We start from the raw sequence: 71597 nt of genomic DNA, 5'->3' as shown, positions 1-71597 counted from the left end.
TGCTACAGGCGGTAGCACCTGGTGTAGTAAAAATGGTGTCTCTAGTTTCCCAGGAGAATGTTAAATGCCTCCAGTGACAGACCCACTAATCTGTGATACCAGGTAATGGTGCTACTGGAATGGCATGTTTTAAACAAACACTGAAAAAGCAACAAAAATTAAGTTTACAGAAACCCCTTACAGACTTGGACTCCTGAAAAATTCCCCTGAGAGCTGGCTATTGGGTTGACCCACGAAGCTGCACCCTGGTAAGTGTAAGTGTACTCTCTGGATGGTGGAGACCACAGAGAATATTCTTGTTGGTTACAAAGCCAAGCTCTCAGGATATAGAAAAAGACGAAAGGAAAAATCTCAGCTTGTCTTTACATAGGAGACCCACAGCAAAGTTTGTCCAAACAAATGCCAGTCTGATGAGAACCATTAACTTCCCAGTCTGTGAGGCCAGTTTGAACATCAGGCTATGCCAGTGTTCTGCCCCATAGTTTTTCCTCCTTATGACAATGACAAAAGACAAAGACAAACAGTGACCATCTCTGAGAAGAAAAGGCTCAGTGCCAGAGTCACTATGTCCAGGGAACTAATTCTGAAAGTATTTTTTTCAAGTAATTTAAATTTAGAAAGAGAGAAAAGGGACTCTCACAACTTCCTTTCCACTTAATCCTGCAGGCAGATATCCAGGAGGTTGCTGGATAAGAAATCCCACTTTCTGCCAGCTTTTGTCAGGTGTCCCAGGATCTCTCAGCTACAACAGCCTCTGGGGAAGAGGAGTCTGGGCAGTATCATGCTGATTGTGCCAATTGCTGGGGATGGGAACATGTCCCTCCTACCTCTCTCAAGTTCTTTTGGCTATTCTAATAAGTAGGTTAAATGCAGATTAACAGGAATAAGAGGACGGATTTACTTTGTGTATATAGAGGTCTCATAGAAAAAGGAGCTGATAAGTATCCACCTTGCAATGCAGGGGACACCAGTTCAATTCCTCATCTGGAAGATCCCACATGCTTCCTGGCAATTGAGCCTGTGCTCTATCTGATACTGAGAGAGATTGAAGGCAAAAGGAGAAGGGGGCAGCAGAGGACGAGATGATTACATAGTACCACCAACTCAGCGGACATGAATTTGAACAAATTCCGGGAGATAGTGAAGGACAAAGAAGCCTGGTGCGCCACAGTCCATAGGCTTGTGAAGAGTCAGACGTGACTTAGCAAAAACAACAACCTACAACTACTGAAGCCCTGTGCACCTAGAGCATGCATTTCACAATAAGAGAAACCACCACAATGAGATGCCCTAGCACCGCTACTAGAGAGTAGCCGCCCCACCCTCTCTGCAGAGAGAGAAAGCCTGTGTGTAGCAATTAAGACCCAACTCAGCCAAAAATAAACATTAATTAATTAATAATAAAAGAAGTAGGACCTACGAAGTGTCCAAGGCAGGTAGCTGTTATACTGATGAGATTAAAAAAGCACACACACACACAAAAAAAGCACAATATATTTGTGAGGAATGGACAGAGCTAAGAAACTTAGTCTTAGTAAAGAATCTAAACAGAGTTTGGGCTTGGGGCAGTTGCTTAGTAAAGAAATAACAAGGGTAGTTTTACAGCCTTCTCAGCCCTGGTTTCCTTATCTCTGGGGATAAAGATATCTCTCTGCCTCCTAGACAGGGAGGAGACCTTTCGAATGGGATATTTATTTACTGCTTTCTGGGAAACAAAGAAAAGGATCAGAGTTTCTTTTTTGCACTGGCTGTTTCTTTGTAATTTTAATTCAAAATAATCAATATGTCACCTTGATGTATTCTGTGCTGGCCTGCCCTAGTCCCAACAGGGTCACTGTTACCTGTCAACAACAGAATTCCGGGAAAATTGTAAAGGTTGGTCATGGTCATGAACCAAAACCTCAAGTGCCCTTTGGATACCTTTAGATACTCCCCTAACTTCTACACTCCATGGGATTTAAATGTTTTAGTTATTTTATGTAGAGTTTCAGGATGAGTTGTATCTAATAGCACTGTATCTTTGCCAAAGGGGCTTCCCTGGTAGCTCAGCTGGTAAAGAATCTGCCTGCAATGCAGGGAACCCCAGTTTTGATTCCTGGGGCAGGAAGATCCCCTGGAGAAGGAAATGACTACCCACTCCAATATTCTGGCCTGGAGAATTCCATGGACAGAGGAGCCTGGCAGGCTATGGTCCATGGGGTTGCAAAGAGTAGGACAGGACTGAGCCACTTTCACTTTGCCCAAGAGCTACAGCTTTACAGTTGCTAAAAAAGCTGCTTGGTTTAGATTCTTCTTCTAAGGGCATCCCAACTTTAATATCAAGTGATTGAGGCACAAGCTTTATGGGAACAATTATAAAAGAACTCTCTATGGTGTTACCTCTTACTCAAAAACTGAAGGCAACAAAAAAACAAATTAATAAATAATAGCAAAAACAGAAATAAAGAAAGCTGTCCTTTTTTCATACACAATCTTCTGGAAATTCTGTAAAGGACTAACAGCATCCTTAAATTATTATTAGCAATATTGGTGGATGGACCTAGAGATTGTCATACTGAGTGAAATAAGTCAAAGAAAAACAAATATCATATGATATATCTCTTATATGTGGAATCTTAAAAAAAGGTACAAATGAATTTATTTATAAAACAGTAACAGATGCAATGGACATAAACTTGGGCAAACTCTGGGAGATGGTGAGGGACAGGGAAGCCTGGCATGCTTCAGTCCATGGGGTCATGAGGAGTTGGACAGGACTTGGCGACTGAACAACAGCAGAGTTACAGACTTTAAAAAAAAAAAAATATATATATACACACATGGTTACCAGGGAGTAAAGTGGGGAGGAAATAAGTTGGAAGATTGATATTGACTTGTACACACTGCTATATATAAAACAGATAACAAGGACCAACTGTATGTTCTTCCCTTATGGCTCTGCTGGTAAAGAATCTGCCTGCAATGCAGGAGACCTGGGTTCGATCCCTGGATTGGGACGATCCCCTGGAGAAGGGAAAGGCTACCTACTCCAGTATTCTAGCCTAGAGAATTCCATGGACTGTAAAGGTCATGGGGTCACAAAGAGTTGGACATGACTGAGTAACTTTCACACTCACGAGGACCTACTGTATAGCACAGGGAACTCTACTCAATACTCTGTAATGGCTTATATGGGAAAAGAATCTAAAAGGGAGTGAATATATGTATATGTGTAACTGATTTATTTTGTTGTACATGTTAGGTAGGTAGAATAGGGAAAAGGAGTCCAAAATGGTGGTGGCTAAAAGACAAGGAAGGTGAAAGGAAGGTCCAAGGACCAGAGTGAAGACTTCAGGCAGAACAAACAGCACTTCTGGCTAAGCCCAATTTGCATAGGGCAGGCTCAGGTGGAGGAAAAAACATAAAAGGAGGAGCCAAAGTGCTTTCTCACGGACTCTCTCTCTCTCTGCCCCTCCCTCCCTCCCTCCCTTCCTCCCCCGCACGCTCCTCCGCTCTCTTCTCCTGCTATCTTGGATTCTCCTGCTATCTTCTAAATAAAATAGAGCTGTAACACTGATTTACCTAAGAGCTGTAGCATGGTTTGTCCAAGACCCGAGAGCTGTGACGAGCTGAGGGCTTTAATGTCCGTCACTCTAAATCTTTATTGTGACGAGACAAAGAACCGAGGAACATACACTCGCGTGACATACACGAAGCTAACACAACACTGTAAATCATCTATACCCCAATAAAAATTTTTTTAATAAAATAAAATTAGCACTATTGGGAATTCTCTGGCGATGCAGTGGTTAGGACTGTCACGCGAGTGTATGTTCCTCGGTTCTTTGTCTCGTCACAACAAAGAATTGGAGCGACGGACATTAAAGCCCTCGGCGCATCACAGCTCTCGGGTCTTGGACAAACCGTGTTACAGCTCTTAGGCAAATCAATGTTACAGCTCCATTTTATTTAGAAGATAGCAGGAGAATCCAAGACTCGAAGACAAGAGAGTGGAGGAGTGCGTGGGGAGAGAGAAAGAGAAAGAGAGAGAGAGAGAGCGTGCGCATGCCTGCGGAAGAGAGAGTCCATGAGAAAGCGCTTTGGCTCCTCCTTTTATATGTTTTTTCCTCCACCTGGGCCTGCCCTATGCAAATTGGGCTTAGCCAGGAGTGCTGTTTGTTCTGCCTGAAGTCTTCACTCTGGTCCTCGGACCTTCCTTTGACCTTCCTTGTCTTATAGTCACCGCCATTTAGGACTCCTTTTCCCTATTCTACCTACCTAACAGGACCAAGCATTTTCACTGTGGTGGCCCAAGTCTGGTCCCTGATTTGGGAGCTAAGATTCTGTAAGCCGCAAGGTGTAGCCAAAAAAAACTAGCAATATTTTCAGAAATCTTTGAGCTTTCTTGACTACAGCTTCTCCTGGCCACTATCTCTATGGCCTAACAGACAACTCTCTTAGGAATACATAGATTATCCCCCTATGAATTGATAACTGGAAGGCATATGCATTGGGACTTCCCTGTAGCTCAAACAGTAAAGAACCTGCCTGCAATGCAGCAGACCTAGGTTTGATCCCTGGGTCGGGAAGATCCTCTGGAGAAGGGAATGGCAATCCACTCCAGTGTTCTTGCCTGGAGAGTCCCATGGACAGAGGAACCTCGCAGGCTAGAGTCCATAGATCCTATAAAGTTGGATATGACTGAGTGACTAACCCACAGAGGCACATGCATTTGAAATTTCACCTCCAATTCTAGACTCATCCCTACCATATGCAGATACGGCAAAATATTTTGAGAGACTCTTATGCTATATACCCAGTCCTGTCACCAACAGATTAAGGCCACACTCCCACAACATCTTTCTAAACAATTTCTGCATTATTTTCAATCAGAGGATTTTATCTATTGAAAGACACATCAGAGAAAAATTGTTCTTGAACCTCATAGGAAGGGACCTTATCAAAATACTGTTAACAACAAATACAGCAGTAAAACTATAGGAAATCAATTACTGGGTTCACAATTCACAACTACAGCAATTTAGAATTTCATGTAAGTAGAGGGCTATTTCAGTACAAGATCTCAAACTGAGGATTCTCAGAGATCCTTCAGAAACCACTAATCTTCAGAAGTAGACAGCTAGCCTAAGACCTTTGGAACAGATGATCACAGATAGTGGACAGCCTCTAGCCAGTATGTTGGGCCAAACTTCTATCCAATTCTTGTTTGTTTTTTTTTTATCTGCTTGCTTATAATTCTTATTATTTTCTATAGATTGCTTACTGTCATTCACCTATAAAGAGCCTTTTTCTCTTTTCTTCCTGACATTATAATTGTTAGGTCAGAATAGACTCATTCTAAAATGATAAATACATCAGGTGATACATGTCAATTCATTCAGTGGAAGGAATTCTTTCTCAATGTTTGCATATAGCAAATTGTCACAATGTAAACTTTAAATATCTTACAATTTTATTTGTCAATTATATCTCAATGAAGTTAAAAAGAAAAGGAAATACTCATTCAATTGCCATTTTCAGATGATCCCAAGTGGTAGCCACAAGACTGTTCTCAGTCTTACTGACTGCTGAATATACCAACAATCACCAGATTCCCATGATAAAGCCCTCTGAGCAATTCCAATTTCATCAAATAAGGCCACAGGTGATCACAGTCAATGGCATTTCTACTTGCACCCACTTGAACAATTGATTCCAAACAAGTCAACCGGTGACTCTGCTAGTGTCCTTCACACAACTGAAGTGCCCAGTGACCAGTGGTCAAGCATGCACTCTCTCCCAGAAAAAGACCCTCAGTTAATAAAATCTATTGTTCAGACCCTAGATAATTCCAAATTTGAACTCAACAATCTTTGTAGGGTGGTGAGCCAAACCTGAAAAAGACTAGTAGAAATCCAAACATGTTATGTAAGGCCTTGGTTCCAACCTCATGTCATAAACAGCACTTTTTTCCCTGGATCTCCGCATACCTCTCCGGGATACTACTTCCTTTGTGATCAGGATGCCTGGTCCTGTTTGCCTCAGACTAACACCTCATGATCATTAGGAATAGTATTCCAAGACTTGTCTGTAATTCTATAAATCACCAAGACTGGAAATTCCTGCTTAGATACAAAGCCAAGATGACGCCATTCTGGATTATTAATACTTGGGTGAGTTACAGGCTCATTTTTATTTGAATAATCAGAACAGTGTTCCCATCAGTGGGAATCATACAAACAGAAAACCTTTAAGAAACCTACTACTGGGGGAAGGGATAAATTAGGAGGTTGGGATTAAAAAATCCACACCACTATACATAAATAAAATAGGTAATCAACCAGGACCTATCGTATAGCCTGGAAACTATATTCAATACTCTGTAATTACCTATATGGGAAAAGAATCTGAAAAAAGAATAGATATATGCATATGTATAACTGAATAACTTTGCTGTATACCTGAAACTTTCACAACATTATAAACTAACTACACTTTAATATAAAATCTTAAAAAATAATAAGCCTATTACTAACTCTAGCAGCTGCTGTTAATGACACTAACCTTTGCCTTAGATGGATTAGAGGTCAGTCTCAACTCACTGGCATGAGTAGTGACAGACAGTCACATTGCTTAAGATTTCTTGTTGGCTAGTCATGGTGATGCCTGGGCCAGTACTAATACTTCCTGTTGTATTTGTCAATGAAATAGGCAAATTTAACAGGCCTTCCATTGTCTTTAAAGAAAAGCTATTTGGATGTCTAAGATTGAGCTTCATGACCTATGGAATATGTCTCTTGGCCTGGGTTGGACAGCTGGACTTTCTGGTTTTGAAGCTCCTCAGAGAGACTATTAATTTCTTTTGTTTTAGTGATAGTGATCATTATGCTGGTCTGCTGTACAGTCTTAAATGCTTATGTGCAGCCCCTCTCTCATCAGATGATCACCATGATGATCATCTACAAAAATAGAAAGATCAAGAAGATCTTACAATACAGTTGACTATGAAGATAACAGAACTGTTCCTGAGCAATGAAGATCTGGAATTCTTGCTTTTCACAAGTTGACCAACCTCTTGGAAGTGAGAGAATGAACACAAAGAGGGACTGAGAGACCGAAATACATGAACAGACAACAGCCAGACTATATTTAAGATAAACTTCTGATCCACAATCAGCATCAATAAATCCAGGAAACCTACTCTACGTCATAAACCAGTCCAGGAAGCCAAACAATGATATTCCATCCAGGGCAAAGGTAGTGTCATTAACAGCAGCTGCTAGAGTTAGCAAAACAGGTGGTCTATTGGCCTCAAACAGCTGTGACTAGATTACTAAGTTAAAGCTTCCTAATTTTTTGTCTCTGCTTCCCCATATTAGGACTTACTGGAAAAAACCAAATATGCATCTCTAACTGTAGGTTGTCCTGCTTCTAGTTAGCCCACTTCCAGCTCCATGCCAGCAGCCTCCAATTAGAGCACATCTGAAAACTTCTTTTTCCACCAATAAAAGTTTCCCACTTCCCTGCTTTTGAGTCTTTGACAAATAAAAGGGACAGTGGCTGATTTCTGACTCAGTTCAGTAGCTCAGCGTGTCCAACTCTTTGCGACCCCATGAATTGCAGCACGCCAGGCCTCCCTGTCCATCACCAACTCCCGGAGTTCACTCAAACTCATGTCCATCTAGTCGGTGATGCCATCCAGCCATCTCATCCTCTGTCGTCCCCTTCTCCTCCTGCCCCCAATCCCTCCCAGCATCAGAGTTTTTTCCAATGAGTCAACTTTTCGCATGAGGTGGCCAAAGTCCTGGAGTTTCAGCTTTAGCATCATTCCTTCCAAAGAACACCCAGGACCGATCTCCTTTAGAATGGACTGGTTGGATCTCCTTGCAGTCCAAGGGACTCTCAAGATTTCTGACTACAATAAACTAAATAAATTCACTCTTTTGTTCCCATCTGAGTGGTTTTGTTCATTTCCACATGATCTTTAAAACTGCAAAGAAAGGGGTATGTAGAGGGTGAGGGTTTTATTTTACAAGGAAGGTTTGTAAAATCTCAAGGACAGCCCCCCAAACACACACACACACACACACACTCATTAATATTCCAGAGTTCCTTGTCACATGTAGAAAGTAAGGAAGCAGAGAATAATTAGAAGGAGAAAAGATGGAAAAGTGGAGGCAGGCAAAGACGTGACCAGTGATTGGAAGGAGAGGGCAGTGAGGAGAAAAGAAGGAAGGAAGAAAGACCCAAAGATATATCTGAAGTCAGTGCTGTCCCTGACCTCACCCATCCTGGTTCCCTCTACAATCCAGATGCCCAATTTCCCCCAGAGGGAAATTGGCTAACCTCACCAAGATGACATCTTTTAACTCATTTTCTTTCATCCAGTAATTCCACATGCGATTCTAAGCCTGAGATGAAAGACAAGTTTTTTGTTGGTTGGTTTGGCTTGTTTGCTTTTAACTGCGCTGGATCTGCATTACTGTGTGCAGACTTTCTCTCATTGTGGCCCATGGGCTTCTTTTGTTGCAGCACAAGGACTTCTTGTTGCGGTGTACAAGCTTCTCTAGTTGTGGAACACTGCCTCTAGAGCATGTGGGCTCAGGAGATGAAAAACTAGCTTTTAGCAATTATGTGGAGAATGTAAAGCATGGGGTGGAGGCTAAGCTGAGATAATGAGCAACACTTCTCCCAGCTCTAGCTCTTCCTGTCTTCTACAGAGCTCCATCCTGCTGCAGGATCCTTTTCCCGGAATCTCTGTATTTAGGCTGTGCATGCTGTTCAATCGCTCAGTCAACTCTGACTCCTTGAGACTCCACAGACTGTCTAAAGCTGACCTACGAGTGGTGACAGGTCATAAGCAGAACTAGGCAAGAGGCTGCAGGGAGGGAGGCAGAGTCAGAGATCTCCAGCTGAAGCTTCCTTCGTCTGGGGACACTTCCTTTCCCGTCCCTCCCTTTGGCTTCAGACACTGAACGTGTTTGAACATAAATGTTTAAGAACTGATTCTCAAACAATCAGGTGAGAAGAGGTTTGCTAGGTCTGAGGATATTTAGGGGCTCAGGAGGGGCATGGATGCATCTTTGTCAAAGCTATGCTGTGTCTCCAGGTCTCAGCCTCCCTCCCTGAGCTTCCTCCCTGCTCATTTCTTCTATATCTCTGTGCAGAAGCTCCCTGCTTCACCTATTCTTTTATCGTCCTCCATAAGAATCCAAAACCATTTAGAAACCATACTGAGCATATACTTTAAGCCTTATTTCCAAACATAGAATACAATTTTTATATTCTTATTAAAGAACCTCATTTGATGAGGGTGGATATAAGTGGACTTTTTTGGAACAGAGAAATGAAGTTCCTGACTTCCTGAAATCTCCCAAGAAGACTGTTGAAAAGCCTGAGAGTGAAGGGGATGGTGTTGGGAAGGATCTCAAGCTGTAGGCGAATGAGAAACAAGAGGATGGTGTCAGAGACCCAGAAGATAGGAACGTGACTGACATACTCAAGCCCTTGGGATTCCAAGCTCGGGGATCCTGTCACCAAGCATGACTGAGCTATCCATTTCCCTGGTCTGCATTCTCCTGAGGGGTGATGGGAGGACCAACTTGAGTGTTCAAGGAAGGCTCCCAAGACCACATCAGTAACTAGCTGATCCTAGGCCTGGATGGGAAAGTGAAAGGAAGTGCACATTTGTCCCCTTCACAGAATGCTTGGAAATTAACCCCTGAAATCCCCTTAAATTCAGAGGCAGCCCAGGAAGGTTAGAACTACTTTACCACACCACTGGGCCCCGGGCCCCAAGGAACCTCCTTAGAGAGGCTGTGGCCAGGCCCACCCACACCCCCACACTCTCCTCTCGGGTAGGGCACTTGCCCCTCTCCCAGCTTATACAGTTTTCCTGGCTCCTCTTCAGGAGTGGGGCTCTGGATTCTGGGTCCTCTGAAGCCAACTCCATGGAGACAGAGGTCACCGTGGATGGAGATAATTTGGGAGTTCCCGAGGAGTCAAACAGCCCAAGTGGCCCATCTAGCCTGTCACAAAACTTTGCATTTATTGACATTTACTGAGCAGCTCCTTCCCCAGGGAAACATTGTTCAATCTTCTCCTAATTTCCACCTCCTGCTGACACCCCAACACTTCACCTCTCAAGACAAATCAACTGCAAAAAGGTAAAAAGCTTTCGAGGCTCTGCAGCTCCCTGTTGATTATCCCCATTTTACCAGGCTTCCCATGTCTCTTTCTGTCCATCCCACCCTCATACAGCCAGCAGCCCAAACTGGGAAAGAAAAGGGTTCTCAGAATTCCCTGGTGGACCAATGGTTAGGACTCTGTCCTTTAACTACCAAGAGTCAAGGTTCCATTTTGGTCAGGGAACTAAGATCCCATAAGACACGAGTTGCAGTCAAAAGATAAAAGTGAGGAGGGGTTCCAACACCTGAGCACAGGCTGCCCTTTCCCAGAGGGTGGCTCTGACTCCCATGTGACCTACAGGTGCGGTCAACAGTCTGGACACCAGTGCACACAGAGCTGGGCTCCCATCTTTCAACTCCACATCCTAGCCTCCACCTTATCACTATTTCCTCAGCCCAAGGACACACACATTCTCCACATGTCCTTTCTCACTCCAGTTCCCAGCCCTGTTTCTTCTTAAAGCAAGGTCAAACATTGCCTAGGATGCCTGAGCAAAGCCTGTGCCGTGGGTGGGGAACTGGAATGGATTCCAAAACAGCTACAGTCTCTCATTGTGAAATAATCCCCTTTTTCTAACCTTGGATTTCCCCCTTCCAGCTCTTCCTGTTGTGCCCTGTGGTGGGAGATATTATTTAGGTGGAGGCTATTATCAAGAGACAAGTCACGTGGATATGGAAGACATGCCGGAATCTAAGGTGAAGAGATTCAGCCTTATCAAGCAGGGGATAAGCCTCACATTTACTTAAGTGGGGTCTTTCATGGGGTCACTCAGTTCAGCCTCTTGACCTACTGGCTGACTTGCTTTGAGCCTTGAATTAAACAGTCCTGATGCCTTCTCCCATTGCAATCCGATCCAGCCAGTGTTGTCACCCCCAATACCTCCTCAACATGGGTGTTTCACTTCTCAGGGCTAATCCTTAATCCCTCTTAATCCTTGAGTTGGTTCTGCCGCAAACTCAACTGTTTTATGTTTTACCTCATTCTATCTCTCTTAAATAAGCAGAGTGACAATATACAGCCTTGATGTACTCTTTTCCCAATTTGGAGTCAGTCTGTTGTTCCATGTCCAGTTCTAACTGTTCCTTCCTGACTTGCATACAGATTTCTCAGGAGGCAGGTCAGGTGGTCTGGTATTCCCATCTCTTTAAGAATTTTCCACAATTTGCTGTAATCCACACCGTGAAAGGCTTTGGCATAGTCAATAAAGAGGAAGTAAATGTTTTTCTGGAACTCTCTTGCTTTTTCAATGATCCAATGAACAGATGCTGGCAATTTGATCTTTGGTTCCTCTGCCTTTTCTATCCAGCTTGAATATCTGGAAGTTCACGGTTCACGTACTGTTGAAGCCTGGCTTGGAGAATTTTGAGCATTATTTTGCTAGCATGTGAGATGAGTGCAATTTTGCAGTAGTTTGAGCATTTTTGGCTTTGCCTTTCTTTGGGATTGGAATGAAAACTGACCTTTTCCAGTCCTGTGGCCACTGCTGAGTTTTCCAAATTTGCTGACATATTGAGTGCAGCACTTTCACAGCATCATCTTTCAGGATTTGAAATAGCTCAATTGGAATTCCATCATCTCCACTAGCTTTGTTCGTAGTGATGCTTCCTAAGGCCCACTTGACTTCACATTCCAGGATGTCTGGCTCTAGGTGAGGAATCACACCATTGTGATTATCTGGGTTGTGAAGATCTTTTTTGCATAGTTCTTCTGTGTATTCCTCCCACCTCTTCTTAATATCTTCTGCTTCTGTTAGGTCCATACCATTTCTGTCCTTTATTGTGCCCATCTTTGCATGAAATGTTCCCTTGGTATCTGTATTTTTCTTGAAGAGATCTCTAGTCTTTCCCATTTTGTTGTTTTTCTCTATTTCTTTGCATTGATCACTGAGGAAGGCTTTCTTATCTCTTGCTATTCTTTGGAACTCTGCATTCAAATGGGTATAGCTTTCCTTTTCTCCTTTGCCTTTAGCTTCTCTTCTTTTCACAGTATTTGTAAGGCCTCCTCAGACGGCTGTTTTGCCTTTTCACATTTCTTTTTCTTGGGGATGGTCTTGATCCCTGCCTCCTGTACAATGTCATGAACCTCTGTCCATAGTTCTTCAGGCACTCTGTCTACCAGATCTAGTCCCTACAATCTATTTCTCACTTCCTCTGTATAATCATAAGGGATTTGATTTAGGTCATACCTGAATGGTCTAGTGGTTTTCCCTACTTTCTTCAATTTCAGTCTGAATTTGGCAATAAGGAGTTCATCATCTGAGCCACAGTCAGCTCCTGGTCTTGTTTTTGCTGACTGTATAGAGCTTCTCCATCTTTGGCTGCCAAGAATACAATCAATCTGATTTCAGTGTCGACCATCTGGTGATGTCCATGTGTGGAGTCTTCTCTTCTGTTGTTGGAAGAAGGTGCTTGCTCTAATCAGTGTGTTCTCTTGGCAAAACTCTATTAGCCTTTGCCCTGCTTCATTCTGTACTCCAAGGCCAAATTTGCCTGTTACTCCAAGTATTTCTTGACTTCCTACCCTTGCATCCCAGTCCCTTATAATGAAAAGGACATCTTTTTTGGGTGTTAGTTCTAGAAGGTCTTGTAGGTCTTCATATAACCATTCAACTTCAGCTTCTTCAGCATTACTGGTCAGGGCATAGACATGGATTACTCTGATATTGAATGGTTTGGCTTGAAAAAGAACAGAGATCATTCTGTCATTTTGGAGATTGCATCCAAGTACTGCATTTAACTTATATGCTTATTTAAATTATATGCAGAGTACATCATGAGAAACACTGGCTGGATAAGCACGAGCTGGAATCGAGATTGCCAGGAGAAATATCAATAACCTCAGATATGCAGATGACACCACCCTATGGCAGAAAGTGAAGAACTAAAGAGCCTCTTGATGAAAGTGGAAGAGGAGAATGAAAAAGTTGGCTTCAAACTCAACATTCAGAGAACTAAGATCATGGCATCCTGTCCCATCACTTCATAGTAAATAGATGGGTAAGCAATGGAAACAGTGACACACTTTATTTTGGGGGGCTCCAAAATCAATGTAAATGGTGACTACAGCCATGAAATTAAAAGACGCTTACTCCTTGGAAGAACAGTTATGAGCAACCTAGACAGCATACTAAAAAGCAGAGACATTACTTTGCCAACAAAGGTCAGTCTAGTCAAAGCTATGGTTTTTCCAGTGGTCATGCATGGATGTGAGAGTTGGACTGTGAAGAAAGCCGAGCACTGAAGAACTGATGCTTTTGAACTGTGGTGTTGGAGAAGACTCTTGAGAGTCCCTTAGACTGCAAGGAGATCCAACCAGTCCATCCTAAAGGAGATCAGTCCTGAATATTCATTGGAAGGACTGATGCTGAAGCTGAAACTCCAATACTTTGGCCACCTGATGCAAAGAACTGACTCATTTGAAAAAACCCTGATGCTGGGAAAGATTAAAGGCAGAAGGAGAAAGGGATGACAGAGGATGAGATGGTTGGATGGCATCACCGACTCAATGGACATGAGTTTGAGTAAACTCTGGGAGTTAGTGATGGACAGGGAGGCCTGGCATGCTGCAGTCCATGGGGTTGCAAAGAGTCGGAGACAACTGAGCAACTGAACTGAACTGATATACTTCCTGATCCAGGCCCGCAAATAGAAGCACCACAGGTCAGGCCAGCTCTTAAGAAGTTCATAGTAGGAAGAGGCCCTCAGAGATCTGAGTCCCAGCAGAGGGGAGGTGTGTACGATTGAGCAGGCACCACAGCACAAGGACTTGTTGAGGAGGTGAGGCCTGCAGTGGGTGGGGAGAGAAGACAGGGAAGGGATGGGTTCTACTCAGATAAGTATACCCTCAGGTGAGTGACAAGTTGGACAAAGGGACTCAGTGTGGAGGGATGAAGACACACACGGGAGAGAGGAGAGAGATGCTGGGGGCTGGGAGCACAAAATGGGGCTCTGGAGGAGATGGGGATGGAGTCATGGGGTGGATAAGACAGAGAAACAAATAGGGACACAGGGACTCAGGGACACAGAGAGAAGGACACAGAGAGAGAAGAGGTGGAGCAAGGAGTGGGAGGCATAAGGGACAGAATGAATGAAGGAGAGGAACAGAGCGCTAGGTGTATGGGGTGGAGTCATAGCAGCTGTGGGCACACGGAGAAGAGAGAAAGAGAAAGACACAGGCAGAGGGAGGAAGGAGACAGAGGGGGAGGGAGACGGTGATCAGCTGGAAGGAGCAGGTTCAGGAGGGCTAATTTTCACCTCCTGCTCTCCATCCCCAGAGACCCCAGTCCTCCCTTCTAACTGTGCCCCCTAAGAGAGATGGCGCCAGCCAGAGCAGGATTCTGCCCTCTGCTGCTGCTCCTGCTGTTGGGGCTGTGGGTGGCCGAGGACGCAGTCAGTGCCAGGCCTGGGAACATGACCCCAGCTCAGTGGTTTGAAACTCAGCACGTGCAGCCCAGTCCTCAAGGCTGCAGTGCCGCGATGCACAAAATCAACAAGTTCTCCAAATGCTGCAAAGACCTCAAAACCTTCCTGCATGAGTCCTTCTCCAGTGTGACCACCAGTTGTCAGATGTCCAACATAGCCTGCAAGAATGGCCGTAATAACTGCCACCAGAGCCAGATGCCCGTATCCCTGATTGAGTGTAAGCTCACCTCAGAGAAATACCCAGACTGCAAGTACAATGAGGAGGAAAGGAATGCTTCTTATATTGTGGCCTGTGAGCCTCCTGAGAAAAAGTACTCTAAGAAATTCAAGCTGGTTCCTGTCCATCTGGACGAGGTCCTTAATATTTCTATCTTTCCTTGGCCTTGGGTCCTGCCGTAACTCCCTCTCCAGGCCTCTGGACCACTCCTCCTCTGCTCAGCTTGTTCTCTTGTGATATCTCTTGGGGCCCTTTCTAGCTCAGGTTTTTCTGAGAGGATGGGGGTCTGGGGAGTTCAGGTGATACCTTAATAGTCTAAGCTCCAGAAAGATGGTGATCTCTCAAATTTTTGTTTCTGTTTTACTGGAATCTCATCCTCAAAAAACTTCAGTTCTGTTCAGTCGCTCAAGGTCAGAAGGGACAGCGGTGAGGAGATACCCCTCGTCCAAGGTAAGGAGCAGCGGCTGCGCTTTGCTGGAGCAGCCGTGAAGAGATACCCCACGCCCAAGGTAAGAGAAACCCAAGTAAGATGGTAGGTGTTGCAAGAGGGCATCAGAGGGCAGACACACTGAAACCATACTCACAGAAAACTAGTCAATCTAATCACACTAGGACCACAGCCTTGTCTAACTCAATGAAACTAAGCCATGCCCGTGGGGCCACCCAAAATGGGTGGGTCATGGTGGAGAGGTCTGATAGAATGTGGTCCACTGGAGAAGGGAATGGCAAACCACTTCAGTATTCTTGCCTTGGGAACCCCATGAACAGTATGAAAAGGCAAAATGATAGGATACTTAAAGAGGAACTCCCCAGGTCAGTAGGTGCCCAATATGCTACTGGAGATCAGTGGAGAAATAACTCCAGAAAGCATGAAGCGATGGAGCCAAAGCAAAAAGAATACCCAGCTGTGGATGTGCCTGGTGATAGAAGCAAGATCCGATGCTGTAAAGAGCAATATTGCATAGGAACCTGGAATGTCAGGTCCATGAATCAAGGCAAATTGGAAGTGGTAGGACAAGAGATGGCAAGAGTGAACGTCAACATTCTAGGAATCAGCGAACTCAAATGGACTGGAATGGATGAATTTAACTCAGATGACCATTATATCTACTACTGCGGCAGGAATCCCTCAGAAGAAATGGAGTGGCCATCATGGTCAACAAAAGAGTTTGAAATGCAGTACTTGGATGCAATCTCAAAAATGATAGAATGACCTCTGTTCGTTTCCAAGGCAAACCATTCAATATCACAGTAATCCAAGTCTATGCCCCAACCACTAACACTGAAGAAGCTGAAGCTGAACGGTTCTATGAAGACCTACAAGACCTTTTAGAACTAACACCCAAAAAAGATGTCCTTTTCACTATAGGGGACTGGAATGCAAAAGTAGGAAGTCAAGAAACATCTGGAGTAACAGACAAATTTGGCCTTGGAATATGGAATGAAGCAGGGCAAAGGCTAATAGAGTTTTGCCAAGAAAATGCACTGGTCATAGCAAACACCCTCTTCCAACAACACAAGAGAAGACTCTACACATGGACATCACCAGATGGTCAACACCGAAATCAGACTGATTATATTCTTTGCAGCCAAAGATGGAGAAGCTCTATACAGTTAGCAAAAACAAGACCAGGAGCTGACTGTGGCTCAGATGATGAACTCCTTATTGCCAAATTCAGACTGAAATTGAAGAAAGTAGGGAAAACCACTAGACCATTCAGGTACGACCTAAATCAAATCCCTTATGATTATACAGTGGAAGTGAGAAATAGATTGTAGGGCCTAGATCTCATAGATAGAGTGCCTGATGAATTATGGACTGAGGTTCATGAAGTTGTACAGGAGACAGGGATCAAGACCATCCCTATGGAAGAGAAATGCAAAAAAGCAAAATGGTTGTCTGGGGAGGCCTTATAAATAGCTGTGAAAAGAAGAGAAGGGAAAAGCAAAGGAGAAAAGGAAAGAGATAAGCATCTGAATGCGGAGTTCCAAAGAATAGCAAGAAGAGATAAGAAAGCCTTCCTCAGTGATCAATGCAAAGAAATAGAGGAAAACAACAGAATAGGAAAGACTAGAGATCTCTTCAAGAAAATTAGAGATACCAAGGGAACGTTTCATGCAAAGATGGGCTCGATAAAGGACAGAAATGGTATGAACCTAACAGAAGCAGAAGATATTAAGAAGAGATGGCAAGAATACACAGAAGAACTGTACAAAAAAGATCTTCACAACCCAGATAATCACGATGGTGTGATCACTGACCTAGAGCCAGACATCCTGGAATGTGAAGTCAAGTGGGCCTTAGAAAGCATCACTACGAACAAAGCTAGTGGAGGTGATGGAATTCCAGTTGAGCTATTTCAAATCCTGAAAGATGATGCTGTGAAAGTGCTGCACTCAATATGCCAGCAAATTTGGAAAACTCAGCAGTGGCCACAGGACTGGAAAAGGTCAGTTTTTATTCCAACGCCAAAGAAAGGCAATGCCAAAGAATGCTCAAACTACCACACAATTACACTCATCTCACACGCTAGTAAAGTAATGCTCAAAATTCTCCAAGCCAGGCTTCAGCAATACGTGAACTGTGAACTTCCTGATGTTCAAGCTGGTTTTAGAAAAGGCAGAGGAACCAGAGACCAAATTGCCAACATCTGCTGGATCATTGAAAAAGCAAGAGAGTTCCAGAAAAACATCTATTTCTGCTTGATTGACTATGCCAAAGCCTTTGACTGTGTGGATCACAGTAAACTGTGGAAAATTCTTCAAGAGATGGGAATACCAGACCACCTGATCTGCCTCTTGAGAAATTTGTATGCAGGTCAGGAAGCAACAGTTAGAACTGGACATGGAACAACAGATTGATTCCAAATAGGAAAAGGAGTACGTCAAGGCTGTATATTGTCACCCTGCTTGTTTAACTTCCATGCAGACTACATCATGAGAAATTCTGGACTGGAAGAAGCAGAAGCTGGAATCAAGATTGCCAGGAGAAATATCAATAACCTCAGATATGCAGATGACGCCACCCTTATGGCAGAAAGTGAAGAGGAACTAAAAAGCCTCTTGATGAAAGTGAAAGTGAAGAGTGAAAAAGTTGGCTTAAAACTCAACATTCAGAAAACGAAGATCGTGGCATCTGGTCCCATCACTTCATGGGAAATAGATGGGGAAACAGTGAAAACAGTGTCAGACTTCATTTTTTTGGGCTCCAAAATCACTGCAGATGGTGACTGCAGCCATGAGATTAAAAGATGCTTACTCCTTGGAAGAAAAGTTATGACCAACCTAGATAGCATATTGAAAAGCAGAGACATTACTTTGCCAACAAAGGTCCATCTAGTCAAGGCTATGGTTTTTCCAGTGGTCATGTATGGATGTGAGAGTTGGACTGTGAAGAAAGCTGAGCGCCGAAGAATTGATGCTCTTGAACTGTGGTGTTGGAGAAGACTCTTGAGAGTCCCCTGGACTGCAAGGAGATCCAACCAGTCCATTGTGAAGGAGATCAGCCCTGGGATTTCTCTGGAAGGAATGATGCTAAAGCTGAAACTCCAGTACTTTGGCCACCTCATGCGAAGAGTTGACTCATTGGAAAAGACTCTGATGCTGGGAGGGATTGAGGGCAGGAGGAGAAGGGGATGACAGAGGATGAGATGGCTGGATGGCATCACTGACTCGATGGATGTGAGTCTGAGTGAACTCCGGGAGTTGGTGATGGACAGGGAGACCTGGCGTGCTGCAATTCATGGGGTCGCAAAGAGTCGGACATTACTGAGTGACTGAACTGAACTGAACTGAACTGAACTATCCTCAGAAAACTTAGGGGTGTGGATTCCTGGTTTGTTCCTCATACTTCTCTCCCTTAACCCATTTTTTCATGGCAGCATGACAAGGCAGGGAGTGGGGGGAAGAATTGGAAAATGAGTCTGTGGGATTTACGCAAAGAGCTATTCTTGTTCCTAAACTAGGTCTCTTCCCCAGCTCTAACACTGGCCTATGATAGGTCAGAGTGGAGAACTGGGCAAGAGGATGCAGGCAGGGAGTAGGCGTCAGGGATCTCCAGCTTAAGATCTCATCCTCTGGGAACTTTTCCATTCCCTTCCCTCCATTCGGACTCAGACACTGAAAGTATTTGGACATGAATGCTTAAGAGTTGATTCTCAAACATTTAAGCAAAAGGAGAATATTTAGGGGCATAGGAGGGACAGGAATACAATTTCCTCATAAAAGTTCCTTCCTCCAGATCTCAGCCTCCCTCTCTGAGCTTCCTCCCCTGCTTGTCTCTTCCACATCTCTATGCAGAAGCTCCTGGCTTTTCTCTTCTTTTACCTTCCTCCTTAAGAATCCAAAACCATCTAAAACCCAGTAAAACTGAATTAAGCCTTATTTCCAAACACAGAATAAGACTTTGATCTTTGTATTAAACAACTTCATTTGACCAGAGTGGATATACATGGATTTTTTATTTTTTTTCTGAATAGAGGTATAGAGTTCCTGACATTCTGATATCTCTCCAAGAAGACTGATGATAAGCCTGAGTGTAAAGGGGATGATGTTGCAGAGGACATCCAGTTGTAGGCAAATGAGAAGCAAGTGGATGGTGTCTTGAGCCTTGAAAAGTTTGAATATGACTGACATACCCAAGCCCTTGGGATCCTGAGCTTGTCCTCCTGGAGAAGGGACTGTGTAGTTGCAGGGTTCCTACCACTCTTTGCAATATCCACACTCTTCCTGTCACCAAACATGACTGAACTATCCAGGGCCCCAGTCTTCATGCTTGTGAGGGTGGTGTGTTCAAGGCAGGCTCCTGAGACCACAGCACATCATGAAGCCACATCAGCGACTGGCTGATCCCAGGCCCAAGTGAGAAAGTGAAGGGAAGTCCATGTTTCGTCCCTTCACAGAATGCTTGGAAATTAACCCCTGAAATCCCCTTAAATTCAGAGGCAGCCCAGGAAGGTTAGAACTACTTTATCACACCACTGGGCCCCGGGCCCCAAGGAACCTCCTTAGAGAGGCTGTGGCCAGGCCCACCCACACCCCCACACTCTCCTTTCGGGTAGGGCACTTGCCCCTCTCCCAGCTTATACAGTTTTCCTGGCTCTGCTTCAGAAGTGGGGCTCTGGATTCTGGGTCCTCTGAAGCCAACTCCATGGAGACAGAAGTCACTGTGGATGGAGGTAATTTGGGAGTTCCCTAGGAGTCAAACAGCCCAAGTGGCCCATCAAGCCTGTCACAAAGCTTTGCATTTATCAACCTTTATTGAGCAGCCCCTTCCCCGGGGGCTGTACAGTCTTCTCCTAATTTCCACCTCCTGCTGACACCCCAACACTTTACCTCTCAAGACAAATCAACTGCAGAAAGGTAAAAAGCTGTCAAGGCTCTGCAGGTCCCTGTTGATGATCCCCATTTCACAGGACTTCCCATGTCTCTTCCTGTCCATCCCACCCTCATACAGCCAGCAGCCCAAACTGGGAAAGAAAGGGGTTCCCAGAATTCCCTGGTGGACCAATGGTTAGGACTCTGTCCTTTCACTGCCAAGAGTCAAGGTTCCATTCTTGGTCAGGGAACTAAGATCCCACAAGACACGAGGTGCAGTCAAAAGATAAAAGTGGGGAGGGGTTCCAACACTTGAGCACAGGCTGCCCTTTCCCAGAGGGTGGCTGACTCCCTTGTGACCCGCCAGGTGCAGTCCATAGTCTGGACTTAGGTGCACACAGGGCTGGGCCCCCGTCTGCCGCTTCCACCTCCAAACCTTTCCACATTATCACTATTTCCTCAGCCCAAGGACACACACATTCTCCATATGTCCTTTCCCACTCCAATTCCCAGTCCTAGGTCTTCTTAATGTGAGGTCAGACATTGCCCAGGATATCTGAGAAAAGAAAGACTTGGGTGTCTGCTGTTCCTGATTGAAGAAGATCTGCTTATTTAATTATCTAATTAACCTGGGTTGTTCAGTGGTCTCTGGGTTTCAACTATTTTAGGAAAGCCGCTCCCCTTCTTGGCCCTGCTTCTCCCCTAGAACAAGCCCCAGTGACCCCACCCTTTATATCAGGGATAGCCACTTGTGCCAGTTCTTCTGGTGACTTATCACAGGGGCATTAATTGTTGACCAGGACGCCTGTGTGAAAGAAAACAGCTGGTAAGAGAGGAGGGCAGGGCACCTGAAGGCTCTAGGAATGTCAGATCTGCAGTCTCCCCCAGAGCCACATACTTGTCTTCTCCTATGAGGGGCTAAGAAACTAAATCACAGACTTTTATTTAAGACACAAGTGCTGAGAATTCTCCCCAACAGAAGCAGCCTCTCAAGTCGTAATACAAACCAGACCTTGACAAGAACTCTAGGAGAGGTGAGGATGGGGTTATCAGAAAGCAACAAGAGGAATGGGGTGGAGTGAGGGGGAATCGGTGAAGGTTCCAGAGCAAAGAGTTCCCTGGGGAACACTTCTAAGCATAAATAGGGTTCCCACCCCATCATTAGGAGTAGAGGAAGGGCAATTCAGAAAAAAGGCCAGAAAGAGATACTAGACACATTTGGCAAAGCACCGTGTGTTTGCTGCTGCTGCTGCTGCTAAGTCGCTTCAGTCGTGTCTGACTCTCGGCAACCCCATAGACGGCAGCCCACCAGGCTCCCCCATCCCTGGGATTCTCCAGGCAAGAACACTGGAGTGGGTTGCCATTTCCTTCTTCAATGCATGAAAGTGAAATGTGAAAGTGAAGTCGCTCAGTCGTGTCTGACTCTTCGAGACCCCATGGACTGCAGCCTACCAGGCTCCTCTGTCCATGGGATTTTCCAGGCAAGAGTACAGGAGTGGGGTGCCATTGCCTTCTCCACACCGTGTGTTTAGAAAAGGGCAAATTTCTTCATGTGGCCAGGAGGAGACAGGAGATGGCACAGAAATAAAATGCAGGCCAGGGTAGAAGTCTCTTGATGCCACAGAAAACACTTCAACTCATAAAAGATGTAGACAGTGACCTTGAACTCAAGGATGAACTGCACACAAGCTTTACACACCTGAGTAGACTGAGGGCCAGAGTGGTCCCAAGGTCAGACGGATGCATCTTGGCAGCTGGAATATCAGTTCAGCTCCAGTCTCAGGTCCCGGACTCCCAGAGCACGGTTCTCACTACATTGCTGCCTGGTGTGCCATGGGTGACGAACCCATTCTTGGAATGGACTCCAAAACAGCTATAATTTCTCATTGTGAAAAAGTCCCCTTCTAGCTTTCCAGCTTTTCCTGCTGTGCCCTGTGGTGGGAGATATTGTTTAGGTGGGGGGTGGCCACAGGACTGGAAAAGGTCAGTTTTCATTCCAATCCCAAAGAAAGGCAATGCCAAAGAATGCTCAAACTACCACACAATTACACTCATCTCACACGCTAGTAAAGTAATGCTCAAAATTCTCCAAGCCAGGCTTCAGCAATACGTGAACCGTGAACTTCCTGATGTTCAAGCTGGTCTTAGAAAAGGCAGAGGAACCAGAGTTCAAATTGCCAACATCCGATGGATCATGGAAAAAGCAAGAGAGTTCCAGAAAAACATCTATTTCTGCTTGATTGACTATGCCAAAGCCTTTGACTGTGTGGATCACAATAAACTGTGGAAAATTCTGAAAGAGATGGGAATACCAGACCACCTGATCTGCCTCTTGAGAAATTTGTATGCAGGTCAGGAAGCAACAGTTAGAACTGGACACGGAACAACAGACTGGTTCCAAATAGGAAAAGGAGTACGTCAAGGCTGTATATTGTCACCCTGTTTATTTAACTTATATGCAGAGTACATCATGAGAAATGCTGGGCTGGAAGAAACACAAGCTGGAATCAAGATTGCCGGGAGAAATATCAATAACCTCAGATATGGAGATGACACCACCCTTATGGCAGAAAGTGAAGAGGAACTAAAAAGCCTCTTGATGAAAGTGAAAGTGGAGAGTGAAAAAGTTGGCTTAAAGCTCAACATTCAGAAAACGAAGATCATGGCATCCGGTCCCATCACTTCATGGGAAATAGATGGGGAAACAGTGGAAACAGTGTCAGACTTTATTTTTCTGGGCTCCAAAATCACTGCAGATGGTGACTGCAGCCATGAAATTAAAAGACGCTTACTCCTTGGAAGGAAAGTTATGACCAACCTAGATAGCATATTCAAAAGCAGAGACATTACTTTCTAGTAATGTCTAGTTCGTCTAGTCAAGGCTATGGTTTTTCCTGTGGTCATGTATGGATGTGAGAGTTGGACTGTGAAGAAGGCTGAGGACTGAAGAATTGATGCTTTTGAACTGTGGTGCTGGAGAAGACTCTTGAGAGTCCCTTGGACTGCAGGGAGATCCAACCAGTCCATTCTGAAGGAGATCAGCCCTGGGATTTCTCTGGAAGGAATGATGCTAAAGCTGAAACTCCAGTACTTTGGCCACCTCATGTGAAGAGTTGACTCATTGGAAAAGACTCTGATGCTGGGAGGGATTGGGGGCAAGAGGAGAAGGGGACGACAGAGGATGAGATGGCTGGATGGCATCACTGACTCGATGGAAATGAGACTCAGTGAACTCCAGGAGTTTGTGATGGACAGGGAGGCCTGGCGTGCTGCAATTCATGGGGTCGCAAAGAGTCGGACACGACTGAGCGACTGATCTGATCTGATCTGATCTGATTGTCAAGAGACAAATAACGTGAGTTGGGAAGTCATGCCAGCATCTAAGGTGAAGAGAGTCAGCTTTATCGAGTTTAGGGGATAAGTCTCACATTAACTTAAGTGAGGTCTATTATGGGATCACTAAGTTGAGTGTCTTGACCTATTGGCTGACCTGCTTTGAACTTTGAATTAAACAGTCCTGATGCCTTCCCTCATTGCAATCAGATCCAGCCTGTGTTTTCATTCCCTGACCTGAGTGTTTCACTTCTCCAGAAGGGCTAATCCTTAATCTTGCTTGTTTTCCGGGATTTGCTCCAAATTCAACTGCTTTTATGTTTTATGTAATTCTGTTTCTCCTAAGGAAGCTAGAAAGGCAAATATCAGCAGGGCTCTGGGCATTTTCTATGAATAGGAGAGGGTATCTCCCACTTGCATACGTGTGTATGAGGAAAAGTATGTGATTACGGAACTCCAACTCCCTCTACCAGCTGGGCCAGCAGACTTCCCTCACTGGACCCTGTGGTGACTGTGGCTAAGTCATGATCTCTATGGTCCTTAGTATTATTTTCTGAGAAATGAAAAAGTGTTTAAAGATGATATCTAAGATCTCCCTCAGTTAAAAATTTTTTCTTTGTAAGTATTTCTTATTCTAAAAATCTGCTTATATTTCCCAGGAAGAAAGACAATGTAAGATCTCAATATCAAATCTATTTTCTTAAGACTTTTATGTGTTTCACAGTGCCAAGTTTGCTTTTATGAATCTATTCACCAATTGCATTCAGTTCTACCTGGTTTGCTTAGTGGTAAAGAATCCACCTGCCAACTCAGGAGATGCAGGTTTGATCCCTGGGTCAGGAAGATACCCAGGAGAAGGAAATGGCAACTGTCTCCAATATTCTCACAGGGGAAATCCCATGGAGGGAGTAGCCTGGTGAGCTACAGTCTATGAGGTTGCAGAAGTGTTGGACATGACTTAGCAACTAAACAACTGACTGTGGAACAAATCATTCACATACATTAGTCCAGAAATACAGATATACACAGAGGGGAAAGTTCTCACCTACACCCACGCCCCCCCCCCATCCTTACCCTACTGAACCCCCATCACAGATCAGCAAGAAATGGATTTTGTGTATTTTCACACAATTTCCTATCTTGTTATGATAAAATTAAATGCCTTCGGTATATTCAGAGATATAAGGGGAGTACAGAGAAAGCACTATCCTGTGCTTGCCAATTAATTCCCAAATGTCTTCAGCTCAAAACAATCCTCATGCCACTGTGACACTTTCTGGAACTTTTTAGGAATACACAATTATTTAAAGAAAAATCTGACCCAGTTTTCTCATTTAGGAATGAGAGTTCCTAGTGTAGAAGACAAGAAACTAGAAGGAAACTTGTGGTGGTGGATTGAAACTTGAACAGACAATGACTAGTCATAATTTTCAATGCTGATATAAAATGGAGATGTAAATCTGTGTGTGAACTTACATTCATAAAGTCCCTCTATCTGTTCATTCAAAGAGTCTGGAAATAGCAACACCCCAAGAGTGACAAGCATTCTTAGCTTTTAGCCAGAACTTGACTTTTAAATACCATAACTATCCTTAAAAGAACCTTGGAGAAAGGGCTTCCTGAAGAAATGGCTGACCCCAGGGCCAGGACATGGAGCACAAAAGAGGAGACTAGAATATTTTGTGCCAAAAAAGCAAGGAAGTACCCAAAGAGTGGTGGAGACATGTCAAAAGGACACAGAAGTCAGTTTAAGGGGCTCCCAATGGCCAAATCTGTGAAAATTTGAGCATTAAAATAAATAAAGAAAATAATAGATAATATAAACTACTAAAAAAGTGAGAAACCATGAGGCTACACTTGTACAATAAATAAATGAATAAGTTGAAAGTTTGATGAAGAACAGGATATTGACATAGTTTCAAAGTACTGTCTCCCCCAACACTTACTAATCACAAAAGGGAAAATAGTCACTATATATAGAAGCCTGGCAGACACTACCTTAATAAATGATCAAAGCAAATCACATATTTAACAGGGCAAATGTCTAAATGTTATGTGCCACCTAATAAGGTACAATATGAATAACAGGGCAACAATTCCTTGACATTTCTATCAAAGACACACACATTGAATTTAGTCATGAGGATACACCAGACAAACCCACATAGAGAGGTATAGCTTCAAAATAACTATCAAAATCATCAGAGTCCAGAAAAGACTGAGGCATTGCTCCAAGTTGAAGAAAAATAGACATGACAACTAAAAGCAGCAGATTATTCTAAATGGAAATTTTTTGCTCTGAAGGACACTATTGAGGAAATTGGCAAAATGTGCCTCTGAAGATTAGAGGTAGTCACGAATCAAGGATCATTTCCTGATTTTGGTGGCTATTTGATGATCGTGATGAAGTAGGAGAATGCCCTTATTTGTACCAAATACACATTGCTATATTTGGCAAGTGGAAGGGAGAGGAAGGAGGTGAGGTGAAGGTGAAGTGAAAGTCGCTCAGTTGTGTCTGACTCTATCGTACTGTATAGTCCATGGAATTCTCCAGGCCAGAATACTAGAGTGGGTAGCCTTTCCCTTCTCCAGGGGATCTTCCCAACCCAGGAATTAAACCCAGGTCTCCTGCATTGTGGGTGAGTTCTTTACCAGCTGAGCCACAAGGGAAGTCCAAGAACACTGGAGTGGTAGCTTTTCCCTTCTCCAGGGGATCTTCTCAACCCAGGAATCAAACTGGGCTCTCCTACATTGCAGGTAGATTCGTTATCAACTGAGCTATGAGGGAAACCCAGGAAGGAGGTGGTGGGCATCCATCTTCATTTGTCTCAATTAGTTCAAGAAAAAACAGCTCATGGAACTCTCCTTTCAACTTTTGTGTAAATTCACATTTTTTTTCAAAATTAAAAAGAAAAAATATATCACAGTGGAAAAGTCCTGACAGATTTTACAGACTTTCCTCTGGGTGTTTTTAGATTATGCTACTTCACAGGAAGTGATTGCAATAAGCAGGCCAGGGTGAAAACAAGAGAAAGTGAATTTAATGCAAAGAAAACATAAAAATATGTCAACAACAATAACAAAAACTCATCTATGCATCACAAACTGCTTGGATTACTTATAAGATTTTGAGCAATGAGAATCTCAGAGTTCAAGTTTCCAGCACAGGGAGGTGAGGAGATAAAGAACATTTGCATGAGAGGGAACCAGGATGATCACTAAAGTGAAAGGAAGACCTGGGTTACTCTTGTGCAAACAAACCTCCCTAACTCGATGCTCTGTGTACTGAGCCTGACTTTATGTACTTGAGTCTTTCAGTGTGTTTCCCCCAAGCTGAGTTATAAAATCTAAGGCCATTCTGCAGCCAGTGATACTTTCATTTAAGAAGTCCAGATCCAGTGGCAGAGCTGTGCCCTGCGCAGGAACCTGGAATTAGATTTGCTACGAGAGAAGCAACTGTGGTGTGTCCCTGAGTACATGTGGGTTGGCAATTGATGAAACAAAGAGGCTCATTGTATAAGTGGGCCCTGTGCCAGTCTGCGGGTTTCTTCAGGTCTTAAACTCAGAACCCTCGTGCTTCTGCTGGCCCCACCCACAGGGACTGCACTATATCTCTGCCAAGGATGGGGGTAGACCAGCTGCCCCCAAGCCCCAGGACCGCTAATTGGATCAGTTTGCTGTGACATGTGGAGAAGGCAATGGCACCCCACTCCAGTACTCTTGCCTGGAAAATTCCATGGACCGAGGAGCCTGGTAGGCTGCAGTCCATGGGGTTGCTAAGAGTCAGACGTGACTGAGTAACTTCACTTTTACTTTTCACTTTCGTGCATTGGAGAAGGAAATGGCAACCCACTCCAGTGTTCTTGCCTGGAGAATCCCAGGGATGGCGGAGCCTGGTGGGCTGCCATCTCTGGGGTTGCACAGAGTCGGACACGACTGAAGCGACTTAGCAGCAGCAGCAGCAGCTGTGACAGGAGTCACAGCAGAGATACTGGGTAAGACAAGGAGCTCTAGAGCTGAAGTTAGTGCCCAGGACACAGGACAGACTTTGGGGAGCAGAGGGGAAAGGAGCTAGAACCACAGTGACAGCCAGGGGCCTGCTGGGTGAGCAAGGAGGGAGTGTGTTATTAGTTGCCGGGATGCAGAATATACCCCTCTTTTCACAGGAAACATGGTTCCTATACAGCAGGATTCCTGGCTTTCTTTCTTTTTTTTTTTTTTAATTTACTTTTATTGGAGTATAGTTGCTTTATAATGTTGTACTAGTTTCTACTGTACAACAAAATGAATCAGCCATACATATACATATATTTTGTATATGTACAAAATGATGCTGAAATTGAAGCTCCAATACTTTGGGCACCTGATATGAAGAACTGACTCATTGGAAAAGATTCTGATGTTGGGAAAGATTCAAGGCAGGAGGAGAAGGGAACGACAGGGGATGAGATGGTTGGATGGCATCACTGACTCAATGGACATGAGTTTGAGCAAGCTCCTGGAGACGGTGAAGGGAAGCCTGGCGTGCTGCAGTCCATGGGATCACAAAGAGTTGGACATGATTGAGCAACTGAACTGAACTGACCCTCAATGCAATGCTGCAATGTTACAGGATGGTATGCAAAGGATGAAGTACTTTTCTCCACACAGTGCTTGCTCATGTAGCTCATATTTGTACCATCAAAAATGTAACCTTTCCTACATTACTCGGGATGAATTATCCTAACAGCTCGATTCAAATGCCTGTAACCTCCTGAAACCTCATAGGAAATGACTGTATTCATTATACGAACTGCCCAATGGTCAGACACAGACACAGAGTCTGTGGTCACCCTGTCCTGTGGTCACACAATCTTCACTGTTGCACGTGATCACAGGACAACACCACGTGGTTCTAGTTCACTTGATGAGATCATCTAGACTTTGGGTCAGCACTATGGGCCATGCTCATTGGCCAAGGCCCACAGTTACAACCATGGTCCAGTCCTACCATGCACCCTGGCTGTCAGCACCAGTCCTCATGGCACAAGCCCCCAGCCTCCTTTAAGTCTGGCTCAGCTGGGTGATTCATGTTGATACATGACAGAAACCAACACAATGTTGTAAATCAATTATCCCCCAATTAAAAACTAAAAAAAAAATTATTTTAACAAAGCTCCCTGCATGCATGCTAAGTCGCTTCAGTCCTGCCCAACTTTTTGTGACCCTATGGACTGTAGCCCACCAGGCTCCTCTGTCCATGGGATTTCCCATCAAGAATACTGGACTGGGCTGCCATGCCTTCCTCTCAGGGATTGAACCCACATTTCTCATATTCTCCTGCACTGGCAGGCAAGTTCTTTACCACGAGCACCACCTGGTGAAACTCCCGGTGCAGACACAATAAACTTTACAGAATTACCCACAAGGCTCTGTGTGTCTGCTTGTGCCCTTCTTTAATGCACTTACATTCTGCTCTAGAAGCGTATCCCCTCCTTCATGTCTGAGATTTGTGGGAAATAGAGAGATATGAGAATACAGTGGCTCATTCACATCTGGGTCAGGAAGTGGGGCTCTAGAATCTGGAAACGTAGACTGACAGTAAAGGGGACAGACGATGACAGCTCCTACTCTCCTCCATCACAGCTGCACTCAGGAATCAGTGAGGAACAGGGAGGGAAAACTCTTCGCACACTGTGGTCAGGAGCAGCATTCAAGGGATTGCTTGAGAATTGTTCGAATCTTTTGCAGGACTTCACTCAGAATAGAACAGAGGTGGCTTGTCATCATATTTGTACATCTGTCCTGGAGTCTGGAGCTCCTGACTTCCTTTTTATCAGCTACTTTTCCAGGCCTAGATATATAGCAATTTCCATTCCTTCCACCCTCCATATGGTCATTCATTCTTGTTCTTGGTAATCCTACACACAGCAGCTGCACTTAAGCATCTTTTCCAGAGAAACCATTGAAGGATTTACTCCTCCAGGTGGATCTGTTGACTCAAGCTATTGCATGGAGATCCTAGGTTTGGAAAATTTCAGGGCTCAACAGAAACCACTGACTTCAGCTTAAAAAAGAGTGGCATGATATGATCTCATTCTTCCAACAGCCTTGGAGTAATAGGAGAGCTTGGGATAGTGCAAGGCTGGAGTCACATTGGCCATGAGGCAATGAACCTTCCTTGTCTCAGACTGCATGTCTCTTCCCAGACATGGACACAGCATCTCCAACAGTCAACTCAGCTGCCACATCACTCTCTGCCTTGGGTCATCATCCCCTCTCCCATCACTCATTCTTGATGACAGGAAGCCATGCAAAGTAAACTTCTAGGTTATTGCATCTGTATCCCAGGTCAGAAAAAGGCAATCTTTATCACCACAGTGATGGCTCTTCCCAGAATCAGAACCAGAGGGGTGTATAGGAGATGACAAATGACAATTCTCATTTAGGGTAGACACTTCGGCCAGGTGTTTCATCGGACTCGTTAAAATCTTGTGGCTAGGGCCAGATCTACTCTTTGAGTGTGAGGATTCAAGCTTCCTCATTGCTGAAAGATGTTTAGGCAGGTGTACTAGCTCCATAGGTATCCACTCACTTGGAATATGTAAGTGGAAAGGCGTGAACCTGATTCATTTCCTGATCCAGGGCTGCTCCCCAGCCCACACCCAAATAAAAGCACCACAGGCCAAGCCAGTTCTTGAGAAGTTCGTGGTGAGGGAAGGCCTTCAGAGATCTGAAGCCCAGTGGAGGGAAGCTGTGTCCCACTGAGCCGGCGTTGCAACAGGAGGACTCATTGACGAGGTGAGGCCTACAGTGGAACATGGGTGAGGAGAGAAGACAGAGAAGGGATGGGTTCTGATCAGATAAGAGTACTCTCAGGTGAGTGACAAGGTGGACAAAGGAGGGACTCAATGTGGAGAGAGATGCTAGGGGCTGGGGGCACAAAATGGGGCTTTGGAGGAGATGGGGATGGAGTCATGGGTGGGATGAAATGCAGAGAAATAAATAGGGACACAGGGACTCCGGGACACAGAGGGATCGGGGTGAGGGAGAAGAGATGGAGCAAGGAATGGGAGGCACGAGAGACAGAATGAATGAAAGAGGACAAAGTTACAAGCTGAGGGGGACAGAGCCGTAGGTTTAGGGAGTGTGCTCATAGCAGTTGTGGGCAGACAGAGAGGAGAGGAGGGAAAAGACACATGGGGAGGGAGGAAGGAGACAGTAGGGCAGGAAGATGAGATCAGTTAGAAGAAGCAGGTGTTCAAGGTGAGACTCCTAAGACATTCATGAAGCCACATCAGTACTGGCTGATCCCAGGCCCAGCTGAGAAAGTGAAGGCAAGTGCACATTTGTCCCCTTCACAGAATGCTTGGAAATTAACCCCTGAAATCCCCTTAAATTCAGAGGCAGCCCAGGAAGGTTAGAACTACTTTATCACACCACTGGGCCCCGGGCCCCAAGGAACCTCCTTAGAGAGGCTGTGGCCAGGCCCACCCACACCCCCACACTCTCCTTTCGGGTAGGGCACTTGCCCCTCTCCCAGCTTATACAGTTTTCCTGGCTCCTCTTCAGGAGTGGGGCTCTGGATTCTGGGTCCTCTGAAGCCAATTCCATGGAGACAGAGGTCACCGTAGATGGAGGTAATTTGGGAGTTCCCTGGGAGTCAAACAGCCCAAGTGGCCCATCAAGCCTGTCACAAAGCTTTGCATTTATCAATCTTTACTGAGCAGCCCCTTCCCCAGGGAAACACTATACAGTCTTCTCCCAATTTCTACCTCTTGCTGACACCCCAATGCTTTGCCTCTCATGACAAATCAACTGCAAAAGGGTAAAAAGCTTTCGAGGCTGTTCAGGTTCCTGTTGATGATCCCCATTTTACAAGACTTTCCATGTCGCTTTCTGTCCATCCCACCCTCATACAGCCAGCAGCCCAAACTGGGAAAGAAAAGGGTTCCCAGAATTCTCTGGTGGACCAGTGGTTAGGACTCTGTCCTTTCACTGCCAAGAGTCAAGGTTCCATTCTTGGTCAGGGAACTAAGATCCCATAAGACACGAAAGTGAAAGTGAAGTCACTCAATCGTATCCGACTCTTTGCGATCCCATGGACTGTAGCCTACCAGGCTCCTCTGTCCATGGGATTTCCCAGGCAATAGTACTGGAGTGGATTGCCATTTCCTTCTCCAGGGGATCTTCCCTACCCAGGGATCGAACCCAGGTCTCCCGCATTGTAGACAGACGCTTTACCATCTGAGCCACCAGGGAAGTCCTTAAAGTCCATAAGACACACGGTGCAGTCAAAAGATAAGAAAGGGGAGGGGTTCCAACACCTGAGCACAGGCTGTACTTTCCCAGAGGGTGGTTCTGACTCCCTTGTGACCCTCTGGTGCAGTCCATAGTCTGGACTTAGGTGCACACAGGGCTGGGCCCCCGTCTCCCGCTTCCACCTCCCAGCCTCTCCACATTATCACTGTTTCCCCAGCCCAAGGACACACACATTCTTCATATGTCCTTTCCCACTCCAATTCCCAGTCCTGGGTCTTCTTAAAGTGAGGTCAGACATAGGTAGGTACCTGAGAAAAGAAATACCTGGGTGTCTGTAGTTCCTGATTGGAGAAGACCTAATTACCTAATTAATCTGGGTTGTTCAGTGGTCTCTGGGCTTCAGCTATTTTAGGAGACCCAACCCCTACCACCGGAGAAAGCAATGACAACTCACTCCAGTACTCTTGCCTAGAAAACCCCATGGATGGAGGAGTCTGGTGGGCTGCCATCTATGGGGTCACACAGAGTTGGACACGACTGAAGCGACTTAGCAGCAGCAGCAACCCTTACCACCACCGATCCTTCTTCCCCCTAGAGCAAGCCCCAGTGACCCCACCCTCACATCAGGGATAGCCACTTGTGCCAGCTCTTCTGGTGGCTTATCACAGGGGCATTAATTGTTGACCAGAACGCCTGTGTGAAAGGCAACAGCTGGTAAGAGAGGAGGACAGGGCACCTGAGGGATCTAGGAACGTCAAATCTGCACTCTCCCCCGGAGCCAGATACCTGTCTTCTCCTGAGAAGAGCTAAGCAAGTAAATCATGAACTATGGTTAAGACCCAAGTGCTAAGAATTGTCCCCAACAGATGCAACCTCTAGAGTCATAATATAAACCAGACCTTGAGAAGAACTCCAGGAGAGGTGAGGGTGGAGTTATTATGAAGCAACAGGAAGAAAGGGGTGGAGTGAGGGGGAATCAGGGAAGGTTCCAGAGCAAAGATTTCCTTGGGGAGAGTTTTAAACATAAATAGGCCATTTCCTTCGCGTGTCATCAGTGACAGGAGCTCTGGTGGGTTGTGGAGTTCGGCTATCATGGCGGAAGTAATTCAGGAACGTGTAGAGGATCGACTTCCCGAATTACAACAGCTGGAGCGCACTGGACTCTTCAGTCACGCGGAGATTAAGGCAATCATTAGGAAGGCTTTAGAACTAGACTACAGAATACAGCGAAGAAGTCTTTTAAAGGATGACTTTATCAGATATGTTCAGTATGAAATTAATCTTTTGGATCTGATCGAGAAAAGGAGAGCTCGCGTTGGATATACATTTAAGAAGGATGAGATTGAGGATCCTATAATACATCGGATACAGAGTGTCTTCCGACGTGCATCAATTAAGTGGAAAGATGATGTTCGACGTTGGCTGTCTTTTATAGCCTTTTGTAGGAAGTGGGCTTCCAACGTTCACCTTGGCAAGATATTTTCTTCCTTGTTGGCCTTTCATTCAAACAAGCCAGGTTTGTGGATTTTGGCGGCCAAATGGGAACTGGAAGACCGCTTTTCTTCAGAAAGTGCAAGACAGTTATTTCTTCGGGCTCTGCGCTTTCACCCACGTTGCCCGAAACTTTATGAAGAATACTTTAGGATGGAGCTGATGCATGCTGAAAAATTGAGGAAGGAAAAGCAAGAGTTTGAAAAAGCCAACATGGATGTGGGGAATCTCGAGCATGCTGAAGAAATCCTTACGGGCGAGTTGGCACGGATCATCTATAAGAATTCTACAAGTGTAATTAAAAGTGCAAAATTTCGTGTGTCACTGCTTTCAGTGGCACGGCTGTTCAACTTTGCCAAAGATCTGCAAAGAGAAATTTACAATGACCTTAAGGCTCTGCACGCAGATGACCCTGTCACTTGGGACTATGTGGCCCGGCAAGAATTAGTGATTGAATCACAGCCAGTAGAAGAGCTGCCTACAACCAAACAAGCCAAAGCGAAGGAGGTGGGCTGCCGGGAGGAGAGGAGCTGTGCTGTGTACGAGGAAGCGGTAAAAACTGTGCCCACAGAGGCTATGTGGAAATGTTACATGAACTTCTGCATGGAGAGGTTTACTAAGAAGACAAGCAGTCGCCTCCTCAGAAAGAAGAGTCTGGAAAGAACCATGGTTGCATTCTGGAAGGCACATGAGCTCAAACTTTTACCAGAACTCCAGTACAGGCAGTTGAGCAAGTTGTTGCTGCATCACCAGTTGTTAAAGGAATCCCTGGAGGTGGCAGACGCTGGGGTGAAATTGTTCAAAAAATCAGTGGAGATGTGGCAGGTGAAGCTGGAGGCCCTGATTACGTCAGAGAGCCACGAGATGTTCAAGGGTTTTGAGCAAGCCTTTGAGTACCTGAAACCTCAGATTTGCCTTCCATTGTGGCTTACTTGGGCCCAGTGGAGTGAAGATGCTGGAAAGCAAGAAGAAACTGAAGCAATCTATAAGAGAGATATCTTTGGTCTCCCAGGAGCTGACTCAGTCCCTGTGAAGGAAATGTATCTGAATTGGGCTTATCGAAGTGGTGGTTACAAAAAGGCCAGAGATGTGTTTAAAAGTTTACAGGAAAACCGTCCATTTTCAGTTGATTTTTTCAGGAAGATGATCCAGTTTGAGAAGGAGCAAGAATCCTGTAAGATGGAGAACTTAAGAGAGTATTATGAAAGGGCTTTGAGAGAATTTGGAACTAATGATTCTGATCTCTGGATGGATTACATCAAAGAAGAATTGAACCACCCGCTTGGTAGACCTGAGAACTGGGGACAGATCTATTGGCGAGCCATGAAAATGTTGCAGGGAGAGTCAGTAGAGCAGTTTATGGCTAAACATGCTTTGTATCAAGCCGGCCGTTTTGTGAAAAGAGGAAGAGCACAGTCACCTTTGTGAAATAGTGCTATAAGCCCTCCGGGCAGATTTGTTTTATGCAGTCATCTGCAGTTTGCTGAGATGGTGTCTCGTTTTGAGGCCTGCTTTAATTTTGTTGACGTGTTAATCTTGAATTCCAGAAAAGGGAGCTGCTGTTTAATGGCCAGAAGCCAGTTGTTGAGGCCAGACCTATGAAGATCCCAAATGTTTTTCAGAATACATGGAAACGATGTAACTGATCTTGTTTTACTACACCTTGTCATGCTTGAGTAGCTCTAATCTAGACCTCAGGTTCAGTTAAAATGGAGAGGAAAACACAGTTCTGTTTATTTTCTCCTTATAAAAGTATATGTGGTGTGCATTTAGTGTAAAAGTATGGAGGGGATAGAGTAATGTTGCAATTTTATCATCTGGACTTAAACTCACTCGTATGATTTCCTTTGTTAGAATTGGATTTATACTGTTAGATCATTTATTCATTCGTTCATTGAGTCCCTGTCATGGGCAAGAAAGAAGACAAGCTTTTGGGATGGAAGTGGGGGTTAAAGGAATAGAGCTGATGTCCTGAGTTGGTTGAAGCAGCAGAATAGGATGCTAGGTATTAGGGGGAAAGTTGTCCTTTAAGAAGATTTATAAGAAATTACAAAAGTGTTTTTGTCTCTGGGACTGATCTGGAGAGAAATGTTTGCACTGCAGAGACCCAGTAACAAGGAAAGGCAGGGGTAGGGAGGAGCTTAGAGAAGGGCTTCAGAGGCAAGGATGGAGGGTAGCTTACAGCAGAGATGGGCATTCTTGGAGCAAAAGAAGCAGTTGTTTGAGTTGTATATCCTTCAACGTAACATGATGTTACTGGGAGAAGCATTCAGTACAGTTTTACTTACAATGTTTCACTTAATATTATGTTGTTTTCCATGTTATTTCCATGTTATAAATAGCCTTGAAAACGTGAAATAAATCCATAGCATTCCATTGAAAAAAAAAAGCATAAATAGGATCCACACCTGCAATCAGGGGTAGAGGATAGGCAATTCAGAGAGAAAAAAAGGCCAGAGACATTACACATATGGCTGAGCACTGTGTGCTTAGAAAATTCCAAGTTTCTCTGTGGCACCGGGGATAACACAGAAATAAAATGTAGGCCTTGGGGGACGTCTCTTGACTATCATGCAAAGCATTTCTATTTATTAAAAAAATATATAGACAGTTACCTTGAACTCAAGGATGGACAAGACACAAGCAATGGAAAGAACCTTCCTGCTGGCATCCCATTATACACCTGAGGAGAATGAGGGTCAGGGTAGACCCAAGGTCAGACACTTGTGTCTTGGTGCAGAAGCCAGTGTCAGATCCCCACCTCCCCAGGGCAGAGTTGTCACTACACAGTGTCGCCTGGTGTGCCGTGCATGGGGACCTGACCCTGGGGATGGACCCCCCAAAGGGCTTCAATTTCTCATTGTGAAACAATCCCCTTCTTCCTCTAGCCTTGGATTTCCCCCTTCTACTTCTTCCTGCTGTGCCCTGTGGTGGGAGAAGGCATTGCTGCTCACCCCACCTATTGAGTTAGAGGCCTGGGGACTCATACTGGGTTAACATCAGGGGCACTTATATCAGAGCAGCTAGAGTGAGGAGCAAGGAGGCAGGGTGAGGAGACAGGGCAACCTGTTTAGGAAGAAGGCTGCTAGTCCAAACAGAACCCTTCCCTCTCCTTAAAAGGCATCCCATGCTGGTTCTACCAAGGAAGAAAGGTCTCGAAAAAAGTCATTTGCTTAGAAATTTCTTGAGTCACACATCTTCCATCTTCTGCTTTCTTCCTGGTGTTAATCACTAGGACAGTTCCACGGGTCCAGCACTGCTCTTTTCTCCACAGGTGGGGATATAGTCAAGAGACAAGCCATATGGGTGGGGAAGTCAAGGCAGGCATCTAAGATGAAGAGAGTCAGCCTTAGGGAGTTTAGGAGACAAGTCTCACTTAAGTGGGGTCTTTTAGGGAATCACTAGGCTAAGCTTCTTGACCTACTGGCTGATCTGCTTTGAGGTTTGCATTTAACAGTGTCAATGCCTTCCCTCATTGCAATCTGATCTGGCTTGTGTTCTTGCTTCCTGAATATTAATTTCATTCTCCAGAAAGGCTAATCCTTAATCCCCCTCTGCTTTCTTGGTTCTGCTGCAACTTTTGTCAGTGTGTGTAGATTTATGTATACACAGTTCCTCAATGTGTTCACTCAAAAAGTCTGGTAATAGCAACATCCCAAGAGTGACAAGCATGCTTAGCTTTTAGCCAGAACTTGGCTTTTATTTAAATACTATGTACCATCCTTAAAAGAGCCTTGGAGAAATGGCTCCCTGAAGAAATGGCTGCCTTCAGGGCTGGGATAGAGAGCGCAGAAGAGGAGACTAGAATATCTTTAACCAGAAAGCAAGAAAATACCCAAAGAATGATGGGAACGTCAAAAGGACACAGAAATCAGTTTAAGGGGCTCCCAATGGCCAAATCTGTGACAATTTGAGCATCAAGATAATAATGAAAATAACAGATAACATAAACAACTTAAAAAGTGAGAAACCATGATGCTACACTGATATAATAAATGAATAAGTTGATAGTTTGATAAAGAACAGGGTATTGGCATAGTTTCAAAATAGAGTAAGTCTCCTACATAGGAAGGAGTTCTATTCTGAGAGCATGTTTGTAAGTCCTCTTTTTCATTAGTCCAAAAAAGTTAGCTGAGGGAAGCAACTGACACAGCCTGCAGTGTAGTACTATAGTATAACAGGTTTATAATACTTTTCACACAAATTAATGTAAAAATAAAAAAATTTTAATCTTACAGTATGGTACCTTGAAAAGTAGAGTAGTACAGTACAACAGCTGGCATATAGGGGCTGGCATCGAGTGAACAGACGAGAAGAGTTACTGACAGAGGAGGGAGAGGAGGTGGGAGATGGTTCAGCTGAAAGATTATCAGCAATAGGAGATGGAGGACAGGCTGAATTTCACTCATACGTGACATTGATGGCATAGGTTCTGGTTCCTTGCTGGATTCAATTCTACCTGTTGTTCAGCCATTCAGTCGTGTCCGACTCTTTGCAACCCAATGGAATGCAGCATGCCAGGTTTCCCTGCCCTTCACCATCTCCTGGAGCTTGCTCAAACTCATGTCCATTGAGCTGGTGATGCCATCCAACCATCTTGTCTTCTGTCGTCCCCTTCTCCTCCTGCCTTCAATCTTTCCCAGCATCAGGCTCTTTTCTTGTTTTTTATTTTTTAACTTTACAAACTCTTTTCTAATGAGTTAGCTTTTCGCATCAGGTGGCCAAAGTATTGCAGCTTCAATTCTACCTACCCTCTTGTAAAAATGATCCAGTGATGTCTGGGTAGTAGCCCTTCTACTCTCATTTTAAGTGACACAGAAGCACTGGATTGCACTCTGAACAGTTTCTGCAAGCTTTGTGTGTCTTTCTACGCTCTGGTCCTGTGGCTCAAAAACTAACAGTGTCTCCTCAAGTAAAGAAAATCCCCTTGCCATTTCTTGTGTCGTGAATTTCATCAGTTCTTCAGTTACTTCTTCCTCTTGTGTCCCTTTGTCCTTTCTCTGGGCCTCCAGTTCCATCAGGTCTTCATTAGTAACTTCCTTGTGTTGCACAGAAAGGAGTTCGGTGAAATTGTCCTCTTGTGGATCTAAGTCCAGCTTCTCACTGAGGGTCACTAAGTCACTGAAGACCTCTTTGGACTCTTCATTCACCTTCTCAAACCCATGAATTGTGAACAAACTGTGGGCAAAGGTGCTTCCAAACCCCGTTCTCAGTAACATTGGAACCTCACGCCAAGCAAAATCAAAATGTTTTACGGCCTTGTAGATATTATAGTCCTTCCAAAATTGGCACAAAGTTGTTCATGATTTGTCACTTGCCTTTACTGCCTGATGAAAAATATGACATAAATAATATTTCCTGAAAGTCAGTGTAACTCCCTAGTCTTTAGGTTGGATGAGCAATGTATTCAGTGGCAGATGCACTACTTTGATGTTGAGATGAAAGTCAGCCATGAATGGGGGGTGTCTGGGAGCACTGCTGAGCAGCAAATGAATGTTGAATGGGATATCCTTCTCCAAGCAATATTTCTCTACCTCTAGGATAAAGTGATGGAAAAACCAGTCTTGGAAAATGGTTTGCGTAACCCAGGTTTTGGGGTTACTCTCACATACAACAGAAAGAGTACCCTTGGCTATGTTCTTAAGGGCTCTTGGGTTCTCTGAATGATAAACTAAGAAGGATTCAGCTTCATATCCCTGGGAGCATTGCCACCAAACAACAGAGCTGGGCTATCCTTTGCTGCTTTATACCCTGGCATCAACTTCTCCTCTTTACTGATGTAACTTCATCTGGCATCCTCTTCCAGTATAGTCCCAGCTGTGTGGTTTGTAATGGTTGAAAACTTTCCAAAACTCAATTCTTCAGTTTATATTTAAAAAGTGATAAAAACTAATTAGGATAGGTGCTCCTCTCAAACAGGGTGTTTGCTCAGAAGAGGAAAGTGAGTGTCTGGATGCCTTGTTTGATGCCAGTAGAGGCCCTACATCCTGCTACTTCTCTTTGTTCTCTTAAAAGCCAAAATTCAACTGAGTAAATTTGAAGATTCAATTGGTTTTGTAAAATCATTGATGAAAGGGGTAGCATCTCATCTAGTATACAAGAGAGGTGCTCCGAGGAGCTGGCAGTGGAAGGGTTTTATAGGCAGAAACTGGACGAAGCAAGAAAGTTATTAGTAAAAAAAGAGGAAGGATTGTTTCCATCAAGGTTCCCCTGCTGTTTGATTTCAGAGTTTCCTCATAAGAAGAACTGACTTACATAATACCTGCCTCACATAGTTCTAGTGAGGGTTAAATATATGAGCTTTTCGTAGAATGCAAGGTAACACTGATTATTACAAGTATTATGATGATGTCAAGTGCATTTGTTTTACTGGTAGGTAGCATGTCTTGAGCCAATGCCTAAAGTGCAGGGAGACTGGAAATGTAGAGGTGGGTGAATGACAAGAGAAGGCTGGTAATTTTTAATAAGATAGCAGTGTCCTAGACCCAACACCAGTGAAGGTGGTTGCTGGGGTCTGCGAGACAGCTGGCCTCCTGCTGCTACCTTGCTATGGTCTTTACAGACCGGGACCTGGGGACTGAAGTCGATGAAGAGGGACTCGGGGGACCCAAGTCTCGAGTGAAACAAGGGTGCGTTATTTGTAACAGCATATACTTATATATTTTCATACAAGGAAGCTTTAAGTAGCAAAAATAAAGTTGAGCAAAAACAGAACCAGGTGAATAACAATCGTCACAGGGCCAGAAGACAATCCACATCCTGAGTAATAGGGACATGACTGAATAGTTTACAGTAAAGTACAAGGTCACTGAAGGGAATCCACGCGTGAGCTCTGTCTCCTGACCTCAGTCCTGAGAACTGTGTGCAGCTCTGCTCGTTCCTGTTTTCCAGGAACTGATAAGGAACAGAGGGCCCTTGAGAAACAGCACACAAAGGAAGAAAACAACATATAGGATTCCTTAAAGTTGAATGTCCCCTGACACTACCTGATATTTGAAACCATAGGATCTGAAAGTGATCCTGGTACCCTTGGGTCCACTTTCTATGCAGGCAACATAGCCATTTTGTGAGCGGATACAAGTGAGTGTTGCATTGATGGTGGAGTTAGACAATTTTACAACAAAATATCGGGTGCTCACAGTTACTCGTTTGTGGACAGGTAAAGAAGAAAGGAAACAGAAAGCCCAGGATAAGGGTATTTCTGAAGGTTAATAGCTGCGAGGTTGAGGTCAGGTGCAGGGTGCTAACAGCTGTCACATAACCTTCTCTGGAAGTGCTTTCCCGGTTCTATAAAACCTACTTAGCACCTGTTCATGAGACAAAATTCTGTGGGTAAACAGAAAGTACAGTGGAGCAGCATCCTCCTGGGGGACCCATCTGCTCTGCAGGCTTTTGCAAGGCAGTTCTTGGAGCTGGCCCAAGAAACAACATCTTTGGGATCCAGATCATTGCATGGGAACAATGAAACCTCAATCCTGTCTTGGGCAGGAGTAAGAACCAGGGATGTCAGAAAAAGCCAACTTGGGGACAAAAGGCCACATTTATCAAGTTTTGCCTCCTAGAACAAATCTCTAATCCATTCAAGTGAGTTAATATTTGACCCAGTTGGGCCCAAGGAAGAGGTGAATGACTCTCCATGTTTTGTCCAAGAGTAGTGTCCTTGGTTTGTGTGTCCCTGACAAGACTGAGGATTTTCAGATCTTGTCTCTCCACCCTGTCCATCTGACCACTGTATGATCAGAACTGGGAGGGGCCTCCAGGTTCACTCAGCTGGAACCTGTCTCGGGGAACAAACAGAATCCCTCTGCAGTTGGAAGGAAACTTCTAGATTTTTGTAAGATTCTTCCATCTGGATAATCTATTGTTTTATATATGTTTGTTTGTTTATATGTTATTTCTAGATGTCCATCCATCTCAATGAACCTATTCCCCCACCCTTTTAAAGCCTCTGGGCCCAAGCTCATGAATTCAGAAGAAAATGAATTAGGTTCCAAAGTCTAAAATGAAAACAGATTTCTTTAGGGGATATTATATATGTTGATAAAAGCAAACTAGTGCAGCTGGAAGCAAGCGGAGGTTTAGGAGAGATTCCTAAATTGTGATAAAATCCCCAAAGAAGGAGAGGCAGGGGCTGAAGGGCATCTGGAAGGCCCCACCCCACCCCAGACACAGACAGTGTATGTGGCTTAACAAGGGAAAAACAGAAGTCTATTTTTAGCTCTGTCTTCTTTCTTTCCTTTGTAATATTTATTATTTATTTGGCTGCACTGGGTCTTAGCTGAGGCATGGGAGATCTTCCATCCTTGTTTTTAGCTGCAGCATGGCAGATCTTTTTTTTTTTTTTTTAGTTGCCGCATGTAGGATCTTTAGCTGTAGCATAAGGGATCTACTTTCCTGACCAGGGATGGAAAGCCCCTGCATTGGGAGCTTGGAGTCTTAGCCAGTGGACCATCAGGGAAGTCCTAACACTGTTTTCTTATAATGTGCATGCGTGCGTGCTCAGTCTTATCTCCTTCCCTGCTATTTACTTTCCTTTAGAAAGTTTCGGGGGAATTCCGTGTCAATCCAAGTGTTTAGGACTTTTTGCTTTTCGCTGCCAAGGGTGTGGGTTCATTCCTTTGTCAGGGAACTAAGATCCCACAAATCATACAGTGCAAACAAAAAAAGGAAGAGAAAGTTCTTGGATGCTCTTTGAAAATAAAGTAAGTGGAGCACATCCAAAGTTCAAAGGAAGGTACACTGGCTGTAGTTACTCATAATCCAATGTCAAGGTAATTTTTTGGTGCATAAATTTTTATGGATCTGTTGAGTACAAAATATTGCCTGTGGGGAAAGGAAGAGAATGTTAATTTTTATAAAGACCAAGGGATTGGTTTGAGACACAGGACAAAGTTAGTCTAAAGAACATTTGGAACAAATTCCACTGACAATTAAGTGCTTGGATCTAGAAGGACCTGATGATTGTGTGCTTGGGTGAAGAAGGATCTGTCTAAATGAGTCTGACAATCCTTGACCAAATGTGAGGCCCTGCACTTTTGGCCTACGCAGATTCTGTACCATAAATATTCTGTCCTTATTTGTTTTTTTTCCCACAAATATTCTGTCTCTTATTTGTTTTTTTCCAATTCCATTTTACCTTTCTTTTTGGGAAATTTAGAATCGCAAACACGAGTGTGGAAGGTGTGAGTGGGGGAGCAGATGTTAAATAAAGGTGGCCATGGTGTGTGTTTGCTAGGGTTTGGTTTCTGGATATCTCAGGGAGTCATGATTAGAGCACATGCATGCTAAGTCACTTTAGTCATGTCAGACTCTTTGCAACCCCATGGACTGTAGCCCCTCCGGCTTTTCTGCCCATGCGATTCTCAGGCAAGAATACTGGAATGGGTTGCCTTGCCCTCCTCCAAGGGATCGTCCCAACCCAGGAATCTAACCTCACTCTCCTGAGGCTACTACATTGCAGGCAGATTCTTTACCACTGAGCCACTGGGGAAGCCCCCAAGATTGCAATAAGCCTAAGCAAAATTTAGCTGAGTTGTTACAGGATGAATGTGCAAATTTTGTACATCAGAAATAAAGATATTCCTTTACCTCCCCAGACTGGAACATGAGGACCTTCAACCTCCTAACAAACAAGTACCTTTTTAGGGAGCCAACCCTGAGGTAGGGTCAGCGTCTTAACTAGAGGTGAAGAGGGCTGGGCTTACACACTGAGCCTTAAAGGATGATGCACACCAGTGAGACTGGGCTCAGATCACCCTGACATCTCTTTCTTTCAGCTGGTGCCTTGTGACACCAACTAAATCTATACAAACTTATCTTTACAATTCCATGCTCACTGGACTTTTGCTAGTGCAATTAGAATGGCTCCCTTTTGCTTAATGAGAGCCACGGAATTTCAAACTTTTATAGCTAGCAACTCTCATTTCATAGATAAGTTTATACCTGGAGAGGAAAATGACATCACTCACTAAAACATTTATTACTGAGGGTCTGCTGTGAGGCAGGCAGTATGATTCAAGTTGAATAATATATGTCTAAAGCATAGAGTGTTTGGACAGAGACTGTTGCTGAGCCTGCCAGCTCACACCCCTTTCTGTCATCAACGATATCCCCTGTACAATACTGACTCCTACAAGGACCCACCGTTTCCTCTAAGAGAGGGAAACAACATTTCTATCCATCGTTGCCACCTAATGACTCTTTTGGGTACAACCAGCTCAGGTTCTACTAGATTTTTGAACTCTGGGATTCCAGCCTCTGTTCACAGTGTGACCATTAAGGATACTTCCACCCTTGACAGCCTGCCATTCTACAACTGCTTTTGATGTTAAAAGGCAATATTTTGTCCATTGCAGAGCAAGAGACTTAACTGATTACAATTCAAGAAAAGTGTCTTCCTATATACTAGGAAGAAAATATGCACCCAGGAGACTGAAAATACCATGTAAATGTAAAGAGCTCAGTGCATGGGGAGCATGGCAGCCCAGCGGCTGTGGCGGAGCAGTGGCCCCGTAGGACAGCTTGTTGCTCTTTTAGGTGTGACTCTCCCAGTCGTCTACCACTTTCTTGCTAACCTCCCCAAATTATTTTTGCTGATTCTATTACAAATGATACTCTTATGTGCTTAATGGAAACCTTTTCAGGGACTATTTCAATATTGAGGAATGACCAAAGAATTTCTTGGTGTATAATCTGGTAATTCTTTGGCAATATACCAAATTTGTCTATAGCATGATAAACAGATAAATATCAATGCCAGATGCTGATTAGAAAGGGAGATCATTTCACTCAGCCTGTCACATGGCTTCCCATGTAAACTGCAGAACCCCAAATGCTCTTATATTTCTAGAGTCACAATTGTACTCCCAGGACTGTTTAGCATCATGACAGGCTTAGTGCTACAACCGGTGGCCTCTTTAAGAGCTACAAAAATATTTAATATGAAAATATGTTTACTGACTTACACACAAGAAAAGCACAATATAAAAACAATAATTTAATGTCTATGACACTATACCATTTATCTTTCAATTTAGGATTCATAAAGATTATAGTCAGAGAAGGCAATAGCACCCCACTCCAGTACTTTTGCCTGGAAAATCCCATGGACAGAGGAGCCTGGTAGGCTGCAGTCCATGGGGTCGCTAAGAGTCGGACACGACTGAGCGACTTCACTTTCATGTTTCACTTTCATGCACTGGAGAAGGAAATGGCAACCCACTCCAGTGTTCTTGCCTGGAGAGTCCCAGGGACGGGGGAGTCTGGTGGGCTGCCGTCTATGGGGTCCCACAGAGTCGGACACGACTGAAGCGACTTAGCATAGCATAGCATAGCAAAGATTATAGTATATCTAAGAATAAATTTAAGGTCAAACTTTCATCCCATTATAAGAATTTTGCTGCATGTGTGATTGCCAAAAAATCATGAAAAAGTGAAAGCAAAAGTTGCACAGTCGTGTCCAACTCTTTGAGACCCCATAAACTGTAGCCCGCCAATATCCTCTGTCCATGGGATTCTCCAGGCAAGAACACCAGAATGGGTTGCCATTTCCTTCTCCAGGGGATCTTCCCAACCCAGGGATCAAACCCGGGTCTCCTACATTGCAGGCAGATCCTTTACTAACTGAACCACTAGGGAAGTCTACTTCTTGGGGAATTAGGTCTGTTTACTGTCACCTCAGGGTGAAACTGCTCTCACTACTCTTCTCACAGTCAACTGATGGATTGACTTGTTCGGGAATGCTGTCTTCACCAGTCCTCTCTGATAACCCTTCCCTGGGCTCAAGGTTTCCTGAAAGTCCTTCTTCTTAGCTCTCAGAGTATATCTTACTGTCTCTTTGCAGTAAATTGGCACTCCCGTCCTTTCCCCATGGATTAGCGAGGCACTGGATGTGTCTTAATGGTCTTTGTGTTCTGGGACCCAGCACAGTGCCTGGTACCCAATAGGGGCTTATGTAGTGCTTGTTATTAAATTAGTTAATAAATGAATTAAAGAATGTGAGTGGATTTTGAATTGCAACAACTGATAGAAAGGTAAATTCTCAGTGATCCTCCAGGATAGGAAACAGCGGTTGTACTTGGAAGTTGTATGTATTCAGGAAACATTTTTATAGATGTTCCAAAGGAATCAATTGAGAAGACATATGAGACGACTGAGGAAAGGAAAAGAAAAAAATATATCTAGTGACAGAGGATACCTGATTCATGACGTCCTGCCAGAGAGAAAAATCCTTGTCCTTTTAGCCTAATTTGGCAATTCTCTTCTGTGCCTTTATTACATCTCCTTTTGCCCTTGGCAGGAGCCTTTGTTGGAAAAGATGGTGATGGGCCTGAGCCCCCTGTTTTTGGTCTTCATGCTGGGACTGGGTCTGACACCACTGACCCTGGCTGAGGATGACCGCAGATACCGACACTTCCTGATTCAGCACTATGATCGTAGTCCAAAGGGCCGGGATAACAAATACTGTGAAACGATGATGGAGAAACGACACCTGACCAAACCCTGCAAAAGCATCAACACCTTTGTTCATGGCAACAAGAATGACATCAAGGACATCTGTAAAGATAAGAATGGAAAACCTTACGGAGGCAATCTCCGAATAAGCAAGTCTCCCTTCCAGGTCACCATTTGCAAGCATAAAGGAGGGTCCACCCGGCCTCCATGCCATTACAAAGCCACCAAAGACTACAGAGTCATCGTTATCGGCTGTGAAAAGGGCTGGCCCGTCCACTTTGATGAGTCCTTTGTCCCTCCACACAAGTAGTCCAGAGCTGGTTCTGCTCTTCCTTCGTAGCATTTCCCCCTTTACACCGTGGCAACATTCATTGCTAGGAATCCAGAAAATGAGCTGCTGACCTTTTCTTTTCTGCTTTAGAATATACTTCATTAATAAAAATGTCTCTGAGTCTTCTCACTGATTCTTGGTCTATTGATCTTTCTCCATTTTCCCTGTTCAATTGAAAGGGCTGGATGGGAAAACAATGCCTTTTTCCTTGTCAATCAGCTCCTGATCAGGCATTCAAGGAGTGGACGTTACTTTTCACTGAAGGTAAAATGTTAAATTCATCTTACAGAGATTGTTGGGAAAATTCCAAGGCTTAAAGCCCCTAAGCAGAATTTTTAGGAGGAGCAAATTGTTTTTGCTGTCACCTAATAAGCCAATATTACTTTTACAAATGTTAAGCCTTAGGAAGAAGAGTTTAGTACTAAATACCAACAGATAAATTACACTTTCTTTCCCTCTTTCTCTCTCTCACACATATACACAAACACACCCACCCACACATTGGTAATCCTGCATAAATAACAAAACCCATTCAGGGTAGCCACCTCTTACCTTAAGTAGAAAATAATTTGATATTGTTTTGATTGGAACACTCGGATATTCTCATGATTATTTTATATAAAGATAAAAGACTGATTACTACATTATTTTCTCTTTAATATTTTATTAACTGTTGTCTAGTAACTCTGAGGTCTTGGGAAGGTCATACAAAGATTTCAAGCTTTTCCTTTGTTCTTCAACTTGATATGTTTTCAAATAAATACAAGCTTAAGTTAACAGACAGTCTCTGTAAAATATGCTAGTTAATCCCTGAGTTCAGTGTTACCTAATTTCATCAACAGATGCCTGGATATCTTACTTAGAAAGTAGTTAATAAACTACAGTTATGCATCACTAGTTCTGCCATTTTATGAATGACTATCATGGTCAGAGTATTCCCCATGGTGGCCTCCCCTGCTGCCTACATGCCCTGAAATAGACCAAAAGCCCTGGTTCCTCAATACTTGGGTTATACGCCTGTGGTATATACGCCTTGGTGCCACACAGAGCCCAGCCTCACTGAAAGTATTCAATTTATGGAGGAAGGGATGGAGGAGTAGGTTACTGGTTCATCTATTTCAAAATAGAAAACATTATCATTTCTTTCCAAAGTAGGAAGAAGAATTTTCCAAACCTTGTTATTGGAAAATTTGTCTTACTATAAAAATCAAAAAATCCTTAAGAAGCAAGATATTAACAATGTTTGATAGACTATCTGAATTTTTTTTTTTTTCTGGTTTTCCAATCAGGGGTGAAAGTGAAGTCGCTCAGTCGTGTCTGACTCTTTGCAACCCCGTGGACTGTAGCCCACCAGGCTTCTCCTCTGTCCATGGGATTTTCCAGGCAAGAATACTGGAATTGGTTGTCATTTCCTACTACAAGGGATCATCCCAACCCAGGGATCAAACCCATATCTCTTGGATCGAACTCAGGTCTCCCACACTGCAGGCCAACTCTTTACCATCTGAGCCACCAGGGAATCCCAATCAGTGGTCATGTGTATTAACTGTTTAGTCACATCTGACTCTTTGCCACCCTATGGACTGTAGCTGGCCAGACTCCTCTCTTCATGGGATTTTCCAGGCAAGAATATTGGAAAGTGATAGTCACTCAGTCATGCCCGACTCTGTGACCCCATGGACTGCAGCCCACCAGGTTCCTCTGTCCATGGGATTTTCCAGGCAAGAATACTGGAATGGGTTGCTATTTCCTACTACAGGGGATCATCTCAATCCAGGGATCAAACACACATCTCTTGCCTCTCCTGCATTGGCAGGAGGATTCTTTACCATTAGTGGCACCTGAGAAGCCTGCAATTCAGTGTAGTTGTTATTTTATCAGATTGAAGGGAACAGAGGAAGCCAAGAGAAATGGAAATCCTAAAAATGATCATTGCTGACACCTACTGGACACTTAGGCTAGGCATTGTGATAAGCACTTTACACTGATTTTATCGTTTCTTCTTTACAACATTCCTTTAAGGAGAAGGACCCTATGGACCTTGCCCCCACACCACGTCCTCTGCCTGCCTTTCGTCTGTGGAAAACTTTAGTCAAAGAATAAGTTTAATGAGAGAAATGAGAAACGTGGAAACAAAGGGAAACAGTCAAAGGAGACTAAATAATAGTGTAGTCAAGGAGCCTTATTTCTTTCTCAAGGGCTATAGATAATATTCTGAGCCATAGCCCGTGAACTGTCTTACAGATACTAAAACACCAGGTGGAGAAGTTAACATCATGATGACCAGACTGTTCCAAGGACATGAGCTACCACAATTCCGAGAACTGGCCACAAAGAAACAGGAACAAATGGATGCTGGAACTGAAGACTAGCTGGATCTAAAACAACCAACATGTCGCTAGTCAAACCACTGATGACCAATCTGAAGATGACTGTCAGAGATGACTATGCTGTTTCTGCATGTAGTCCCCCACCCCTACTTGTGTCTGTAAAAGCTCTTGTCCCACTGGTTGCAGGGGTAGGGGGAGCCGGCCTTTGGATGGATGTCCACCACCCTCCCCCCACAGTTGCAGGCATCTGAAATAAAGCAAACTTTCCTTTCCACCAATCTGGCCTGCTTATTGCCTCTTAAGTGGTGAGCAGCTGGACTCCGCACACTCTTTCGGTAACATTGAAGTGAAAGTGAAAGTCGCTTAGTCGTGTCCAACTCTTTGCGACCCCATGGACTATACAGTCCATGGAATTCTCTAGGCCAGAATAGTGGAGTGGGTAGCCTTTGCAACCCCATGGACTTATACAGTCCATGGAATTCTCTAAGCCAGAATGGCTTAGAGAGTGGGTAGCTTTTCTCCAGGGGATCTTCCCAACCCAGGGATCGAATCCAGGTCTCCCGCATTGCAGGCAGATTCTTTACCAGCAGAGCCACAAGGGAGGCCTGGTAGCATTTTCATTACGCCTATTCTACTTCTGAGGAATATACTGAGAGAAGTTATTTCTCCAAGATCATACAGTTAGTGTGGTAAACTAGGTCTTTCAGATCACCGTATCAAAAGAAGTTCTTACTGAGATTAAACATGTCAGCAGAGCAAGCCGTTGGTGCAAGCTCTAACCTAAAAGTATGTGTTGTGGGGATTTGGGGATCATTTAATTTTCTGTTGTAGGCAGAAGCTTGAGAGGCACCCATGGATGTCTACATTGAACTCTGTTCATAGTATTTTTCCTTGTCTTACTAAATCAGTTGGTTGCTGTGACTGAGGCCATCCATGCTCTTGTTTGAAAAGTAAAATCTTCTCTGTAGCTAGTCGTGTTGCTAAACCATGTTGTTGGTCACAAAGAAGCAGAATGAGAGAAAGGAGACAGAATTGTGCACACTTAGTTTTGGGACAGACAACGCAAAGTACATTGTGGTGATGAAGCTCTTACCCAAGTGCTAAGTGTATCTTCAGAAGTTGCATCCAGTGGTCCTGGGGTGAGGAGTAAATCGAGCATCATTTCTTCCTGCCACCCTGCTTCCCACAACTCCTTCACTTCCCTCTCCTCCTAACTCCGTATCACGTATCTGCAGCAGCAGACACAGCAATGTGACACAGAGCTTTGGGTCTTTCTGTGCACAGGCAAAACGTGGTTGTGAATGGAGAAGGTGGCATTTAAACGAATGATAGTTATGTTTAATCCTGATCATTATTGTTAAGGATAGGCTGTAGGTGGAATAAGATGCAAATCCCTCATCAGCGTTATAATCACACACAGTGTGATCCACCATCATGAAGCAGCATCTTTGAAAACAAAGGACAGTAGTAACCGTACGTATCAAATTAGGAACTCAGCTGGGCCTAAACCTTAGACTGGATGTGTAGAAAAAGGCCCTGTCTGTTGCTCCAAAAATTCTCCTTGCTGCTTTGGGTTGCTCACTTCCTATTGAACCTGGGATGATTTTTCTTGCCCCTTGGTCTTCTCTAGGCATCTCCAAGGCAGTGATGGCTCTCCAGAGGACCCAGGCCTTTCTTCTGCTCTTGCTGCTGACCCTGCTGGGGCTAGGGCTGGTACAGCCCTCCTATGGCCAGGATCGCATGTACCAACGATTCCTAAGGCAACACGTGGACCCTGATGAGACAGGAGGCAATGACAGCTACTGCAACTTGATGATGCAAAGACGAAAGATGACTTCACATCAGTGCAAGTGCTTCAACACTTTCATTCATGAAGATCTTTGGAACATCCGTAGTATCTGCAGCACCACCAACATTCAGTGCAAAAATGGCCGGATGAACTGCCATGAGGGTGTAGTGAGGGTCACAGACTGCAGGGAGACAGGAAGCTCCAGGGCTCCCAACTGCAGATACCGGGCCAAGGCCCCACCACAAGTCAGCCTTTGAGGTTTGACTCCTTTGCTCCAGGCTATTCTCAGAGTAAACCCACGTGTTCCAGATGAAAAGATGCAGGACTGGTTCTTTTAGTAAGGCTGTCTTATCCCCTCCCCGCAACTACTGCCAATCAGTTGAAGGGCTGTACCTCCCACTGACTGCTATTCCTTCTGTCCTTCCTTCACGGCTGCAGACTTCTTGGCTCTAAGGAAAGGGGAAAGACACACACTCTCTGCTCTGCACATCCATAAACTGATCCCCAATACGACCAGTGACAGGAGTGTTGGATCTAAATAGGGTGAGTTATGGTTAGAAGGGCTGGTGCTGAGGTTGCTTAGAGGGAAAGGCCCAGGAATGCTGGAACAGGAAATTAAGATGGTGGGATTAAGAATAGACAGTGGTCCAACTCGTGAGAACTAATGACCTGGATTCAATCTCACTGATAGTTTTTATAGCCTCTCCCCACTCTTCCTAAGCGTAATATCACCATCCCTTGGTATCCATGGGGTATTGGTCCAGGATCCTCCATGCCCAGGATACCAAATTGCAAGCATGCTCAAGTACTTTGTATAAAATGGCACAGTGTTTGCATCTAAACTGCATACTTATCTCTACATCATTTTTATACCTAAACAAGGTAAATTTTATGTAAATAGCTGTAAATACAATGTAAATGCTATGAAAATAGTTGACAGCACAAAGCAAATTCAAGTGTTACTTTTTAGAATTTTCTGGGGAAAAAATTTTTGGGGGGAGGTTATTTTTAATCAGTGTCTGTGGTTGGTGGAATCCCTGGGTGCAGAGCAGGTGGATTCAGAGGGCCAACTGTACCCTGAAGTACTTTGAATCCTGGTCTTCTCATCTTGTTTAGGCCTTTTGAGCCAGGGATATCTTCACAAAAGAGAAGATACCTACCCCTTGTGCTATATTTGGCATAGTACTTGACATTCTCAGAAATGCTCTCAATAAATGTATCTCATTAGACTCTCACAGGTCTGAGGGATGGATTATTAGGCCCGTTTTTGAGGCATCATGTTCAGAGAGTTGAGAATTAGAATAGAGATTCCACAGCATCAGGCATACTCCTCATGGTAAATGAGGACAGAGAGCTAGTTTAAAGGGGAGACTTTTTCAAGCAACTCTCTGGCCTAATTTGAATAGAATAGCTCTTGTGATGGCAGCTTCAATCTTGATATTTGATTGATCAAAACAATATTTCAAAACTGGAGCTCCTTATGATAACATTCTTAATGACAAATCAATATCAATTATAATGACAATAATTAGGGAAATGGCTTCTGAGAAGGGGTGTGTGTAGTCAGAAGTGAAAACATGTTTCACAGGCTTTGGGGAAGTGTCATAAGGAAGACAAGATCCTGGAAAGCACCATCTTGCAGAATCAATATAGTTGCAGCCTAGGATTTCAAGGAACCAAAGTCTCCTGCTTGGAAAATATTCTCCAAGTCTCTATTCATATTCTGCATCCCTTTTAAAGGGACGTGTATGCTCAGTTGCTTCAGTCATGTCTGAGTCTCTGTGACCCCATGGACTGTAGCCCACCAGGCTATTCTGTCCAGGAATCTCCAGGTAAGAATACTGGAGTGGGTTGCTGTGCCCTCCTCCAGGGGATCTTCCTGATCCAGGAATCAAATCTTGGTCTGTGTCTTCTGCACTGAAGGTAGATTCTTAACCGCCGAGCCACCAGGGAAGCCCCTTTAGAGGGACAATCCTTTGCAATTCACAAACATAAAGCTTAAAGTCCCATTTTCTTTAAGATACACACTCTTTTGAGAATTGATGTGGATGCAAAACAGCTAGCTAGAGCAAGACTGACTCCTCAGTTCAGATGGAAGAGAGGGCAGACAGGAGGTATTTGGAGTTGCTGAAATAAACTTCAATTTTTTTACAACTTTGCTCTTGTCTCAGACAGGCTATAGCATATTTTCATTTCTTATAAACTTTATTATCTAATGAGACTTATCTTCCAGCCTGGAAACCAAGTGGTAAAATTGGGTCCAGGTGCCTACACTGACAGAGAAAGGAATATTAAGGTGGAGCTCAGCTCTTAGGGCAGTGTTGAGATAATGCTTTCCTCTCTCTTCCATGTGGATCCACAGGTGGTCCTGGTGACTGAAATGGCATCCACTCTAAAGGCCCTAGGCTCTCTGTTGGCTCTGCTGTTACCTCTATGTGGGCTCCTTGTACACAGCCAGAACCTTTCCTGGAGGGAATTTATGAAACAGCACCACCTGAGCACAAATTGGGAATTCAGCAAGTACAAATGCAATGATCTGATGAGGGAAAGAGGCATTCCAAAAGACACGAACTATCACATCTTCATCTATACCTTATGGCACAAAATTGAGCGTATATGCCTGAGGAACTGGAGAGACCCCTACAGAAATGTATATATATGGGCCCCATATCCCTTCAAGACACTCAAGTGCATCCGGAAGAACAGCAAAAGCAATTACAAAGATTACAAGAGCTACAGCTACATTGAATTCCATTGCAGCAGGAATGGGTTTGTTGATGTTGTAGAGGACATGCGGTTATTAGAGGTTATCAGCAACTAGAAAGTCCACCCACAGCCACAGCTTTCAGTGTTCAGTGCTCCCAAGTGGTGGCCCTGCCTACATCAAGAGCCCTTACGTTTATGGGCCAAAGGTTTCCAACCACTTAGAGTTGTTTCACGTGGTTTCTTGCTCTCATAACTTTGCCTGTGTTGTTTCTCTGCCTGAAATGCCTTTCTGCTCTCATTTATCTGATTTCCTTCTACATGTTTATTTCGGTTTGTTTTGTTTTTTAAAGATTCAGCACATATGGCATCTTTCTGACTAATCTGGGAAATTTTCTGATATTGATTCTCCTTATACCTTTGCAAGCTGAATGATCTTTCCATCCCTAAATAAATTATATCATTTCAATGCATGTGAAATTTATTTATGTGTGCAGAGTATGTGTTGTGTGATTAATACAGGTGTTCTAAGTGTATGTTATATAGCTTTTGCTTGAATGTGATTTGTGTTTTATGTAGGTGTGTATAATATGTATGTGTCTAAAGCATATACTAGTTTTTGTGTGTGTGATGAAAGTATAACTGTTTATGTGCTAAGCTGGGGAAATTTTTTAAGCATGGATGGTGGGGACATGCTGAGACCCACCCAGATTGGTTGACGTGACCAGAGCTGATTAGAGCTATATAAAATATGTAGCATGTTCCTGGCACGTGGCAGCTGCTCAGCCATCATGGTTTTTCTTCCTTCCTCATCCTTTGACTTGGTATTTTAACTTTGCCAAAATAAACATAACAAATGCCTATCAATCATCTCTCTTCCTTGCTTTTGTTAAGAATGTCTCTAAGGACACGTGTACCCCAATGTTCATCGCACCACTGTTTATAATAGCCAGGACATGGAAGCAACCTAGATGTCCATCAGCAGATGAATGGATAAGAAAGCTGTGGTACATATACACAATGGAGTATTACTCAGCCAGTAAAAAGAATACATTTGAGTCAGTTCTAATGAGGTGGATGAAACTGGAGCCTATTATACGGAGTGAAGTAAGCCAGAAAGAAAAACACCAATACAGTATACTAATGTGTATATATGGAATTTAGAAAGGTGGTAACGATAACCCTGTATGCGAGACAGCAAAAGAGACACAGATGTATAGAACAGTCTTTTGGACTCTGTGGGAGAGGGCAAGGGTGGGATGGTATGGGAGAATGGCATTGAAACATGTATAATAACATATATGAAACAAATCACCAGTCCAAGTTCGATGCATGATACTGGTTGCTTGGGGCTGGTGCACTGGGATGACCCAGAGGGATGGTACAGGGAGGGAGGAGGGAGGGGGGTTCAGGATGGAGAGCACATGTATACCTGTGGCGGATTCATGTTGATGTATGGCAAAACCAATACAATATTGTAAAGTAATTAACCTCCAATTAAAATAAATAAACATATTTAAAAAAAAGAATGTCTCTAAGGAGGCTATTGCATTTTAGATGAGTTAAATTGTTATGTCTCCTGATGAATAGTACATTAAGTAGATGATATGAGCAAAATGAGTTTATCTGATAAACAACCATTTCACGTGGCAGATATATAGGGTAGGGATTTGTTGTTGTTTAGTACTTAAGTCTTATCTGGCTCTTTTGAGACTCCATGGACTGTAGCCCACCAGCCTCCTCTGTTCATGGGATTTCCCAAGCAAGAATACTGAAATGGGTTGCCATTTCCTTCTCCAGAGGTTCTTCCCAGCCCAGGGATCAAGGCTGCATCTCCTGAATCCGCACTGGCAGGACAATTCTTTACCACTGAGTCACCAGAGAAGCTCCAGGGTAGGCAAAGAGGACTTTAAAAGTGGGACTTAAGACTTACATTTTGTTGGAGGAAAGAGGAAGTAGATTAGAGAAGGAAATGTTAAAGACACAAATAAATAGGGTTCACGGAATTTGTTTGCTAAATTGAGGATAGAGAAACAGAGTAAGAAATGTTCATATCATATGATTTTGCCTGGGACAGGTATTTGAAGGAGAAATACTGAACATTAAACAACCCTGTGTTCTTCAATCTCCTGCATCATTGAGTGACTCAAGGCCTGAAATTAACAGCGACAGAGTAATGGGACAAAGTAGATGATTAAATAGTTAATTCCACTAGGGGGTTGTAAGTAAAGAAAAAAGTATGGGAGATCCCTGTAAATTAATGATTACTCAAGAAAGCAGGTTTGCTTAACCACAAAACTGAACAGGCTTGCTTACAAACAAAATCCACACAGCAGAAGTATGAAACATGTCCCCAAACAATAAAACAATGGTGGTATTAGACCAAGTATTCTTGCCTGGAGAATCCCATAGACAGAAGACCCTGGCTGGCTATAGCCCATGGGGTCTCAGAGAATTGGACACTACTGAAGCAACTTAGTATGCACCCATGCTGATTCTGAATAAACCTATCTTTGCTGGAGAAATATCTGGCAGTCTATTTGTTTCAGGTCAACAGAGTACAATAGCCTTGTGTGTTGCTTAGACTTTCCCATATACACTCCCCCTTTTTGGATAGATGCATATTCATTCACTGTGGATGATGACTGCAATCATGAAATGAAAAGATGCTCATTCCTTGGAAGGAAATTTATGATATAACCTAGACAATTAAAAAGCAGAGACATCACTTTGTCAACAAAGGTCCATATAGTCAAAGCTATGGTTTTTCCAGTACTCATGTACAGATGTGAGAGTTGGATCATAAAGAAGGCATCCGACTTTTGAATTGTGGTGCTGGCGAAGATTCTTGAGAGTCCCTTGGACAGCAAGGAGATCAAACCAGTCAATCCTAAAGGAAATCATCCTGAATATTCATTGGAAGGACTCTTGCTGAAGCTGAAGCTCCAATTCTTTGACCACCTAATGCCAAGAGCCAACTTATTGGAAAAGACCCTAATGCTGGGAAGATCTAAGGCAAAAGGAGAAATGGTCAGCAAAGAATGAGTTGGTTAGATAGCATCACTGACTCAATGGACATGAATGTGAGCAAACTCCAGAAGATAGTGGAGGTCATAGGAGCCTGGGGTCCTACAGTCCACTGGGTCAGACGTGACTTAGCGGCTCAACAACAACAATATTCATTTCCCTCAGGGAACTATCCTTCTTATTTTTGTCTGTGTATTGGTGGGGCTGTCCATTGAGGTTCCTGATCTCCTCTACTGAGTCAAACCATAGTAATAGGATCCAAGGTAGGCTAGCTGTACTCTCTCTTATAGGAGACCAGAATGTACCTCTTTGACACAGGAGTATTTTGAGAAGTAGCAGATAAATGAGAAGCTTTGAAAATAGAGTATTGATTACCCTATAGAAGGGAAATTGACAATTACAATGGAAATCTCCATTTGTAAGGATGCCTCCCTCTCTTTCCAGGAAGGAAAAAATGACTCTAATCATAAGACACACTTACCAACTAAAATCTGCACAACAAAACTTACCCTTGTTTACTGTACCTTTCCTGGTCATCTCCCCATAATTTGCTGCCTCCACATTCTTCTTTCTTTGTTTTAGCTGAACAGAGAATGTAAGCCCAAGTTCTAGCCACCTCACTGAGTTACTCATCACTGAGCTTCTCTATGAAGACCTATAAGACCTTTTAGAACTAACACCCAAAAAAGATGTCCTTTTCACTATAGGGGACTGGAATGCAAAAGTAGGAAGTCAAGAAACACCTGAAGTGACAGGCAAATTTGGCCTTGCAATACGGAATGAAGCAGGGCAAAGGCTAATAGAGTTTTGCCAAGAAAATGTACTGGTCATAGCAAACACCCTCTTCCAACAACACAAGAGAAGACTCTACACATGGACATCACCAGATGGTCAACACCAAAATCAGATTGATTATATTCTTTGCAGCCAAAGATGGAGAAGCTCTATACAGTCAGCAAAAACAAGACCAGGAGCTGACTGTGGCTCAGATGATGAACTCCTTATTGCCAAATTCAGACTTAAATTGAAGAAAGTAGGGAAAACCACTAGACCATTCAGGTATGACCTAAATCAAGTCCCTTATGATTATACAGTGAAAGTGAGAAATAGATTTAAGGGCCTAGATCTGATAGATAGAGTGCCTGATGAACTATGGACTGAGGTTCATGACATTGTACAGGAGACAGGTATCAAGACCATCCCCATCGAAAAGAAATGCAAAAAAAGTAAAATGGCTGTCTGGGGAGGCCTTACAAATAGCTGTGAAAAGAAGAGAAGAGAAAAACAAAGGAGAAAAGGAAAGGTATAAGCAAGTGAATGCAAAGTTCCAAAGAATAGCAAGAAGAGATAAGAAACCCTTCCTCAGCAATCAATGCAAAGAAATAGAGGAAAACAACAGAATGGGAAAGACTAGAGATCTCTTCAAGAAAATCAGAGATACCAAGGGGACATTTCATGCAAAGATGGGCTCGATAAAGGACAGAAATACTATGGACCTAACAGAAGCAGAAGATATTAAGAAGAGGTGGCAAGAATACACAGAAGAACTGTACAAAAAAGATCTTCATGACCCAGATAATCATGATGGTGTGATCACTGACCTAGAGCCAGACATCCTGGAATGTGAAGTCAAGTGGGCCTTGGAAAGCATCACTATGAACAAAGCTAGTGGAGGTGATGGAATTCCAGTTGAGCTATTTCAAATCCTGAAAGATGATGCTGTGAAAGTGCTGCACTCAATATGCCAGCAAATTTGGAAAACTCAGCAGTGTCCACAGGACTGGAAAAGGTCAGTTTTCATTCCAATCCCAAAGAAAGGCAATGCCAAAGAATGCTCAAACTACTGCACAATTGCACTCATTTCACATGCTAGTAAAGTAATGCTCAAAATTCTCCAAGCCAGGCTTAAGCAATACATGAACCATGAACTTCCAGTTGTTCAAGCTGGGTTTAGAAAAGGCAGAGGAACCAGAGACCAAATTGCCAACATCTGCTGGATCATTGAAAAAGCAAGAGAGTTCCAGAAAAACATCTATTTCTGCTTTATTGACTATGCCAAAGCCTTTGACTGCTTGGATCACAATAAACTGTGGAAAATTCTTCAAGAGATAGGAATACCAGACCACCTGATCTGCCTCTTGAGAAATTTGTATGCAGATAAGGAAGCAACAGTTAGAACTGGACATGGAACAACAGACTGGTTCCAAACAGGAAAAGGAGTACGTCAAGGCTGTATATTGTCATCCTGCTTATTTAACTTATATGCAGAGTACATCATGAGAAATGCTGGGCTGGGAGAAGCACAAGCTGGAATCAAGATTGCCAGGAGAAATATCAATAATCTCAGATATGCAGATGACACCACCCTTATGGCAGAAAGTGAAGAGGAACTCAAAAGCCTCTTGATGAAAGTGAAAGAGGAGAGTGAAAAAGTTGACTTAAAGCTCAACATTCAGAAAACGAAGATCATGGCATCTGGTCCCATCACTTCATGGGAAATAGATGGGGAAACAGTGAAAACAGTGTCAGACTTTATTTTTTGGAGCTCCAAAACCACTGCAGATGGTGACTGCAGCCATGAGATTAAAAGACGCTTACTCCTTGGAAGAAAAGTTATGACCAACCTAGATAGCATATTGAAAAGCAGAGACATTACTTTGCCAACAAAGGTCCGTCTAGTCAAGGCTATGGTTTTTCCTGTGGTGAGGTATGTGAGAGTTGGACTGTGAAGAAGGCTGAGAATTGAAGAATTGATGCTTTTGAACTGTGGTGTTGGAGAAGACTCTTGAGAGTCCCTTGGACTGCAAGGAGATCCAACCAGTCCATTCTGAAGGAGATCAGCCCTGGGATTTCTTTGGAAGGAATGATGCTAAAGCTGGAACTCCAGTACTTTGCCCACCTCATGCAAAGAGTTGACTCACTGGAAAAGACCCTGATGCTGGGAGGGATTGGGGTCGGGAGGAGAAGGGGACGACAGAGGATGAGATGGCTGGATGGCATCACTGACTCGATGGATGTGAGTCTGAGTGAACTCTGGGAGCTGGTGATGGACAGGGATGCCTGGCGTGCTGTGATTCATGGGGTCGCAAAGAGTCGGACGTGACTGAGAGAGTGAACTGACCTGAACTGAGCTTCTCTCATGTCTATGTGGGGTAGTCACACTAATAAACTTCTGTCCACTTTTCTCTTGTTAATCTATCTTTTGTTATAGAGATCCTAACTGAGAACTGGGAAAGAGAAATGGGAAAAAAAAAATTGTTTTTCCCCCTACACTGTCCTCAGAGTCTAAGTCTCAAGTAGTGATGCAAGGATTTTTTTTTTTTTTTTTTTAAGGTAAAGTGGATTCATGCCCATTTGGCACTGTTCTGCCTTTGATCCAAGCTTCTTGGGTTTCAACTTTTTCAAAGACAGATCCTGCTGCTATATTTTTTCATATTGTAATCTCTCCCAGATTCTTCCAATAGATCCCCACCCCATTCCCACGATTGAAACAAGAGAGAAGGGGCCAGGACACAACCTCTGAAAGAATGACATAAGCCCTAGAGGATACGACATAAACTGTTTAGCACCAACTAGGTCCATTATGGCAGAAGATTTGACTTTCAGTAGACTTTGAGCCTCATTATACACTCATTGTAATACTTTAGCATCCAAATACGTACCAAAGGTGCCATGACAATTTCAATGCTAACCATTTAAGGTTAAAAAAAAAAAAAAAAGCAGTGGTCCAATTCCTGAAAATCTCCACCTCTTCTCTGAAATGGTTGGCATAATCCTCCCAATCCTTAGCCTATGAAATTACCTAGCCCATAAAAACCAACCATCCCATGTTTTGGGGCCTTTTGCCCTCTTCTGAGATGGCCCACACTCTCTGTGGCATTTGCTTTTTCCTCCCAAGGCTGTTCTCACCTTTTGAGACAGATCTTCTGTCTATGGAAGGTGCATATCTCTAATTAAACCCACTTCTTATCTAAAAAGGACCTTTCAGAAAAAGAACTGGATGTATATAACACAGTGAAATTGACATCTGGTCCTGAGAACACACTTTGCCATTATGTTGTCCTAGAAACAGTGCAAAGCATCTTTATTACTCCCACCCATGAAGAGGTGGTACAGCTGAGTGGCTCTATCCACCCTCAACTGATAAAGAATTTCCATCAGTGTTGTCTCGCCATTCGTGCAGTTTTCCAGCAGATGTTGGCTGAAGAGAAAAAGAAAGCACTAAATGGTAAAGATCATTCAGGTTCAACAAATTCAGTGTCTTCTCTGAACCCTGTGAAAGAACATGGTGTATTGTTTGAATGCTCACCTGAAAACTGGACTGATCAGAGGAAAACACCACCAGTTATGGCTTACTGGGTAGTAGGGAGACTCTTTCTTCATCCCAAACTTCAAGAACTTTATGTCTGTTTTCATGACTCAGTTACAGAAATTGCCATTGAAATGGCTTTTAAATTGTTCTTTGGATTAACCTTGTAGCTGTATTTTTTTGATGCATAGCAACACTGTGCACAGACCATCAAGCAGGGTTAGAACTGCTGAAATCTATTTACAAAGAGATAAGGTTTAACTTCTTTTCACTAATCAATACTGAACATAAGACTGATGAAGACTGAGATGATATGCTGCTGGATTTGATGCACTAAATCTTATTCTGAGACGTTTGAAGAAAATACTTGATCAAAATATGAAGAAGAGATTGTTAACCTATTTTCCATTTTGGTATATAGCATGAATTTATTTACTGATTTGAATAATGTGATGTATTTTATGTAAAATTAATATAAGAATGCTTATCTTGGAAAAATACCTATTTTTTTGTGTATTTTTCTCAAGACTAGTATTGATAGCTGGCAAAACAATCATGAAATTGGGAAGAGATGATCAGGTTCTGTTACTAATTAGTGTTGTGACTGAGCAAGTTTTTGTATCTCTCTGAGCTCAGATTTTTCATGTACAAATGAATTGATTGCTTTGAGGTGTCTAAAGATCCTCTTCGTAAAATGTGCAATTTTTTCCCTCTAACCTATTGTTCAGTACCTAAATTTGTAATATTGAGTACTGATTCCTTCTTAGATCAGACACTTTTCTTTTAGGTGTTTTAGTAGATGCCTCAGTTGTGGGGGAGGAGAGGAGTGAAAATTAAACTTACTTTTTTATTTATTTGATTTTCTTTACTCATTCAGGTCAGTTTTATTTTGACTAAGATATACATTTTTAAACTATTTGTTCATATACTTTCATTGTTGTTTTTTTTTTTTTGAAATATATTCAGGTATACACACATTTTGTACAAGTTCATGAATTTTAGGAAAGTTGTATGTAAATCTTTTTTAAAAACCCAATCATGTTGAAAACACTGAAAAAGTTAACTAAAGAAATTCTATGGCAACTTCCAATCAATACAAAGTTTTGTCTTACAAATCTGGATGCATTGGGTTTTCCCAAAGGGGTACCCCTAATGAACAATAATTTATTTGACCATGAGTAGAGAAAGAAAGTACTAAGATCAGAATTTTCTTTAGCTGTCAGAATTTGGCAGATTGAAAGGAAGGAAGAACATGATAATTCTTAACTGACATTTACCCAATGGATTCTCCTGAAATCTCAGATTCTCCCATGACTTTATAGCACTGGGTTCTCTCTTCTTCAGGATTTACCTTTGGAAGGCAAATTACAACAGGACATCTAAAGCCAGTCTCTGTCTTTCCCCTACTTCAAGCATGAGACTTCCAGCTTAATCAGAATTGTCACGCGAGTGTATGTTCCTCAGTTCTTTGTCTCATCACAACAAAGATTTGGAAGTCCTCAGCACGTCACAGCTCTGAGGTCTTGGAAAAACTGTGTTATAGCTCTTAGGCAAATCAGTGTTACAGCTCTACTTTATTTAGAAGATAGCAGGAGAATCCATCCTTGAAGCATGGGGGCATGCCAACCCAAAGACTCAAAGAGAAGAGAGTGGAAAAGCATGTGGGGGAGGGAGAGAGAGAGACAAAGAGCACACACACGCGGGAGAGAAAGAGAGCGAGAAAGCGCTTTGGCTCCTCCTTTTATATATATTTTTTCCTCCACCTGGGCCTACCCTATGCAAATTGGGCTTAGCCAGAAGTGCTGTGTGTTCTACCTGAAGTCTTCATTCTGGTCCTCGGACCTTCCTTTGAGCTTCCTTTGTTCTATTTTCGCGGACTTTTCCCTTCCTTGTCTTTTAGCCACCGCCATTTTGGACTCCTTTTCCCTATTATACCTCCTAACAGAATTAACTGAAAAACGTAGTGGATGCACCATTTAAAATATTTGGTCTTAGAAGAAACACTATTATCCCTCTGTCATGAATTTAAGAGATTTTCACCCAGGTGTTGAAGATGCAAACCACTATACTTGTCCTATTAGTGACTTGTGGGCCTTAATTTTGGCATTCAAAACAGAGTGAGAAACTTTGGTAGAAAATGGCTTGCAATATCCTCCCCTTCAGATTACAATTTTGGTCAAATGACAGACTCTTTACTACTGTCTTAGGACTACTTGTGCACATGTATAGGTGTCAAAGTATTGTTTAAGAGTATTTAGTAAATGTCTTAAATTTCTTGATAATGTTCTCTCAAACATCATGAAGCTATTTTTAATATGGAGAATTATTCATAAATGCAGCCATTGATCACCTCAGATTTTCAAACAGACTGAACTTGGAACTTTACCATTAGGAACTTTTTGTTTCATTTAGTGAAATTTTGATCTGTTGAACTGCTTTCCTGGTCTCAAAGAATCATAAGACCACTATTTAATAACTGAAATTAAAAGACAGACTACTGATCTTATATAAGGCCAAGTCACTTGAAGTATTGCAGATGTGCTCTGTAATGTGCATGTTGCAGAGACATTGCATTTTTTAAGAAAGAAAACCAGACATTATCTTGGCTTTTATCTCTAAATAGATATCAAAATAAGTGTGGTAAGTACTGTAAACTTAGCTGCTCATTTTTCCATATATGTTCAGATTCACACCTGAGAGTAGGTCCGACTCATTGGACAAGAAGTGCCTATCTGCAACTTTATTAAATAAAGAGGGACGTAGAATGCTTTTGTGGAGAAGGCAATGGCACTCTACTCCAGTACTCTTGCCTGGAAAACCCCATGGATGGAGGAGCCTGGTGGGCTGCAGTCCATGGGGTCGAAAAGAGTCAGACACGACTGAGCAGCTTCACTTTCACTTTCAGTTTCTTATCTATCACTTTGTCTCTCACTGAATTCTTTCTGCCCTGAGGCATAGAGAACCTGAGCTTCAGTAAGTCTTGAGATCAGGTGTGTGATCTCAATTAAAAGACAGTGAGTTTGAATCCCAATCTGGGTTGTTTCACTGCCACTTAAAATTTCCCCCCTCAAATTGTTTTGTGTTGCTTGCAACCAAAAATACCCGAATGGATAAACTCTATCTGCAAAGTTTGTGATCCTCACAATCACCAGCATGATCATAACATCTAGATTCAGAGAGCTGCTATGCATACAAAATACCTATCCTACAGGAAACATTAACTATTTTTACGCAGCACTTTGTCAAAACCAAGTTAGTATGCATGATGCACTGTGATGCCAACTGTGCCCAAACATCATAGTTTGGAGCAGAAAAAGGTTCATTGTAGAGCCAACCAAAGAGAACAGGTGGTTCATTCTCAAAAGTCCTGAAATCACTAATGGTTTTCAGGGAAGAGTTTTTAAAGGCAAAATTTGGGGTGAGGGCTGCACAGTGTATGACTTTCTTCTGATTAGTTGGTGGTGAAACAATATGATGATAACCCAGGACTCTTGTGTTCACTTGAAGTTACCATCCTCCACCTGGGTGGGGGCCTTATTTCCTGTAAAAGAACTCAAAAATATATTGTTCTTATACCCCTTGAAGAGGAACTAGGACTCTGCTTTGTCTCTGCACTATTTTTGTTTCCTGACCACTTTTCCTTCCTTATAATTACTAACTGTCTGCATCAGCTCTTTGGAAAAGGGGAAGACCTACAAACAAGAAACGGAAAGACTTTTGTACCTGGAGGGTCCTGTAGGATTCTGCTCAGTTTCAAGCCCACTATCTTCATAATCTACCCTCCCCACCTCGCTAGGCTCATCTCCTAAAATTTCACTTTACTTGTTCTCTTAATAATAGTCACTTACAGTTCCAGGAATATGTCGTACACATTTCAGTCACTGAACCTTCTTTCTTACTTATTGCCACTTGGTGACTATCTGCCCTTTGTTTACATCCCAGTTCAGTCCCATGGCCACTGAGAAGCTGCTAGCCTTCTATTCATGATGATCCCTTCCTCCTAACTCATTTGTACCATACACTTGGGACTTAGCGTATGTTACCTTGTGAGTTTCCCTAGTGGTTCAGATGATAAAGAATCTGCCTGCAATGCTGGAGACCCATGGTCAGTCCTTGGGTAGGGAAGATCCCCTGGAGAAGGGAATGGCTACCCACTTCAGTATTCTTCCCTGTAGAATTCCATGGATAGAGGAACCCGGCAGGCTATACAGTCCGTGGCATCCCAAAGAGTTGCCACCTACACTTTCACATATGCTACTTTGCATAGTTTAAATGTTTCTCATATTCACTCACTCATTCATGCTTTCACTTATCCAACAGCTTTATAGAATGTCTACTATGTGATAAATGCTGTGCTAAGCAATCATGATTGAAGAATGAAAAAGCCTTTCTCCTGCAGGAAGTCATGTTCCCTAAAACAGTTTCTTCTAACCTGAGGACTTCAAGAAGTCTATAAGCCCACTGAAATTATAAAGTCTTGATATGTTTCCATTTGGGGACAGCAAGTCAAATGGCTTTCATCAAATTCTCAGAGAAGTTTACAGTCATCGGTCTAGTGGTTGTGGTACAAATACCACACATATGTACATAACTATCAAAAATACCATTGTTGCTGTTGTTCACTCTCTAAGTCCTGTCCAATTCTTTGCAACCTGAGGAACTGCAGCACGCCAGGTTTCCCCATCCTTCACTATCTCCCCGAGTTTGCTCAAACTCATGTCCATTCAGTCTGTGATGCCATCCATTTCATCCTCTGTCGTCCACTTCTCCTGTCTTCAATGTTTCCCAGCATCAGGGTCTTTTCCAATGAGTCAGCTCTTCACAGTGGCCAAAGTATTGGAGTTTCAGCTTCAGCATCAGTCCTTCCAATGAATATTTAGGGTTGATTTCCTTTAGGATTGACTGGTTTGATCTCCTTGCAGTCCAAGGGACTCTCAAGAGTCTTCCCCAACACCACAATTTGAAAGCATCAATTCTTTAGCACTCAGCTTTCTCTGTGGTCCAACTCACACATCCATACATGACTACTGGACTTTTGTTAGCAAGATGATGTCTCTGCTTTCTAGTATGCTGTTTAGGTTTGTCATAGCTTTTTCCCTAAGGAGCAAGCGTCTTTTAATTTTGTGGCTGCACGCACCATCCACAGTGATTTGGGAGCCCAAGAAAATGAAATCTGTCACTGTTTCCATTTTCTCCCTTTCTATTTGCCATGAAGTGATGGGATCAGATGCTATGATCTTCATTTTTTTACTGTTGTGGTGGGTTTTTTTTTTTTTTTTCTGGCTGTCTTTGGCTGGCTGTTTAATTAGGTACTAAGTGCTAATCTCTTTTATTTTTTGTCTACAAATCTACAATCTCTACTTCTTAATATTTTTGCTGCATTTATGTAGCACTCTGACCTGAGCGGGCAAAGTAAACCCCATTTCTCAGATCACAGGTTTTATTGCTAGGATACCAGTCTTCTATAAAGAGATAGTGTTATGTCAAATGGCCTGAGACACATGTAGTGTGATTTCTGCCGAAGCCAATCCTCTGCAAAGCATAGGACCCTCTTAAAGACGGACAAGCGTCTTTTGTTAATTATTGAGGCTCTTCTTCCACTTTTCCCCCAAAGAACCTGAACTCTAGATTCTTTGTTTTTCTTTATAGATTTCTGGTTACCCACACTGTTTCTTCTGCCACCTTGAACTTGGCTCTGACTGGGAAGTGACTTCCAGATTTGCCAATCACGTGAATGTTGAGTTTAGCAAACCTTCAACTTCTGCCTCCAAAGCTGCGATAAGATCCATCTGTTTTCTCCAGCAATGCTCAGCAAGTTCCGCATCCCAAAGCAGCTGTCAGAACTTCTGCCTGAGTGCCAAACACGTGATCACTGAATGTTAAGTTTTAAGCCAGCTTTTTCACTCTCCTCTTTCACCTTCATCAAGAGGCTCTTTAGTTGCTCTTCACTTTCTGCCATTAAAGTGGTATCATTTGCATATCTGAGGTTGTTGATATTTGTCCCAGCAATATTGATTCCCTGCTTGTGAGTCATCCAGCTGGGCATTTCGCCTGATGTACTCTTCATAGAAGTTAAACAAGCAAGGAACAATATACTGCTTTGACATAATCCTTTCCCAGTTTTAAACAGTCCATTGTTCCATGTCCAGTTCTAACTGTTGTTTCTTGACCTGCATACAGGTTTCTCAGGACAGGTAAGATGGTCTGGTATTCTCATCTCTTTAACAATATTCCAGTGTGTTGTGATTAGCAAGTCAAAGGCTTTAGCATAGTCAGTGAAGCAGAAGTAGATTTTTTAAAAATTCCCTTGCTTTGTCTATGATCCGACGGATGTTGGCAATTTGATCTTGTACATCTGGAAGTTCATAGTTCATGTACTGCTGAAGCCTAGCTTGAAGAATTTTAAGTATAATCTTGCCAGCATGTGAAATGAGTGCAATTGTACGGTAATTTTAGCATTCTTTGGAATTGGAATGAAAACTGACTTTTTCCAGTCCTGTGGCCACTGCTGGTATATTGAGCACAGCACTTTCACAGCATCATCTTTTAGAATTTGAAATAGCTCACCTGGAATTCCATCACCTCCACTAGCTTTGTTCATAGTAATGCTTTCTAGGATCCACTTGACTTCACACTTCAGGATGTCTGGCTCTAAATGAGTGACCACACCATCACGGTTATCTGGGTCATTAAGACATTTTTTGTATAGTTCTTCTGTGTATTCTTGCCACCTCTTATTAATATCTTCTGCTTTTGCTAGGTCCTTGCTATTTCTGGCAATTATTATTTCCAGCAATTATTACTTCTGGCAATTATTGCTAATTATTATTAGTTCATTATTTAACTTATATGCAGAGTACATCATGAGCAATGCTGGGCTGGAGGAAGCACAAGCTGGAATCAAGATTGCTGGGAGAAATATCAATAACCTCAGATATGCAGATGACACCACCCTTATGGCAGAAAGTGAAGAAGAACTAAAGAGCCTCTTGATGAAAGTGAAAGAGGAAAGTGAAAAGGTTGGCTTAAAGCTCAACATTCAGAAAATTAAGATCATGGCATCCAGTCCCATCACTTCATGGCAAATAGATGGGGAAACAGTGGCTGACTTTATTCTTCTGGACTCCAAAATCACCGCAGATGGTGATTGCAGCCATGAAATTAAAAGACGCTTACTCCTTGGAAGGAAAGTTATGATCAACCTAGACAACATATTGAAAAGCAGAGACATTACTTTGTCAACAAAGGTCCATCTAGTCAAGGCTATGATTTTTCCAGTGGTCATGTATGGATGTGAGAGTTGGACTATAAAGAAGAATTGATGCTTTTGAACTGTGTTGTTGGAGAAGACTCTTGAGAGTCCCTCGGGCTGCAAAGAGATCCAACCAGTCCATTCTAAAGGAGATCAGTCCTGGGTGTTCATTGGAAGGACAGGTGTTGAAGCTGAAACTCCAATACTTTGGTCATCTGATGCGAAGAGCTGACTCATTGGAAAAGACCCTGATGCTGGGAAAGATTGAGGGCAGGAGGAGAAGGAGACAACAGAGGATGAAATGGTTGGATGGCATCACCGACTCAATGGATATGGGTTTGGGTGGATTCTGGGTGTTGGTGATGGACAGGGAGGCCTGGCATGCTGTGGTTCATGGGGTCGCAAAGAGTCGGACATGACTGAGCGACTGAACTGAACTGAACTGTCATTTCTGTCCTTTATTGTGCCCATCCTTGCATGAAATATTCCCTTGATATCTCTCATTTTCTTGAAGAGATCTCTAGTCTTTCCCATTTTATTGTTTCCTCTATTTCTTTGCATTGTTCACCTAAGAAGGCTTTCTTATCTCTACTTGCTATTCTCTGGAACTCTGCATTCAGTTAGGTATATCTTCCCCTTTCTCCTTTGCCTTTTGCTTCTCTTCTTTTCTCAGCTATTTATAAGGCCTCCTCAGACAACCTTTTTGCATTATTTTTTCCTTGAGGATGATTTTAGCCACCATCTGATGTACAATGGTATGAACCTCCATGCATAGTTCTTCAGGCACTCTCTACCAAATCTAGTCCCTTGAATCTCCTCATCACATCCATTGTATAATCATAAGGGATTTGATTTAGGTCATACATGAATGACATAGTGGTTTTCTCTACTTTCTTCAATTTGAGCATGAAGTTTGCAATAAGGAGCTGATGATCTGAGCCACCATCAGTCTTGTTTTTGCAAACTGTATAGAGCTTCTCCATCTTTGGCTATAAATAGTGTAATCAATCTGATTTCAGTATTGACCACCTGGTGATGTCCATATGTAGAGTTGTCTCTTGGGTTGTTAGAAGAGGGTGTTTGCTCTGACCAGTACATTCTCTTGGCAAAACTCTGTTAGCCTTTGCCCTGCTTCATTTTGTACTCTAAGGCCAAACTTACATGTTACTCCAGGTATCTCTTTACTTACTACTTTTGCATTCCAGTCCCCTATGGTGAAAATCAAAACTCATTCTACCAGCTGGAATTGGTGATTCCAAAGTAATTTATATTGAATTTAGAGATACTCTGACAAAATTTCAGATTTTGTTATCCAGATTTTATTACCCCTATAGCCCTAGGGCTTCCTTGGTAGCACTAGCAATAAAGAATCCACCTGCCCTTGCAAGAAACATAATGAGACTCAGGTTTGGTCCCTGGGTAGAGAAGATTCCCTGGAGAATGGAATGGCAACCCACTCCAGTGTTCTTGCCTGGAGAATTCCATGGACAGAGGAGCCTGGCAGGCTATAGTCCATGGGGACTATAGTCACAAAGAGTTGGACGCAACTCAGCAACTAACACACATACACATTGTATAGGCCATATTTTAGGAGTCAGCATTATATAGAACAAGGATATTATTCAAAGATAGATATTTTCATAAGATATTACACACAACGAATTTATAATAACTCCATAAATACTCCCATACAAAGTTTATTTCTGCTCCAAGACAGCACTCTAGTTCACATCAGCAGTAGCTCATAGAGAGGATGGTGAGAAAAGGGAGAGATGGTTTGCTGTGCCATCTTTGCCCTTTGTTCTGTATTCTGAGAAAATTTCTATCTCTTCTCATTTTTGTGAACTTACTGCATTTTATACTCCTTAAATCGTTCCAACAAATATTGAAGAATCATGGTTTATCACATTATGACAGCCATCAAAGCTTCTAAAGTTCCATTCCAGATATGTGAAGTGTGCATTCTTAGGAGTATCTGGAAGTCAATTTACTTCATAGAGAAATTCTAACTTAATTAGAAGTAAAGAGAGAAAGCTATTAAGTAAATGTGTGGTTAGTAAAAACCATCCTGCTTTGAAGAGCTAGAACAAAGAGCAGAAGAGCGAGGCAGCAGATCTGATGTTTTCTAGCTGAATTTATCCTTCAATTATACTTTGATATAACTACAATATAATTTAACAATTAGAATCCAGTGAGTGCTAATAGGATCTGAACAAATTAGGGCTGGAAGAGTTCTGTGCCTGCAGAGAGGAAAGTTCAGAGAAGATATTTGAGCACAGTCTAGAAAGATGGGTAAGCAACCAAGCAGACTAGGTTGGAAAGGAAAATCCAGGCAAAAGAAATAATGCTTGTAAAAGTGTGAATGCTATTTTTTAAAGTTAAAACTGTGGTTATCATAAAACTTTTTTTAAAAACCCATGTCATCAAATAAACTCATAAATAATCCCATTTTATTCAGCTCATCTTGAGGATGAGGAAATGTTTCTCCTAATGAGGATATTAGTAACATGCTAAAAACAGTTCAAATGTGATTTTGGTTTACAGAAATGTATATTCTCTGCTGCACAAAATTCATTTGCATCACTATGAACAGGAAAGATATGCATGTTATTAGTTTTACAGAAGCACATTTCTACTCTGCAAGTCAAATGTATACACCTTCATAGTGTACAGACACTATGAACAGCATCCCCAGTCGGTCTGCTAGACAAATCCTGGTACTAAATGAAAAGACTCTCAGATATGCGGATGACACCACCCTTTGGCAGAAAGTGAAAACCAACTAAAGAGCCTCTTGATGAAAGTGAAAGAGGAGAGTGAAAAAGTTGGCTGAAAGCTCAACATTCAGACAACTAAGATCATGGCATCCAGTCCCATCACTTCATGGCAAATAGATGGGGAAACAGTGGCTGACTTTATTTTTCTGGACTCCAAAATCACTGCAGATGGTGATTGCAGCCGTGAACTTAAAAGACACTCCTTGGAAGGAAAATTATGACCAACCTAGACAGCATATTGAAAAGCAGAGACATTACTTTGTCAACAAAGGTCCATCTAGTCAAGGCTATGGTTTTTTTCAGTGGTCATGTATGGATGTGAAAGTTGGACTATAAGAAAGCTGAGTGCTGAAGAATTGACGGTTTTGAACTGTGGTGTTGGAGAAGATTCTTGAGAGTCCCTTGGGCTGCAAGGAGATCCAACCAGTCCATCCTAAAGAAGATCAGTTCTGGGTGTTCATTGAAAGGACTGATATTGAAGCTGAAACTCCAATACTTTGGCCACATGATGCAAAGAGCTGACTCATTTGAAAGGACCCTGATGCTGGGAAAGATAGAGGGCAGGAGGAGAAAGGGATGACAGAGGATGAGATGATTGGATGGCATCACCAACTCAATGGACATGGGTTTGGGTGGACTCTGGCAGTTGGTGATGGATAGGGAGACCAGCGTGCTGCAGTTCATGGGGTCTCAAAGAGTCGGACATGACTCAGCGACCGAACTGAACAGAAATCTCTTTTGTCCATTTTCAAATTTTGGATTATTTTCCCTTCTGAAGACACAGACGCTTATGAATTGTTCAGGAAATGTATAGAGGTCCTTATGACTGATGTGAAGAGGAAAGAAGTCACAAGAAACAGTCTGATCTAGCAATTGGACAAAGAAGAAACAGTATAACATGCCCAAATTGACCAAAGGGCTAAGGGTTGGAGGCCATTTTGAGTGTCAGGCCTTCAGCTCCACAGAAACAATAAAACTAAACCTCAGAAAGAAACTTGGAACTCATCATTCATATATATAAAAATGTATCTTTCTTGTTCTTTTATTTTTCCTGATGTATTGTTTCTTTGTATTAACAAACCATTATTTATTTATCAATAGTTTGTTCATGGATATTAGGAACGTTCCCAAATTTCCACTCTAACAAGCAGTGTTGCAATGATATCTTTGTACATTTCTCTATGCACACATGTGGGAAAATTTTTATCAAGATCTATTACTTTTACTAAATTTTGCCATATTTTCTCCAAACTTGTCAACTGAAAGAAAAAAAAAAGCAGCATAAGAATTGTGAGTTTAAGTTGTATTCATGATTTTACTGAGTACTAGAGCCTGGGAGACAGCTACTCAGTTAGCTCTGAGTAACTGCTCCAAAGAGGTAGGGGAGGAGCCAATTTATACATGATTTTTATAGCTAGGGAATACAGACAGTCAAGCATA

General features: G+C 43.0%; 4 protein-coding genes, 1 long non-coding RNA gene and 1 pseudogene across 6 annotated transcripts; 5 read left to right on the top strand and 1 right to left on the bottom strand.

Annotated features, from left to right (window-relative positions):
• The window catches only part of LOC133255954 (heterogeneous nuclear ribonucleoprotein A1-like), a 14521-nt pseudogene extending 11837 nt beyond the window's left edge, over nt 1-2684 (bottom strand).
• A 10290-nt stretch (nt 2685-12974) lies between these two features.
• Nucleotides 12975-15233, top strand: LOC133255953 (ribonuclease 7-like). Its single transcript, XM_061430603.1, has one exon. The coding sequence runs from the start codon at nt 14481-14483 to the stop codon at nt 14985-14987; it is 507 nt and encodes a 168-aa protein (XP_061286587.1). The 5' UTR covers nt 12975-14480; the 3' UTR covers nt 14988-15233.
• A 14915-nt stretch (nt 15234-30148) lies between these two features.
• Nucleotides 30149-46103, top strand: LOC133255952 (angiogenin-1-like). Of its 2 annotated transcripts, none has more exons than XM_061430601.1 (2): nt 30149-30234; nt 45485-46103. In XM_061430601.1, exon 2 carries the CDS (start codon nt 45503-45505, stop codon nt 45947-45949), a length of 447 nt encoding a protein of 148 aa, XP_061286585.1. In that variant the 5' UTR covers nt 30149-30234; nt 45485-45502; the 3' UTR covers nt 45950-46103. The 2 variants fall into 2 exon arrangements, with proteins under 2 accessions (XP_061286585.1, XP_061286586.1); XM_061430602.1 differs by lacking the exon at nt 30149-30234 and adding an exon at nt 40944-41020.
• On the top strand, nt 32715-35575 carry LOC133255951 (U3 small nucleolar RNA-associated protein 6 homolog). The gene has a single exon (XM_061430600.1). It carries the CDS (start codon nt 32788-32790, stop codon nt 34612-34614), a length of 1827 nt encoding a protein of 608 aa, XP_061286584.1. The 5' UTR covers nt 32715-32787; the 3' UTR covers nt 34615-35575.
• Nucleotides 46104-49947: 3844 nt separating the features above from the next.
• LOC133255183 (ribonuclease 4-like) lies at nt 49948-50346 on the top strand. The gene has a single exon (XM_061429734.1). The coding sequence runs from the start codon at nt 49948-49950 to the stop codon at nt 50344-50346; it is 399 nt and encodes a 132-aa protein (XP_061285718.1).
• Nucleotides 50347-50452: 106 nt separating this feature from the next.
• LOC133255950 (uncharacterized) lies at nt 50453-53261 on the top strand. Its single transcript, XR_009739066.1, has 2 exons — nt 50453-50632; nt 52452-53261. It is a non-coding gene; the product is annotated as an uncharacterized LOC133255950 (long non-coding RNA).
• Nucleotides 53262-71597: the final 18336 nt, after the last annotated feature.

The sequence above is a fragment of the Bos javanicus genome, chromosome 10, assembly GCF_032452875.1.
Source record: "Bos javanicus breed banteng chromosome 10, ARS-OSU_banteng_1.0, whole genome shotgun sequence".
Classification (NCBI taxonomy): Eukaryota; Metazoa; Chordata; class Mammalia; order Artiodactyla; family Bovidae; genus Bos; species Bos javanicus.
Note: the sequence above shows the minus strand (reverse complement) of the source record. Positions and strands in the feature narration are given on the sequence as shown.

Excerpts from the sequence above, each read along its gene's own strand:
- LOC133255953 (XM_061430603.1), top strand. The coding sequence starts at position 14,481 with ATGGCGCCAGCCAGAGCAGGATTCTGCCCTCTGCTGCTGCTCCTGCTG.
- LOC133255951 (XM_061430600.1), top strand. The coding sequence starts at position 32,788 with ATGGCGGAAGTAATTCAGGAACGTGTAGAGGATCGACTTCCCGAATTA.
- LOC133255952 (XM_061430601.1), top strand. The coding sequence starts at position 45,503 with ATGGTGATGGGCCTGAGCCCCCTGTTTTTGGTCTTCATGCTGGGACTG.
- LOC133255183 (XM_061429734.1), top strand. The coding sequence starts at position 49,948 with ATGGCTCTCCAGAGGACCCAGGCCTTTCTTCTGCTCTTGCTGCTGACC.